Raw genomic sequence first — 72,089 nt, forward strand, 5'->3', positions numbered from 1 at the left:
TACAACCGGTTCGCTCGACGAAAGATCCGTACCCAAAGACTGCGAAGTTACACAGGTCACAACAATATTCAAGAAAGGTAGTAGTAATAATCCACTAAATTACAGGCTCATATCATCAACGTCGATATGCAGCAGGATTTTGGAATATATATTGTGTTCGAACATTGTGAATTACCTTGAAGAAAACGGTCTATTGACACACAGTCAACATTGATTTAGAAAACATCGTTCTTATGAAACACAGTTCTTTATTCGCATGAAGTGTTGGGTGCTACTGACAAGGGATTTCAGACTGATTCCGTATTTCTGGATTTCCGCAACGCTTTTGACGTTGTACCATACAAGCTGTTTTTATTGAAATTACGTGCTTATAGAATATAGTCTCAGTTATGTGACTGGATTTGTGATTTTCTGTCAGAGGGGTCATAGTTCGTAGTAACTGACTGAACGTCATCGAGTAAAACAGAAGTGATTTCTGGCGTTTCCAAGGGTAGTGTTATAGGCCCTTTGATGTTCGTTATCTATATAAACGATTTGGGAGACAATCTGAGCAGCCATCTTAGGTTGTTTGCAAATGAAGCTGTCGTTTATCGACTAATAAAGACTTCAGATCAAAACAAACTGCAAAACGGTGTATAAAAGCTAAAATTGGCAGTTGACCCTAATGAATGAAATGTGTGAGGTCATCCAAATGTGTGGTAAAAGGAATCCGTTAAACTTGAGTGACATGATAAATCAGTCAAATCCAAAGGCAGAAAATTCAGCTAAATACCTTGGAATTACAATTTTGAACAAATTAAATTGGAAGGAAGACACAAAAAAATGTTGTAGGGAAGGCTAATCAGAGACTGCGTTTTATTGGCAGGACACTTAGCAAATGTAACAGATCTACTAAAGAGACTGCCCACACTACGCTTGTCCGTCCTCTTTTACAATACTGTTGCGCCGTATGGGATCCTTACCAAATAGGATTGACGGAGTACACCGAAAAAGTTCAAAGAACACCTTTTGTATTATCGTGAAATACGGGAGAGAGTGCCACTGATATGATATAGGATTTGGGCTGGACATCATTAAAACAAAGGCATTTTTCGTTGCGACGGAATCTTCTCACGAAATTCCAATCACCAACTTTCTCCTCCGAATGTGAAAATATTTTTTTGGCACCGACCTACATAGGGAGAAACGATCACCACGACAAAATAAGGGAAATCAGAGCTCGTACGGAAGGATATAGATATTCGTTCTTTCCGCGCGCTGTACGAGATGGGAATTATAGAGAATTGTGAAGGTGGTTCGATTAAACCACCGATGTGATTCACAGAGTATCCATGTTGATGTAGATGTAGATTACTTCCTTTGGGAACGCAAGAAATTACTCCGTTTTACTCTATGACTTTCCGTTAATTACTACCAACTGTGACTTCCCTGACAGGAAACCACGAATTTAGTCACATAACTGAGACGGTATTCCATAAACACGCGATTTTATTACAAACCGCTTGTGAGGTACAGTGTCAAAAGCCATATGGAAATCTATAAATACGGAATCAATTTGAAGTTCTTTGTTAATAGCATAAGGTTACGCGTTGCCTATACTATTCCTTACGTCACTGACCGTCAGGCACGATAATCTACTTGTCCTCCATCGGCCGACATTTGGAACAACAGAAAAGCCTAATTATCGGTATGCATGCAACAGCATTTGTACCTATTATGTCCCAAAAATCCGCTCATAAATGAGAGATTATCTGGTACTCCTACCTCAGGGTCTAATGGTGATGAAAACAGAGGGTCAAGTGTTTTGTAATACTCTTGGGCTAGGGACCATTTGTATACCCAATACAAGGATCGTGTCAGTGTCACTATCCTAAAGTGTAGTGCAGTGCAGCACAGTGGTCAAAGTTTGAATGTCACACACCTCCTCCTGCTTAGGCAAGTGGAGCAAATCGGCTGGTTCTTTTTGCATTTGATGTAGTCTGCGGTGGGTTTGATGTGAGTTACGGAGGCACCATGGGTGGTTCCCCGGAAAAACCAAAGAAAAGCGTTTTATTATTATATTTTCCCAGTTAGCAGCGGACCAAAACACAGACGAAGATTCGAAGACGACTTTATAAATAAAATGGCTGTATTTTTCTTTTTTTTAATTTTTACGATGTATGCCTAAGCTCCCGATCTCGAACAGCCTTGAAAATATTCATATCTTAACCGGCTTCCGAGATACAGGTGTTCAAAGTTTCCCTACTTGTGCACGTAAAATATGCGTGTAACATCGAGTAAGATACTTCATAAAGTGACTTAACAACGAGAAATATGCTGTAAAGTGTCTCCGTTATCATCTGCGAACCCCATGTTGTAATACTGAAGTCGATTTTTTTTTCACTTAAAATCCTGTCTGAGGCGTGAAATTAGTTTTGAGTTATTTTAGTTTCACATTCGTAAACTATCAAATTTTTTCTGACAAATGCGTTTCTTTTCATATGAATTACCAGCGTTGCTGAAGCACGGAAAAGAAGGAAACCAATGGAAAAATGCTCGTATCGGAGCACGAAAAATGCGAATATGTTCCTGTTTTGATGAAAAGTAGGGTACCAGCTGTCTCATTCCATCTACTTTAGCACCTTTAGAAATGTTCCCAAAAAGTTTGGCTTGCGATTATGTTTGCATTTTTTATGCCGAGAGAGAAGAAGACAGTGAAAAAGAGACGAAAAAGTAGTAAATACTGGAAGATAGTAAACAGTGCTTGTAATATGGAAAGGCCGAAAGAGACAATGGCAGCGTGTGTGAGAGAGAGAGGAGGACACAGTGGCACTGGAACATAGTTCACAGTGACAAAACAGTACTAGGAGAAGAATTATCAAGACAGTGCCAAAGGGAGGGGAATAAAGAGGAAGAAAAAGTGGAAGTGGGTGAGAGCCAGTGATCATGAGAGACGGAGTGTATGACAAAGGCTACGAGGAAGAGAGAAGTAGTGACAATGGACAGAGACAGCAGCTGTAGGAAAGAAGGAAGGAGATGTTAGCAGTAAGGGAGAGCAAGAGGGAGACAGAGGCAGTGACAGGAGACTGTAGTAGTAGGACAGAACGAAGGAGACTTTGGTTTTGACAGAGGAGACAATGACAGGGAGACACAAAGAGATAATGAAATGAGTTGGAGTGAATGAATGAGTGAGTGAGAAAGGGCAGCCAGCCGGTGTGGCCGAGCGGTTTCAGGCGCTTCAGTCTGGAACCGCGCGACCGCTACGGTCGCAGGTTCGAATCCTACCTCGGGCATGGATGTGTGTGATGTCCTTAGGTTAGTTAGGTTTAAGTAGTTCTAAGCTCTAGGGGACTGATGACCTCCGATGTTAAGTCCCACAGTGCTCAGAGCCATTTGAACCATTTTCGAGGCAACTGGGAGTGGATGGTTACAAGCTAGATTTAGCGATGAACTAGTGAACCTGAGTAAGTTACAGTTGAGGGATCTCGTGGGAGTTTGAGGTGATCTGAGTGTTTCAAACTAGTGCGAATATGTTCGTTCACATGCTGAAGTTTTTGGGAACCTTCTAAAGGTGCTGAGGAAAGCAGAATGATGCAGCTGCTATGTCACTTTTCAGAGTCTTTTAAATAAACGGGAACATATTCACATTTTTTGTGCTCCTATAGGTGCAATTTTCCTCGGGTTCTGTATTGCAAGTACCTTTCAACGCACTCTGCTGTCAACGTCACATTATATTGTTATTGACACTTACCGTGAGGCGCTTGCTTCATGTTCACATAACCTGTCGTTTCCGATGAAATGAGTGAATTACTCTGATAGGTAACTATGTATGCTACTGTACGGAATAAGTAACGCTGTTTATAGGCAACATCTGCTTGCTTCGTAAATTTTGATTCGCTAAAACTAAAACTCCGCCACACACCCTCAGGTGGCTTGCGGAGTATGGATGTAGATGTAGTTGTATGCTGTGCTAATGGTAGTTCAGTATCAATGGTAAAGCACAAAATATAGAAAATCATCGCAATTGCTCTGTTAAAATGACATAAGAGATACTTTGCCTGACTTTACCTGGACACATATTGCAGACCGAACCATCTATAGTTGAACATTTCAGTGACATTGCATCAGAATATATGGCACTCTATCCCCTCGATTTCTGACTCAGTTCAGTATCGTTATAATTTTGTATTGCGCTTCTTATGGCGTCGCATAGGCCTATGTTCTTGGTTGATCGGTTTGCACCGCAATCTTCTCTTATTACTGCAAAATTTTATTTATTATTGATTTCTAAAGCACTGTGGCATCTTTTTACCAATATTCGGCATATCCCTGGGACTCGGATTCCTAACACAGAACAGATTTTGATAAATTCTTATAGTCATCTATTTGAAGGTGGCGGCGTCGGCACAGTTATGAGAAGCGTATGCTTCCCTCAATGTACAAGGCCGTGCTGAAAAGTACTGACTCAGAGTTTTTTTATTGTGTTCTCAATATGGCTTGAGATATACAGGGTGTAAATTTTAAGTTGACAAACCAGAATAACTCGAAAAATAAGCTTCACACGAAAAAATGTGTAGAATCAAAAGCTGATTATTTTCGCGGGGAACATCTTTACTCCGGGTTCGATTGCCGGCGGGGTCAGGGATTTTCTCTGCCTCGTGATGGCTGGGTGTTGTGTGCTGTCCCTAGGTTAGTTAGGTTTAAGTAGTTCTAAGTTCTAGTGGACTGATGACCATAGCTGTTAAGTCCCATAGTCCTCAGAGCCATTTTTTTGAACATCTTTACTTTCAATACTCTATGAGCCTCTTCCACTTCTGCCTGTCCATTGCGCTGTTTGTCCAGTTGCTGTTGCTGTTCATCCTAGTTGTGTCCTCCCGAATGTTATCCCTCCATCTGATTCTGGGTCTCCCTCTTCCTCTTGTTCCATCTATTGTTCTGCTGAATGCCATTCTAGGTAGTCTATTCTGTGTCATTCTTGCTATATGGCCTGCCCAATTCAACCTTCTCAGCTTGAGCACTTCAACGATGTTACGGTGTTTGGACATAATTCTTCATTTCTTCTTATTCTCCATTCCATGATATTTTCGTCATATACAGGTCCAAAAATTTTCCTTAGTACTTTTCTTTCGAATATTAACAGTTTCTCCTCATTTTTCTTTCTAAATATTAATGTTTAACATCCATACATCACAGGTATAATGGTCGATTGATATAAGCGGATTTTGAAGTTAGTGCTAAGTGATCTTTTTCTTAGAATTTTGATGAAACTAAAAAGTGTCATGTTTGCTGTTGATAAACGAGCATCTATTTCTATATCTGGTCTGTTGTTATTACTAAAGACTTCCTAGGTACTTGAAGTGGTCACCGGTCTTGAAATTGAATCCATCTACAGTCAGAGGTGCATCTTTTCTTGTTTTCTTACTTATGGGCAGGTATTCTGTCTTTTCTTCATTAACATGTAATGCTGTTTTCTCAGCAATTTTGTAGTAATTTTGCATCATTCTGATTAATTCTCTTTTGGAACTACTTATTAGTGCTACATCATCTCCATAGGCAAGTCTTGTAATGTTCACACCCTGTAGCTGGACCCCTTGTGGACTGGTTTTAGAAAATCCTCTATCGATCTGTTCTAGGACAAGGTTAAATAAAATAGGTGAAATGGCATCCCCTTGTCTCAGTCCAGTGTACACCTTAAAGTCTTCAGTTTCTCCTACTGGTGTCTTTATGCGACATAAAGTTTCATCTATACACATTTTAACTAATCTGATTAATTTTGATGGTATTTTAAATTCCTTCATTATATTTAGGAGCGTCTGTCGGTATATGCGATCATAGGCCTTTTTAAAATCTACGAATAATATGTGGACATCTACATTGAATTCCCACGCTTTCTCAGTTACTTGTCTTAGGGTGAATAAGTGATCTAAAGTGGATCTGTTTCTGCGGAAACCGCAGTGGTAGTCCCCAATGAGTTCTTCTGTTATTGGTATCAGCCTGTTTTATAGGCAGCTCGATAAGATTTTGTAGGTGACATCCAGTAAGACAATTCTTCTGAAGTTATCACAAACAAGTGGATCATTCTTCTTAAATATGGGGCACACAGTTGCAGTTTTCCAATCTGCAGGAATGGTTTCTGTCTCCCAAATTGTTTCTATTAACGCCTTTATTTCTAATTCCAGTTGTGGGCCTCCATTCTTTAACAACTCAGCGTATGTCTTGTCCTCGCCACAAGCCTTGTTATTCCTTAATTTCTTTATTGCTTGCTATATTTCCTTTACTGATGGGGTAGTAACTGTATCAATTGTATCAGGTTCTTCCAATTTAAAGTAAGAGTGTGGGTCATTGCAATTCAGAAATTGTGAAAAGTATGTCTTCCATCTGTTTTGTATGTCAGTTTTGTTGGTCAATATTTTCCCATGCTGATCCTTTATAAACTGGGGTATTAATTTGTTCCGCAGATTTGGATAACTTTTGTATGTTTCGCGGTCATGAGGCCACACAACTTCTAACTGTCAGACAAATCATCTGACTAGCTAACTAACTAACCAAACATCCTACTTACTAACGAGTGAAGTCATTAACTATTAAACTAATTGACTCCCTCGAATATAATCAACTTTAGATCCTACACATTTTTTCGTGTGAAGCTTATTTTTCGAGTTATTCTGGTTTGTCAACTTAAAATTTACAACCTGTGTATGTCATACATATTACTTGGCCCGCTTTCCCTCTTCGCTGACGCAGGTGGCAACCTCTGCCTCTAGAGGGCTCTGAATTGTAGCGCGTAACATGACGATGTGTAACGTAACTATATTGGTGCGTGAGACACCCCCCGACAATTGAAAGGACGAATTCGAAGGGTTTTTCCGTTCACGGAGAACCCTTTCCTTCAGCTTTACAATGCCAGACCACAAACGAGCGCTGCCGTACCTGCAACAATCCGACGCCTTGGGTTTACTGTCATCGATCATAGACCTTACATCTGGTCAAACTTAAAGAACACTTTCGAAGCCCCTACCTTGATAGTGATGGAGCGGTGTAAGCGGAGATGAGGATATTTTCTCTGTCAGCAAAGTCAAACATTCCACAATGACGGCATCAACGAAATGGTCTCCCATTGGGAGAAATGTATTCGTTGCCAGGGTGATTATGTTGAAAAATAAATACGTAGTCATGAAAAATAAAGGCGTAGAACATTAATAAAAATTTTTTCATTTAAAAAGCTTTAAGAGTTTTCACATAAATTCAGAGGCATTACCGCTCAGCACGCCCTCGTACTTTGACAGCTGTCGCACTGGTCACAACAGCAGCCGCTGTCTCGCTCTGTCTGCTGCCTGACACTTGTCCCATTTGCTGCCATTAAAGAAGTTCGTTTGTGCTGAAATTCATATGGCTCCACGAAAAAACTTTTAATAAAATGATAGGACAGAAAAGAGTTGGCTCTGACGATAACGTCACATTGTTTCACGAACAAAACTTTGGACAAAGCGGCTAGTAAATACAGTTTTCCGAAATTCCATCGCCAAAGAAGACGATATAAATATTCCAGAATTCGAATCAAGGACTGCTGCCAACATGAGTAATTAACAAGGGGAGGCTACGACGTTGGGATCACAGATTTAGTTCAGACTTTGTACACCTTTAGTAGGCCATTAAAACAACGTAATGTGAAAGAACCAACGTGCACTACTCAGTTCCGAGGAAATCGCAAGATAAGTTTTACGCGCCTGTCACGTGGCTCATGTATCTGTGCGAAGGTGGCGGACGTTAGAGTTCACCGTGGTAGAGTGATCAGCGTTCGCGTTGCGTAAGAAGAACGTCTGTAGGCGATGGTTCGACTCCCGTTCAAATATCTTGATTAATGTTTTTCATCAATTCTCATGTTATCTAATTTTCAAAATATCAACGAGTTACGTTTTCCTTTAGAAATACTGAATGTTTCCTGTAAATGCGGGAAAACTGCATTCATTCGATGTAGTAGATGCCGTTTCAATCTATGACTTCCATGTCTGTATTAGAAATACCATCTTGCAACGTGTGATGCCGAGACCACATTACTTTTATGGTCTGGCACACTGTGACTTACTGTATTAGTGATTGTGAATGACGTCATTTTTATCATTATTTATCAAGGTTTGACTTCGGCTTTCCAAACCTGTCCCTCGTCCTTGAAACTTTAATTAAAAATAGTAGATACTGAAATGGCACATAACTAATGAGGAGGTATTGAATAGAATTGGGGAGAAGAGGAGCTTGCGGCACAACTTGACTAGAAGACGGGATCGGTTGGTAGGACATGTTCTGAGACATCGAGGGATCACCAATTTAGTATTGGCGGGCAGCGTGGAGGGTAAAAATCGTAGAGGGAGACCAAGAGATAAATACACTAAGCAGATTCAGAAGGATGTAGGCTGCAGTAGCTACTGGGAGATGAAGAATCTTGCACAGGATAGAGTAGCATGGAGAGCTGCATCAAACCAGTCTCAGGACTGAAGACTACAACAACAACAAATACTGAAATAACATACGAAGTTCACTACAACTTTACGAAAATGCACGTGTCTCTTTTTCATTATATTGTCTCTTAAATGTCGTATATATTAATGTGACAAGTGATGAAAAAATATGGATTAAAAGATCTGTGTGGCAGGATTCGAACGCAGGATCGTCCACGACTCCTTTGCAAATCCCGAAGATAACCACTTTTTTTCATTTTGCCCATTATTGTTCGTTGTATTTAGTCCTAGCTAACGTCACATGACATCCGTTCAAGATCGTTGTTGATCCTTTCACACAGTTTTTTACTACAGAGACCAGGCAGCTCTCCGACCGAACACGCTGAGCTACCGTGCCGGAACCACTTCACCACAATAACTTCTCGTGATTAGTACCTTCGCCCGGATACATCAGCTACATAACAGACGCGTAAAATTTCTCTTTGGATTTTCTCGGAAGTGCCAGGGTAGTGCACCTTGCTACTTGAGCATTGTCTTGTTTTAATGGCCTGCTAAAGGTGTACAAAGTTTGAAGTAAATCCGTGATCGCAACGTCATGGCCTCCGCTTCTAAGAAGAAGATATCCTTGGTGTAGCGAAGCAACTCTAATCACTTAATAATGGCAAGTCTTCCGCTCCAGACTGTATTGTGGAGTCACGATTATTCTTAACAGTAACTGCTACGTCCACCATAGAGAGCTATTCTGCGGCAGTGGTATGAAGTTATACGAATTTGAGGTGAACAATATGCGATCTCGCTTGTTAGGAAGTCAGAGTTACAGCACAGAGTGTTACGACTCATTTATGTCACTTCAAGTTCCTGTTAGCAAAAAAATGGTTCAAATGGCTCTGAGCACTATGGGACTTAACTACTGTGGTCATCAGTCCCCTAGACTTAGAACTACTTAAACCTAACTAACCTAAGGACATCACACACATCCATGCCCGAGGCAGGATTCGAACCTGCGACCGTAGCAGTTGCGCGGTTCCGGACTGAGCACCTAGAACCGCTAGACCACCGCGGCCGGCTCCTGTTAGCAGTAGCACCCCGGCTCGGCTGGCCGGTGGTGGACGCCTGCATCCACGGGGCTCGGGACGGGACGGTGAGGACGACCATGTCATCCCAGCTCCTTAGAACTCAGTTTGCACCTGGAAAGTTTAGCGGAACCGCCCTGGTCTGAAACAAAGCTCGTTTCTCTAGCTTACACTAAGGAGATGCCCAGGCTGGGAGATTGTCGGACGTATACACATGACGCTCCTTGAGAAAGCCTGCTGCCCCCAGAACATAAGATTTTTTTCACTTTCAGCCACATAAAAAAGAAAACATAATCGCGGGATTTTTTCCCACTTGAAATGCAAGCTTCCCATTCGTTAACAGCAACAAACTCTCGAGTAGAGAGCGATGGATATATTCTTAAGGAGACGAAAAATAGTTGTATCCGAAATGACTGGTGGTAGGGAGGAAAGTAAATGTTAGAACTTGAAACGAACCCCACCAATGTCTGGAGACAGTGAAGTGGGAGTCGAGAGGGCACTTACTACCCATGAAAAACTAGTGGTTTACCACAATAAACTGAAGAATAAGAAGGAGAAGCGAGCTGCCTTGCCCCAGTGGTAATACCGGTTCTCGTCAGATCACCGAAGGTAAGCATTGGCGAGCATGCCTAACACTTGGATGGGTGACCATCCGGTTTGCCGAGCGCTGTTCAAAATGGTTCAAATGGCTCTAAGCACTATGGGACTTCACTTCTGACGTCATCAGTCCCCTAGAAAAAATGGCTCTGAGCACTATGGGACTCAACTGCTGAGGTCATTAGTCCCCTAGAACTTAGAACTAGTTAAACCTAACTAACCTAAGGACATCACAAACATCCATGCCCGAGGCAGGATTCGAACCTGCGACCGTAGCGGTCTTGCGGTTCCAGACTGCAGCGCCTTTAACCGCACGGACACTTCGGCCGGCCAGTCCCCTAGAACTTAGAACTACTTAAACCTAACTGACCTAAGGACATCACACAGATCCATGCCCGAGGCAGGGTTCGAACCTGCGACTGTAGCAGCAGCGCGGTTCCGGACGGTAGAGCCTAGAACCGCTCGGCCACAGCGGCTGGCAGTCGTTTAGTCATGTTGGTAACTACGTCATACTGCAACTACATTTAACAGTTATTGTTTCAGAGAGTCCTGAGAGTCACTGAGTGGCACAGCAATCTGTAGAACCACTGCCATCTCTGTGAGCCTTGCAGGGGACTTTGCGAAGCAATCAGTCGTTGTCAGCGTACTTTCCTGCTGTGCTCCCTCGTGGTGCAGGAAGTTCCCCTGTCCCTAGAGGGCGTTGCCTTGTTTGTCAGTCGTCGCCACATCACGACCCGCTAAACTCCGGTTATTCAGGATCCCTGTGCGCTCAGGCCACTGCCCGGGTGCACAGAGTAGTACCATAGCGGCACTGGTCTTGCAGTAATTCAGGGAGGCGATGCGCACATGAATTGCGTGCTATGCATTTTTAGAAGTGATGACCACTTTGCCGAAGACCTCTCAGGTTTGTCTTTTGGTGCAGTGTCTCCTTCGCATGGGGGTAGTCCGTGCCGAGTCACACGTTACCACTCAGCGGTAACCGAGTCAGCATAGAGAGACCACTCACGGGTAGTGTGGACTGAAGTGCTTTGATCAGGGATGTCAGTTACCGCTGAAACAACCGATTTTCGGTTATATCCTTTTCTTTCTTTTTTTCTCTTTTCTACGCCATTGTAACTTTACTGTTAAAACCCCTTCAAATAATTCATTTCTGAAATAACCGATTCTCGGTTTATATTCTTTTTATTCCCAGAAATAAACGCAGAAATGGAACAAACATTGAACAATTCTTACTCTCTCAGTTTCAAGATACATAGAATCAACATATTAAATTAAACAGGCAATCACAAGAAAACTTAGTCCGTCCACCATTCGCTGCTTTTCTCGAAAAGTGGTAACTGGTCCAATAATACAAAAAATCACCTGTATTCTCCTATGCCCCTAATTTTTTTAAACTCTGCTCAAAGATCAAGTGGTAATTGGGGATCAAACCACTGTTTGGACATTAGGAATAGTCAGTGCTAACGGTTGAAAACTAAGATTAAATAACTCGTTTTCTCCTGTCAATTTGTCCGTTTTCAAGGGCTACAAGCGTATAAAACCATATTATGTAGACACAGACAGCAGATCAACTACTTTCTATTTTTGTTGTATACTATGAATGAATTGTTGTTAAGCTTTTAATTTATTAGGCCGGCCGAAGTGGCCGTGCGGTTAAAGGCGCTGCAGTCTGGAACCGCAAGACCGCTACGGTCGCAGGTTCGAATCCTGCTTCGGGCATGGATGTTTGTGATGTCCTTAGGTTAGTTAGGTTTAACTAGTTCTAAGTTCTAGGGGACTAATGACCTCAGACGTTCAGTCCCATAGTGCTCAGAGCCATTTAATTTATTACTGTTACCATAATTACCTTTCTCTTTTATTATTTCATAGAAATGGCAGACAAATATTTAATCTTTTAAAGCAAATAAAGCATTGTACTTTATTGCTACGTCACTTCTTGAAAATATTTGCAGACTAGGGTTGGTGCCATCGTACAATGTAACGTATGTCCGGCAACGACAGCGAGATACCACCGTACAGACCAGGAGGGGGCAAGTCTTGCAGACTGCACGTACATGCGTACCTCACACCACGACACACGGCAACAGCTAAATTATTGTCTCAGCAATGCTGTACCAATCCTTATGGCATGTGTCTGTTGTTCATTTCTGTCGGCATTGTTATTAAAATTGCACTGATCGGTTTCCCCATTTTCTATAATAATGCAATATTTCAAACCAATGGAAATTTATGAATAAAAAATTACTCCTATTTAAAAAAAAGAGGTTTATTTAAAAGCAAAAACTTACAGCACTACTGCTTTGGCTAATTGATATTTCCCTCTTTTAGTCGGCTATTAGTAAAAAATGAAAGAAAAACCTGTTATAACCGAGACTAAGTAATACCGAAAGATACCCGTTTTTCAGTACTAAATTACCGGTATCGGTTTTAACCGGCCAGGTTTTTCCATCCGTAACTCTAATATGTCAGTGGCTATGAAAACATGATTTCGAATTCTTAGCTTTTCCATGTGAAAAAAGTATTCAAGAGATACTACAGCCCGGAGTACCGATGATGAGCTATTTTTACGCGCAACACGCACGAACTTTGTGGGACAACATCACGCGACCACTCTCCGAGGGTCACTTGTCTTCCTCTCCGTTTCTTGTCCCTAATCAGCCCCCCTCCCCCCTCTCTAGCAAACAAGCCGCCCCTCCCACCTCCTTCACCGCTCCCCTCACCACCACCCCACCTTCACCACCACCACTATAAACACAGTGGGGCTGGCGGCCTAGACAGTGGATCGCCTGATCGAGCCGTCTCAAACTTTAACGAGCGCTTCCGTATCGAGCCGGTCGTCTTGGGGACGCCATCAATAATGCACGCTCCTGGACGAATGACCGTGGCCAGTTCTGTCTCCATGTCTCTCTGTCTGTGGCCGCCGGTAGTCGGTATGCCCCGCGGAACTAAGCGGGGAGTGGGGAGGGAATGCGGTAGGCCGCCATTAGTGTCCCCAGAGGAGGGGCCGGAACGGAAATCGGTACGGCCGCATTGTCATTCCCACACGCTCGGTGGGTGCGGTTCGGGGTAATTAACGTGCAGGTAATGACATTTGCCTGTCAGAATACTTTCACTCGCTATTACGGCAAACGACCCTCTAGCCTTAATTATCGTGGACTCGTCATATATAAATTACGATACGTCCCTTCAAAATCGCAAGATTTTTTTTTTTCTTGTGGCCCACTTATTTCCGACTATAGATTCCCTACTGTTACTGTAATATTATTTACGTCTCTACTTCTCCGAAATTTCGCTTCTTGTCCTCAGTGGAGTATTATTTTTGTCGAGAACCATGACTGGTGGTGGACGATTCTCTACAGCTATATATACATCGATACTTTGCAAGTCACCTTACTACACGTGGTGCAGGGTACATCAGATACAGCTATTCCCTCCCCTTTCCTGTTTCAGTCGTTCATGGTGCATGAGAAAATGGATTGTGAGTCAAACTGAGGATGAGTTCCAATTTTTCTGATTTCCTCGTCGGAACCATTTTGTGAGACATGCACCATCTGATCAAAAATATCCGGACACCTATTAGCGGAGACTGATAGGTCGTGTGAGAGGATCTGTGCCCTCTTTTGCAGGTCGCCTCTCATTTTCATCAATTTTATTAATGTCTTATGTCATTGCACGGTGGTAACAGGCCAAATATGGTTATTATAATGAGAGTATTTGTACTGAGAGCTCGACTTTCTTTTCACTTGATTGCTATGCATGTTGGGAACTGTATGTAGTCTTGCTTTTAGTTTCCTCTGTTACTTCGCTGGGTGGCCTGTGGGAGGCGAGCATCGGATTACGTGACACACTGTGTTTCCCGTGGGGGGCTGCACTTCGACAAATACTGAGAGAGTTGTACATCAATGGGCTTGAGTGACTGGAGGGACGACTGATCTCGGTCGAGTTTCCCCTATTGTAGGCAGGGCTAAACGATATGTGAGCCATCTGTGGGCTGATGCAGTTTATGTGTTTCCCATTCCAGCGGGTCTGGAACGAAGATTGCTGGCACCGACTGACTGCATTGTCCTTATGATTCTGAGAATACCTGTGGACTGTGCCCTTCTGGGTGCGACTGTCTGGCGCTGGATGACCGGTGGTCTAGGTATGTTGTTTTCAAAGCTGGTCAAATGGCAAAAGAAGTGCCCTGAGCTAAATAGCAGAGGCATGATTGGTCAACTAAACTGAGGGCAGTTGACGTCATAAAGTCCTGCTCGAAATTGGAGGAAATGGCCGCTATTGACGCGAATGATGTTCTGAGACATTGCGGGGAATTTGGAAATCAGCACTGCATGCTGATTCGCGGTTTTCGAGGATAGCAGGGAGTTGAGCAGTGTTGGCTTCACTCTAGACTTGCGTGGGTGCAGGGGTTGGGGATCTGATCTTCGTCGGAGTCAGACAGTCTTGCGACTTACCCGCAATTTTTCGGCAGAACTTAGAGTTCTCAGGCAGCCTTCGAGTTGAAACAGAGTTGCTGCACAGCAGAAGTCGGCGCCTACGTCATCACAATGCTGCTGCTGCTACATCAGCAGACGTGCTGCTAGTTTTAGAACTGGTAGAGTATTTTGCGCCTCCAGCATTGTAGGACCTGTCATCTTTATACTGGAGTCCTCGGCAGCACGTGCGATCGCTTTTGCTACAAGTCCACCTTCTTGTTTCTCAATGTGATCCCATTTGAGCCCCCACTACTCATCGCAATACTGCATTACAGTCGGGGGAGTAATATTTGATTCATTAGGACCTCCAATCATTATCGTCAATCTATTGCATCACAGGGAGTAGAAACCCCTTGTTCTCGAGCCAACTCTTACTCTCAAAATAGTTTAGTATAACCTACCCTTTAGCCTACTCTTTGTATTGACAATCAAGTACCTTTGTTTCCAGAATGAGATTTTCACTCAGCAGCGGAGTGTGCGCTGATATGAAACTTCCTGGCAGATTAAAACTGTGTGCCCGACCGAGACTCGAACTCGGGACCTTTGCCTTTCGCGGGCAAGTGCGGGTTCACAGGAGAACTTCTGTAAAGTTTTGAAGGTAGGAGACGAGATACTGGCAGAAGTAAAGCTGTGAGGACCGGGCGTGAGCCGTGCTTCGGTATCTCAGACGGTAGAGCACTTGCCCGCGAAAGGCAAAGGTCCCGAGTTCGAGTCTCGGTCGGGCACACAGTTTTAATCTGCCAGGAAGTTTCAAGTACCTTTGTGTTCTGATTTATAATAAATCACACTGAAATATTAAATCCGCATATCATTTCATAGATAGATGCCGAATCCCATTTGCCGTCAATTATTATGATGAAATTCGCGTTTTATTTATTGAGTAGATAATGATTTTTATGAAATTACTATGAGTGTGCACTCCTTATTTTACCAACTAGCAGGGTCCACTATTTGTTCCTTTTATTACCACTGTGGAGATAATCAGTAAGGTGGTAGGTAAAGAGGGCTTCGAGTGCATGTCCAGTTCTTATGCAGAATTCGCCAGAATTAAAGAGGTACAAACTCTTCTCCACCCGGCACCACACACATGTGTGCACACTTCGTCTTTGTGACGGATTGAACTGTGTGGGAGAAACTATCAATAACGTGCCCCAATGTCTGTTGAGGAGTGATAGCTCCTTATTCCTCAAAAGCCAAAACCAGAGACAGTTGGGATTTTGGATATTGGGGTCTGTAGCGAATTCGACCTTCTTACTCTTCCCAAAGGTGTTCTATTGGGTTCAGGTCGGGACTCCTGGCAGGGCAGTGGATTTCAGGAGTTTCGTTGTCCACAAATCACTGTCTTACAGCTGCCGCTTTTTGGCAGTGAGTTGTCACGTTGATGCATTCATTGTCCCCAAACTCCTCCTCTCTGTACACAGTACACAATGCAGTAAAATGCCTTCTTATCGTTCTGCATTTAAAGTTTGCTTAAGTGCAATAAGTGGTCCACACCTTAACCACTAAAAACGTACCATAACACACCTCCGTACCTCTTCAATGTCATTACATACCATCGCAGGTTAACATTTTCGAGGCAATCACAAAGTCCAAACCCTTCCATCGTATTCCCGCACAATACAGCATGATTTCTCACCCCAAATCACTTGTTTACAGTCATACACTGTCCAGTTCTTTCTGTAAATACCTCAAGGATCGCTTGGTATTGGCCACTGAATAACGTCTCCGACAATCTTCGCAGGCAGTTTTAGAAGGACTGCAATGCCCTTGATGGATTTGGTACTCATGTGACATCCAGTACAAGCCCTTGTTCGACATCACTGAGCTCTATTCATGCCCCACTGTATTGATGCTGCTTCGCTGCAAACAACAGAATACTCGATACCTCCTTTTAGACAGATGGCTTATCATTACACGTAGTGGTCATTCCGCATTACATCGGAATGTCCAGAGACATATAGATTGAAAGGAAACCCGGTAGGGACTGTCTAATTTATTGAGAATGTTGGCATAATTTTAGTGTTCAAACAACATTTATTTCTTCTAAAAAAAGGCACAAACTATGCTAAACAAGTTATTGATTGAATACCGTAAACAACTAACGGGTGGATTACGATCGCACTCGACAAGGATCCTGGGTTGGCAAAGACGGTTTAACTCTGGCCCTAAGAATGTGGATAACGCAATCTGAATTGATCTGACGCTGAGGAGACTTTGATTGCTCAAAACTACTGAAGTTCTCTATATAGGTGTAGCTGAGAGCAAGTGGCGATGGAGCTCTGTATGCACTGACAATGCCGGACTGATAGATTTCAGTGTGTGACACACACATTCACTGTTTATAGAAAGGACCAACTTGGCTCACTTATACGACAGTGCGCACAAGGATACCAAACATCAAGACCGGTAAACCGAAAACGAATAAGTGTGCCCTCGGTTAACGAGCAGTCCGAGACGTTTGAAGTCTCACTGTCGGTACAGTAAGAACTTCACCATAGGCTCCCCAGTCTAAACTATTCGCAAGTAAAGTCAGTATCAGGATAATCCCAAGTACCAACAACACGTGCCATAGCCTCGACTAGAAGTGCTTCCAAACTGAAGTTCTGCCCACATGTGCCTTGCACCTCTCCACAAAAAAATCCATTTTCTTGCAAAGTGCACAAACAACACCGCCTTCATCCCATCTTGAGCCCATAACATGGCTCTAGAGGCACTAAATCTCCCCTCCCACACAACAGCACAAACTCATGTCGAACCACGGCAAGAGCTGAGAAACCAGCATCACTGGAAAAAAAGAAACCACCAATTACTGGCTTTTTTCAAGTTTTCTCAGAGGGGGAAGATGATTTTCTCCAAAGTCATATCACTTCCTACGGCAACAAGCGAATAGATACAATCTTAAAGATCTTTATCTAAATCGCCTGTGCCTTAGAGCTTGTTAATCGTAGCTGTGAGGTGTAATAAATATTCTATCTCTAAGCGTTTCTCAGATGCCAGAGTTTTTTATACAAGCGAGGCAGCCAGTGGAAGTGGTTCACAGGCCTATTTGCAGTATTGGTGAACATGAAAACATGTGAATTTTTATTACGCTTGGGTCTGCACACAATGCCTGGCTTACGACTCCACTGTGTAGACGCAATTCTTCAGACCGTTGCCCCCAGCCCAGGCTTCGGCTGACGCCACGTCAAGCATCGCAGCATTGTTCTGCTGGAGAACTGTCGTGATGAAGGCTGCCTTGCCTGCCCTGTACAGCTGTGGGCCTGTCCGGCTCGATTCACTAAGGTATGGGTTCGCCGCAAATTGCTTTCCACTCCCAACATGCCGTTTCTATGATCCAAGAACCATAAAAATACCTCATGCTGTTAGCGCCCTACCAGGCTCCATCGACGTCTGCTCTGGCCATTATCTTTCTAGAGTCTCGCTCAAGCTGTGTCAGGTTATAATGAAATCTTTAATAATTTTCCTTATATGGAAAATAGGAGTAACTTGTCCTCTCTCACTGCCCTCTACCTGCCGTTGATTTCTGCATGGGTAGTGTCTCACTTCAATATTGTTTAGCGTGACACGAACCAGAGGAAATCATTGAAAATAGTAAGAGAATCTCATTCTTATAACCGAAATATATGTGAAAAGGTAACTTTGTCAATCAGGATTGCCCATGGCTGAAACACATCCTAAGATGGTACCCTCTGTGACTGTCAGATCATAGATAGTGTTGCCCAGTGACATATTTGTTTCTCATGTTTAATGTGGTTCCCTGGGTAGGGTAGATTCGCATTGCTGGTGCCTAGACATGGTACTAATATTTAATTTTTGTATGGGTGTATTATCATGTTGTGATTGTGACTTCTACATTATTGTTTGTTTCTGACGGCGAATGGCGTTGTGATGATTTGTTAGGATACATTGGGATTTTCGTTTGTGAATAGAAACAAGCATGCTGTTATCTGAATTCGTTGTCAGGAACTAGGAATCAGTAGCTCTCGGGAGCGTAATTTAGAGTAGAATCTGTATGGCATAGAGAATGTGTAGTGTATAAAGTCGTTTGGGTCAGAATTAGAGTGTATGCTTAAAAGAAGCAAGGCATATTTGCTACAGAGTAGCGGAATTAATTCTTTTTTAACCATGGATCCATTCACTCACACGAAGCTGCAAGCCAGCAAGATTACATGAAAACATTGTTGTGAGTAGTATGAATTATGTTGGAACCAGCGGTTATTGCTACATCACAGACTTCCGATAAACATTTGATATATGTTTAAAAGGCCTAGCAGCAAAGAAATATAACCATTCACAACATATCCTGAGGTCAGAGACGTCTAATGTCCCTAATGAATTACGCCGGCCGAAGTGGCCGTGCGGTTAAAGGCGCTGCAGTCTGGAACCGCAAGACCGCTACAGTCGCAGGTTCGAATCCTGCCTCGGGCATGGATGTTTGTGATGTCCTTAGGTTAGTTAGGTTTAAGTAGTTCTATGTTCTAGGGGACTAATGACGTCAGCAGTTGAGTCCCATAGTGCTCAGAGCCATTTGAACCATTTGAACCTAATGACTTACAATGTCCTGGAGTACGAACTGTGCTCTGCTCATTGATTTACCCCTGTTCTATCACTCATTTGGTCTGAATCGTCAAATACATACTTTCTCAAATTCTCAATGATAATGGACATCACATGTGTAATCTGTCTTATTACCTTTGTGTAAATTTCTGTATTATTCTCTACGACACGAAAACAAATACAGGCACATAATCAGAGCATTAATAAATGGGCGGAAAAATATATACCTCACAATCAAGACGTTCAACTGGTACATACAAAAACAGAAAAAGATATTACATAATGATATTAGACAAAGGTCTCCTATCGCTCCCTCAACAAGCGTCCCTGGGGAGACAAATTTTGCAATTAAAAACGTCACATGAATTGAGAACATGGCACTTACGCACACGCACGAACTATGACTGGTAGTACTTAAGAAAAGCAATTTGCGCCAGAGTGGAATGGCCTGTCACTTAGCACATGACGTGGCAGAAGTAGCGGCAGATGTCTCTGGCGGTCCCTCTCGTCTTGCAGCATATGGTGTCTGGCAGCAACTGGCATCTTGGGCAGCTTATGGACTGCAGCAGGACACTTGGCCCCGTCCTGGTCAGGCCGCTGTCAGCTACTGGCACGACAGCATTGCATTTGGCGTGCAAACTGCCCCCTGGCGTAGAAATCCATTCAGTGTTAGCGGGACGTGGGACAGCCCTGCTCCTCCCGTTCGCCTCTGCATCGGAACGCGCCTGCCGGCGCGGGACATCAGATTAGCTCGCCTGTTGTCGACGGGCCACGTCACTCTCAGCACCCCACTGTGTCGGATAGGCTCAACGTGCACGTCGACTGTGGAGCCACACGGTTTGCTTGTCTCTCGATTAGCGGCCTGGCGGGTCGTTGGCCCCTAGGGGGCTGTTGTCGGCGTATGGTGGTGGCGTCCCGCTGTCTGCACTGGCTTGCTTGAGACGTGCAGCCTCCACAGGGGCTGCGTGACGTAGACGCGTCAGCTGGCAGCGGCCGGCTGTCGCAGTGGAAGGGGTCCCCACACCTGGGCCGCTCCGCTCTCTTTTAACTGGCTGCCGTGGGCCGTGATGTCCAGTTTGCTGTGTTGGTTGGTTCCGGAGTCTGCACAATCCTCAAGACTGGTCAAGTGCCATGTTCTCTCACAAATGTCATTACATCGAATAATCAATTCGCAGAAAAGAAAATAATGATGAGTACAAACATTTTAATTAATATATTTATTTATTTATTTTTATTACCAAGGACGCAAATCCACAAAAAATTTAGTGACTGTAGGGCCTTGTTAATGTTTTATGGACGTAAATTATGTGGTGTAAGTGCGGCGGCGCGGTTCCGTCCGTCCCTTTACGACGTACCTGCACCTACCTGTGAACATTGTCTCAGCAGATCATCAGCAGGGAAGCCGAGCGAAACCTACTGTACTTCGACGTGAACCAGGTTGAAATTAAAGTCGCTAATCTACGTTTCGGGAGAAAGTTTTCACACTAAACGAAAGGTTGGAAATTTTGTCCTTAATATATTCTGAAACTTAGGTGAACAAGTATCACTGCCAAGTCCGTGCTAGTCTCAACACAGTCACTCACAATCCCTTTCACTCACGTTAGCAAGTTTATGGTGTTGCATTTCCCGAAAACGTAATAGCTACAAAAATGCGGATTGTTTTTGATTGAGAATGCTTGACAAATATTAAGTCTGTCGGTACCTAATGCAGTCACAGTTTTTACCCACCGACCTGCTCACTACGCCACGCGGAATTTATGTCTTTTCTCGTCACAAAATTCTCTTAAAAATTCCGGAATTTGTACACACCTATCGGAATAATTATGCCGTCACTTTGCAACACTTTTGATGCATGAAACACTGCTAGATCCGGCAACTTATCATTTCCATCGGAACTACTACTACACACGTCCGAACTGTTTCATGGCTAGGCTCCGACTCCTCCCTAGAATACTCTGGTAAGTCTTCTGTACCAGCAGAAAAAGGCGCGCCAAGAATATTGCTTTACCATTGGTCAGTTAACTCAACAGCCAATAGCAAAACAACATTCTCCCGCGTCAGTCCGCGCTTTTCATCAATAACCAATCGCAAAATAGTGAACCTAACGACTGCACTTTTTACCGACGTAATTATCTAATATGCTGAAGTTTTGTTGATGCATAAAGTTATTTACTATTGCTGTTTATACCTGAATGAACTTTCCCTTTACCATAAACTTACTTTACAAATCTATTCTACAGAAATCCTCTTTGTTCACATCCATACTTCTTCGAAATGTTCCCACACTAAATCCCACTACATAACTCGTTAAACAATTATTTTCATATTAACCTTAAACCACACTCACGCATCATTCATACTGCTAAAACACATTTATAACATTTTACATACACAAAAAGACATAATAACACTTTATGAAAATACTGGAACAGTTTATGAAAAACGTTCTATTACTTTAGTGCACTCTAGTTGGCACAATCGAAACTAAATCACGGTCCCCTATCCAATACTGTCCTCTATCGGCTGATACGCACGCGTCCAGTCTCGCGTCACCATCTGTCACCATCCAGCTCTAAGACACATCTCCCACTTAACCGCCTCCAAGGCAGGATCGGTATATGGCGCTACGCCTCATAAGGTGTCTTTGTTTGTGTGTGCACGTGTCTTTGTTAGATTTTGGTTAGTTCTACTCCTGCTATGCACCCTAATCTTAAGCTGGTGCTACCTCTATACCCCCACCAAACGTGTAGACTTCTCCCAATACTAAATGCTTATTGTACTACCATATGCCTTTTCTAGTACTACCAAAGCGAAATTTTCATGCATTTTATTCTTCTATACTCCTCCTTTATTTTTCGATGTCCAGCCGGGGGGGGGGGGGGGGGGGGGGGGGGGGGGGGGGGGGGGCGGGGATGGGGGGGTTTCTGCTGACGCTGAAGTGATCAGGAAGTGTGTCTACTCACTCAGTCACTCAGGTGCTGGTAAATTACCTGAAATCTTTGTAGTGGCATTTATGATTATGTACACATAATTTTACGTAGTATAAGGATGCCTCCGGTCTCCGCTGTCAGGATCGCTGCTGCTGAAATGAAAGACAAGCATGCTGCATTATATATTTAACCGTTTAGTTTCTGCATCCTATTACTGGGTCTGGGGTTCGTCACTCTACCGTGACTTGCACTTGTCCTTGCCAATTCCTCAAACACAATATTTCGTCGACGGCATTCACATGGAGCTGGCAGAGTTCCGCCACAAGACAGGCTACACCGCAGGACAGGTGATGGCTCCTAACACACCGAGTCTTAGCGTCGACACGCGCCCAAAGGGTTGATCGCTAACACCATGCGAAACACATCCAAAGGTCGAGACGAACATGCTCTGTACCACGATTTACCGTCTAGACACCACGAAAATCATAAAGTGACGTACATCCGTCCCTTGGACAGTGTACAAGAAACCATGGAAAGTAAACAGAAACCATTTCAGTGGCCATGGTGATACTTGTGAAGGCTCATCTACGACAGTGCTACGACATAGTACGATGCTCAATTGCGGTCAACTTACGAAAGATCTCCTTGCTCTCCTGGGAGCGGAAATCGGACTACAAATGTGAGGTCCAAAGAAATAATAGCAGTACTCAGTTATTTGGAGTACTCTGCATTGTAACGTGCCTGGTTTGGTATGCCACAGAAAGTGCCAACTGTTGATGAGATATGATTTGCAACGGAATTTGAATTCAATCTGTCATCTGTCAGTGAATGTTGGCGTAAAGATGTCACAATTACGCAACTCATTTGACCACGTTCAGAAAGGACTCATGCTGAAAACTAATGGAAACGACAAACAAAATAACACCGAAATTGAACAAATGAAAAATTACGCTAAGAAACACAATATCAACATTCATTCACGTTAAACACTTCATCTGTGGAGACTATTTACATACTGCATCTACCAGTAATAGTTGTCATGTATTTTAGTACTCCAACAGTTAAATATCGCTCGTTCCGATAGTTTCTGCGGCGTTGTTTTGAGCTGAGCCCGCAGCGGTTGTGTATCAATTCCTGTCTGAACTTTTTCTGCGTGACCCCTGCATTGGATTAGGTGGCCTCAGTTCCACATACTCGCTACGTTGGTCATTCCATTGACCTTGACCGTTGTATGTCCTGCTATTGCTTTACTGTTGGTCCCTAGAATCCCGTTGGTTCTGTTTCGTTTGTAGTCGTAGTTGTTGTTGTTATGATTATAATTTCTCGTCTTCTTCTATTTTCCCATGATGACTGGTTATTCCCATTGAAGCTTGAATTTTGGTTTCGATTCAATCGAGGTTTTCCCCCATTTCGTCAATCATCATTCCTCCCCAGCGAATCTGGCCAGTTACGGTCATTAGTTCTACTTCTTTCCCGCGAGTTGTGAATTTCATTCACGTAGTCGAATTCGCACAGCGCACTCTTGAAAGCTTCGATTGAATTGCTGCATCTATCGATGAGCAGTTGCCGGTACGTAAAGGTATTTTAATGAAGCAGTGCCTCATAATTTCCTTGGGATTGTACGACTGATCCAAGAATCGGTTTTTTTGAAAAGGGATTCAAAGAACTTGAAAGGACTGCCGAGTCCTGACGCTTCTAAGTCCTTTCCTGACAGGCTGTCCTGTTTTATACTTTCCTCTGTGTCTTGCGACCAGTATGTGCTAAGGAATGCGTCCTTAAATTCTTGGTAGGAACGACAACACTCCGCAACTCCGCGCATATGTTCTACAGTCGACCCTTCTACGAAACCACAGATAAAATGGAGGTTGTACTTCAGTGGCCAAGATTGTGGTAGCACGTGATCGTACTGTGCCATTCAGGTGTTTGGATGCAATGCGTTGTTTTGCCTCCTTGTAGACATGCAAAAACTGCAGGGTCAAGAAACGTTTGTGTTCGAAAGTTTCGACGTATCCACCGTACGAATTTTCCCTCTCGTCTGCAGCGCGTGATTCCATGTATCCTTGCCCCATACGATCCTCGTGCACTGTTATGGTATCCCCTCGTGTTTTCATATTCACGTAATAACGTTTCCGACCTCTGTAGATGTGTACAATTGTTTTCCGGCTTTGACATGCTGCGTGTTACCGTCGGAGCATTTTCAATTTCGCTTTCCGCCGCGGCAGGAGCATATTTCTGCTGCATTCGCCCGTGTGCAGGGGGTGTGTCCTCATGTAGCGGTTCGGAGAGTTGCAAAACAGTTTCTTGACGTATGTGATGCTCCCGATGGCGCTCTACGAGACTGTATTTTCAATTACGCGACCCGCTCATGTGCCTGCCGAACGTCCTTAGCCAATTCGTTTTGTTGCGCGGCGACTCGAGTCTGTTGATCTTTAACTTCTGAGATTTCGGCCTGTTTGATTTCTATCTGTTCGATTCGCTTCGCAGCCTCACTCACTTTTTCCTGCGTTTCTTGAACTACTTTTTTTTTTTTTTTTTGCCTTGTGTTTGGAGAGTTGCAAGTGCCTTTCTTGTCTTACACACCTCAATTCTTGACAGGTTAACTAGCTTTTTGGCCACGGACAGGTGCTTTCGTGATACTTGCGCTACCAATCACACTGTTTTGGCATTGCGCTTCGCCTGCTCCGCGACCTCACGCGTTTCTGCTCTCGTTTTCTTGTCATTCTATAGCTCTTCTTGGATTCTTAAAATCTATTTCTTGACGCCATATATACCGTCTGTGACCGTTCTTACGACTAATTTTGGTCTTTCCTCCTCCTACCCCTGTCTCTTTTTCGCTGCCTCTTGTATGAATTGCATGAGAACCTCAAACTGAGATCCACCACTAAAACCTCAAGTACTATATGAACGATATCCTTCATTCTGTGATGTTTCGTTCGTCATTCTGGTCTGCCAGTCTCCCTGATGGTGCGTCTCGTACCAGCAGCGCCTACATTTCGTTCTGCTGCAGTCTTCCATACACTTTCGTCACCTGACTGAGACATGTCGACATATTCTGCAGGTTCTGCGTTCGACATTTCTGCGTGGTCTGCAAATGCATTTACCTGAGAATCCCGTGTAATATCTGCCTGGTCACCGTTAATAATCTGACGTGTATCCATGGTTAAAAAACACAGTTATTTCCGTTACTCCATAGCAAATGTGCTTTGCTTCATGTAAGCATGCACGCTAATTCTAACCCAAACGAATTTAAACACTACGCATTCCTATACCACACAGATTCTACTCTACATTGCGCTCCTGTGAGCTACTGATTCCTACTTTCTGACAACGAATTCAAATAACAGCACGCTTGTCTATACTCACAAACGAAAATCTCAGTGTGACCTAACAAATCAGCACAACGCCGTTCACAGTCAGAAACCAACAATCTAGTGACAAATAAGTCACAACTACAACATGAAAATACACCCATACAATAATTAAATATTAGTACTATGTTTAGGCACCATCAAGGCGAATCTACTCTACCCAGTGCACCACATTAAACATGAGAAACAGAAACTTCACTAGACAACACTATCTATGATCTGATGGTCACAGAAGGTGCAATCAATTCAAAATTCTGTGCAAGGAACGTCAAATTGAATGACTAAACTATGCAACATGATCTGATAGTCACAGAAGGTGCCATCAATCCAAGATCCTGGCAGGGTCGCCACAATGGAAGGTAACCTGGTGGGGACAGTCTAAATGATTGAGAATGTTGGCATAATTTTAGTGTTCAAACAACATTTATTTTTTCTAAGAAAAACATATAAATTATGTTAAACAAGCTATTGATTGAATACCATAGACAACTGGTTTTTTAAGACTACACTGGGCAAGGATCCTGGGTTGGAAATGACAGTTTAACTCTGGCCAAAACATGTGGTTAATGCAATCTGAATTGATCTGACACTGAGAAGACTTTGATTGATCAAATCTGCTGAAGTTTCTCTATTTAGGTGCAGCTGAGAGCAAGTGGCGATTGAGATGTGTATGCCCTGACAATGCCAGAGTGGCAGTAGGTTATCCTGTTTTCTTCGTGGGGATGACGTTACTTGCAGCTGGCAAGATGTGTGCAGCAGAGGTGAGACGTAGAGGTGGCACCTGTAAATCGATTGTCGTCACAAAAGAAATGCAAAAATCTCATCGTTTAGCGATCAGGCAGATGGATCGCAATTTACTCTCTACAAGAACCTTGAAATCACAGTACATTTTAGTGTGTTACACACCAGTTCACTAGTCGTACCAAGGACCAATATGGCTCACTTATGACAGTGCGCACAATGATACCAAACTTCATGACTGGTAAACCAAAAACGAATAAGTGTGCCCTCAGCAAATGAGTAGTCTGAGATGTTCAAAGTCATACTGTTGGTACAGTAAGAACTTCACCACAGGGTCCCCAGTCTAAACTACTCGCAAATGAAGTCAGCCTGAGGACCGCCCCAAGTACCAACAACACATGCCAGATCCTCGACTAGACGTGCTTCCAAACTGAAGTTCTGCCCAAGAGTGCCTAGCACCTCTCCAGAAAAAATTCCATTTTCCTGCAAAGTGCACGAATGACACCGCCTTCACCCCATCTTGAGCCAGTCACAGGGCTGCAGAGGCGCTGAACCTCGCCTCCCACACAACAGCACAAACTCATGTCAAACCAGGGCAAGAGTTAAGAAAACTGCGTCTCTGGAAAAAAAGACTCCGCCAATTACTGGCTTTTTTAAGTTTTCTCAGAGGGGGAAGATGGTTTTCTCCAAAGTTGTGTCACTTCCCACAGTAACAAGCAAACAGATAGAATGTTAAACATCTTTATCTAAATCGCCTATGCCTTGGAGCTTATTAGTCCTAGCTATGAGGTGTAATAAAGATTCCATCTGTAAACGTTTCTCAGGGTTTCTTGTACAACTGAGGTGGCTAATAGAAGTGGTTCACAGGCCAATTTGCAGTATCGGCGAACAGGAAAACTTGTGAATTTTTATCATGATCGGGTCTGCACACAGTACCTGGTTTACAACTCCCCTGTGTAGATGCATTCCTTCAGACCATCGCCCCAGCCCAGGCTTCTGCTGGCACCATGGCAGGTATTGTGGCGTTGTTCTGCTGAAGAGCTGTCTTGACAAGGAGCTGCCCTGTCTACCCTGTACAGCTGTGGGTCTGTCCAACAAGATTTTCTGAGGGATAGGCTCGCTGTCAATTACCTTCAACTCCCAATATGCCATTTCCATAAGCTAAGAACCATAAAAATACCTCATGTTTTTAGTTCTCTACTGGGCCCCATCAATGTCTGCTCAGGCTGTTAACTTTCTAAAGTCTCAGTCAAGGTGCATCAGGTTGTAATGAAATGTTTAATAATTTTCCTTATGTGGAAAACAGGTAAGAGAGTAACTGGTCTTCTCTTAAGATACTATGCAAATTACCATACAACATGTTTTGTAAGGTATTTGTGAAGCAGATATGTTTCCTCTTTCCCCCTCTCTCCATCTTCCTCTTCCAAAATGTATCATGTATGGTGTGGTGCAGTAGATCAATTGAGCATAGAAAATGCAGTTTGTCTCATTTTGTCGTCTTGGTCGTTTGGCGAGATATATCTTAGCGGAAGTAATACACTAATAGAAAAAAAAATCGCAACACCAAGAAAGAGTCGTGCAACATAAACAAAAGTTCGTAGGCCTGTTTCCACATCGGAAGGATGATGTCTGTTCAGATTTCGCACCAGTTGCGTATGGTCGGCTTTAGTAGCGCTACTATGAGGATGAAAAACCAGGGTAACTTTAAATACACGTTGTAACGGTCGTTAGCGTTAACTACCTTTGAGATTTGACGTGGTGAGTTGATCTTAGTCACGAATGACTTCAAAACTATAAAGACGCCATTATCTACAGCTCTCTGAATGTGAACGAGGGGCTTATAACGAAAAGCTGGCTACATGAAGCTGAATAATCCTTACGCCACATTGTAGAAAGACTCGGCAGGAATGTAACCACTGGATATCCGGTGATAACGGGAATGTGATGGAAACCTGCCATGTCTCCGAGCCACAATTTTTCGCAATTGGCTTGAAAAACGTTCTGGACAGTTCGAGCGAAAGATTTGGCCATCCACATCGCCCGACATGAATCCCATCGAAAATTTATGGGACATAATCCAGAGGTCAGTTCGTTCACAAAATCCTGCATCGCCAGCACTTTCACAGTTGTGGATGACTATAGAAGCTGCATGGCTCAATATTTTCGCAAGGGGCTTATAACGACTTGTTGGATTCATACCACGTCCAGTTGCTGCACTAAGCCGGGCAAAAGGAGGTCCAGTACGATGTTAGTTGTTATTCCATGACTATTGTCATGCCATTTGGGAGCAAGTGCGATTAGTGCCTGGTTGTTTGCGGCCCAACTGCAGCAGGGGTGATTTTTGTCTTTTGAGAATCGCGCTGATATTCTCTTCATATTGCTGCTGTTGTTGCTTGAGATGGAGATCTGCTTTGGCAGGAAGGGCAAGCCTCATGCGAACCGCATATGTCTGCACTACATATTTATGTCCCACCAATGTGAAGCACAGTACAGGCGTCGCAGGAGCGGTTCGGTGGCTAATGCATATAATGCCACTGGTTGTGAGCATACTTGTCTCTGACCTTGACTGAAAGTTACGTGGAATGTGTATCACTGACTAACCTCAGTTACAGTTTTGGTGTCAGTAACTATTCCATTGTAATCTGAACTAAGTCGAGCTCAAAGCCGTAACTCAGTAGGCACTGCCTTAGGCAGTAATACTCAAAGCAATAATTGGTATTTTTAAAGTCTAAAAATGCAAGAAAGTGTTCTAATGTCACGCCATTAGCTTAGCGCAAGAACGACTCCCATGGATCTACACGTTACAGCACTAGATTAATGCTGTCCAGGATTAAAGGAGTGGAGGAAGAGAGGAAGGAAGGAAGGAAAAAGGGAGGAAGATCAATGGTTAGCGCACCGCGACAACGGGGTTACTAAAGGCGGAGCACAAACTCGGGTTAAGGAAAGACAGGGAAGCAAATTGGCCGTACTCTTTTCAAAAGAACCATCCCGGCACTCACCTTAAGCGATTTAGGAAAACCACGGAAAACATAAATTGTGACGGCCCACTGGAATTTGAACCGCCGTCCTCCAGAATGCGAGTCCACTGCATCACCTTGCTCCGTTGAGGGAAGAGACTCGCCACATTCGAGCATTAAGTGCCCGAGGCACATGACTTGTTCGCTGTAACACTCTCAGTTTACCCTGCGTGGCTATAAGGAAGGTGATTCCTCCACCGAAAGCCTCCGGTAAGTACCTGTATATGACACTGAACATTTCGTTAAAGTTCTTCGGGACCTTTCATTCTAGCAAGTGTAAAAGCTCGTGGGGATACCGTACGCTCCAGGTGCCTTATTAGCTGGAGCCTATGGTGATATTTCCATTTGCTCATCTAGCTCTAAAGGATAGGAAATTCTGAGGTTTGTATCCTCCATCTTCTGCAGATAGTCAGGGGTTCGAGCAAGCAATGTCGCAACCTGTACAGCAGAGTGCCTGCATTGGTGTAGATTTCTCTATATCGCTGGATTGTGTAGATTTTAATTGCCTTTCGTGTATTGCAGATTTGTCTCTTTGAATCCTTCAAGTTGTTGTATTACTCGGTTGTGTTCTGTAATTCTGTGATATGACTGAATTCCAACGCTGTGTCCCTCGATATAATTGCGTATTGTTTTGTGGTTTTATTCATTTACTTGTTGCTTATTTAGCCTGAGAAGATCAGGTACTAACAGACACTCTTATATCTGATCAGTATCGACACACACCAAACATATTACAAAGACATTCAAAGGAGTATAGTAATAACGATAATAATAATAATATATTAATAACAATTGCACTCCGTCTTAAGGCCACAAGTGGCCCATAGGGACCATCCGACCACCGTATCATCCTCAGTTGAGGATGCAGATAGGAGGGGTGTGTGGTCAGCACACCGCTCTCCCAGTCGTTATGATGGTTTTCTTCGACCGGAGCCGCTACTATTCGGTCGAGTAGATCCTCAATTGGCATCACGAGGCTGAGTGCACCCCGAAAAATGGCAACAGCGCATGGCGGCTGGATGATCACCCATCCAAGTGCCGCCCACGCCCGACAGCGCTTAACTTCGGTGATCTCACGGGAACCGGTGTATCCACTGAGGCAGGGCCGTTGCCTAATAATAATTGAGAGTAATGATAATAATAATAATAATAATAATAATAATAATAATTGGCAGTATTAACTATAATAATAAATGGCAATAACAGTAATGAAAATTACAGTTGACACTAATAATAATACAGATAGTAACAGTAAAGGACATTAAAGACGATACAGGCTAGCTTAGCACATTTTAATACACTTTTAGTAGTATAGAAACCGAAGGAATAAAGAAAGAGGGAGAAGACTGAAACGACAGTGATAGTGGCTATTACTAGTTAAGTTAGAGAATCTTAGCCTTCAGTTGTTCGGTAAGTGATAGGTTCTGCTGTAGATGGTCAGAATCTCAACATAATTGTGTGAGAGCTATGAAATATTACCCCTGAGTGGATCATCTCCGTTGAGCCTTCGCCAAGGCGTAAAGCTTTTAAAAAATGAGCTATTTTCACCGCGACGCAGTTTATCCACCTCACATTCCGCTTTTATATCTTGGGCACGAAGAAACGCATTTTCCCAGCGTCATGCCTGTCCATATTGTAGTTCGTAGTATATTAGGTAGTTTGTTTTAGCCACCACAAGTTTCTTATCCTGTAAATAGGTTGTCGCGTATCACTCCACGGATGGTGACAGGTGAAGTTATCCGTGAAACTAAGTAGCGGTATTTTAGTCTACTATATCCGGCAGAATCTGCATGTGGGAACATATCCGATCAAGACGGCTAAAAGCGGTAGTTGTGACGTAGGTGAAAGCTGACTGTAACTGGTGTCGTATGCACCACACATCCACCATCTGTAATTTGATCGTCATTGACTGCAGTTTGGCGCAATAATTAAAATTAGGATTTTGGTCCCGCTATTCGATTACGTCGTTAAAATCTTCACTATAATCTTACGCGTCCGGAAATTTGTGAGAAATCGGGTTAGCTGTATCTTAAAAATTATTTATCTTGCTCCGAGCCCCCGAGCCTGGCAGGGCATAAATATTTACAAAGTGTTGGCGAGTTATACCTCTAGCGGATGAGAGCTAACCTGTAGGAGTGCATTTGAATAGGACCACTGTAGCGTCTACGGGTACCATATTGATAACTGAATCAAAGCCGGTGGCACTAGAAACGCCACACGAGCATACTTTCCGCAAAAAGGCTACATCGACCTCTGCTTGCCGTAAATGCTTCCATAATTCAAGTTTTTCTGATGGCGGGGGATATCATGTTTACATTTATAGTAGCTAAGAGGCATGATTGTGTATTCGCAATTCACGCCTGTGGGTTCATGTCTTCAGACCAGGGAGTATTTGAGTCATACTGCAAGTCTGCGGATGAATTTTTATTTTCTGGTTGTGGTTCAGCTGGCGACTGAGTGTTCGCAGCTATATTTGCATTGGTATTGTTTTTAATTGGCATCGAAAGATCTTTGATTTGTTGTCTTGCTTGGTTTCCATTTTTGCTTGTTTTCTTCGCTTTTCTTTGTAAGTAACCTCTTGTAATGATGTAGGGCTCTTTTAGATCTCGGGTGTCGTTGTCGTGTATCCGGTACAAATAAAGACGTAGCTTTGTACAGGTTTTTATAATGTTCTCCATAGGCGACGGAAATTTATCACTAGGTGCTGAGTCAGCGGAGATAATGGGTACTAAAAAAACGATTTCTGCCGTACTTTGCAGCAAATCTTGGCTACAACTATGGTGAAAATCGTGTCAGTGGGTCGTTCTCGTCTGCATTAAAAGTTTCGGCTGTGAGCGTAGTTGGTTCCCCTAAATTTACTTCGCTCTAGTGGCTTTGCTTTTGGTCTGTGTTACAGTGAGTTCCACAAGAAAGTATACGCCTTAATTTCAAATGTAACGTCCGCAGCGACATCTGTGGCAATGGTCTCACAGTCTACGATAGTTAACTGCAAAGTACAGTACAACAAAGACTTACCATCTGTATCACAAGTTAATAAGTACAAGCTTCCGAATTACATTGCTAGCAGTAAACGACCTACCTATTCTTTATTAAATAAAGTCTGTAAACAAAAAAGAAGGGACAAAAGGAAAGAAACACAAAATTAGAACAGCGTTTGCTTAGTTAGAGGGAGGACAATAATTTAGTAACTTCTACGTTTGCAACAGATCACATTCACAAAAGATGTTCGAAAGCAGAAATGTCAACGGAGCGGTGTGCAGCACTGCCCGCTATCGGCAAGGGTAGGATCGACAAGGCCAGTCGCTAAACTTGCGGCGAGGTACACCACCTGGTCACATCAGACATTCAACATTTTTCGTGCACTTTTTGGGGTATTTCCCAGCATTTGTGGCTCCGTTTCTCTTATATTAGATTACTTGTCTCAGCACGTCACTTCAGAGCTTTTAAACGTTGATAGGAATCATCCTGCATATTTCAGCATTAAGTACTAAATTATTAGTTTCGACACACGGAACTATATACGTCACTTACCAAAATCTTAACGCATGTGTAACTCATAAATATTCAAGTTATGTGTATGACTTACGTCCTAACATTTATGATAAAAGTTTCCTCTGTCGGTGTCTGTGCAACACTATTTCGTAAGTATTAATATGATATGTCCATCCGTCTCTGATGTTACTGTTACAATAAGACACATCCTGTAGTTTGAAAGTGTAATTTGCTACTGTATTAAAATTTTTTGACTAATGGTTGCAGTTCTCTACATCACTCTTTTACACATACGTCAGTGCGTACAACAAGTGTGTGCAGGTGTGCGTTGAAGTTGTGCACCACGGAGTTGTGCTCCTTCTTGTTGCTGCTTACTGGTTAGATGCAGCTTTTTAATAGTGTGATAATGCTACGATTCTCGAAACCACTTTCATCTCATGCACTTTATATTCGAGCGATGCCCAGTGACGACCGTGCAAGCACAATTAGGCATGGCATGCAATTTTTGCTAGACGAGATGTGGACTGTACATCCACATGTGTTACATGCAATTACTATGTTTGCTGAAACGTCGAGTGCAACTGTTTTGCTTTTACATTGTAACCTATTTTCCTGATACTGTGTTGATATTATTCCAGATGAACTTCGTAGTGGGTCACGCCAGCAACTAGTAGGGATGATTAAAGTACGATTTTAAAATACACCCCGATGTAATGATGTCCAACCGCTAATTTACTGGATCCTGACACTGAGACACTGAGGACGTACTAGTTATATTTGGTAATGAACCTCTATCCATTAACAGTGTCAGTTAAATATAAATTGTCCCTCGAACTCGTGAGTTTCGACGGCCGGTATGTGAAATAACGGCTGACAATAGAGCGAAGCATGGATGGAAAACCGATAATACCATGAGATTTTTCATGAATGGTGCTTACCATTGACGAGGTGAGAAATTTTCTCTTGGCCGTCGGACCACTGTTGGATAGCGGCAGGAGCTGTGGCGTCCGGCTGTAGACTGTGAGTAAGTGCCTGAGAGGAGCGGTGCACGTCGCAGTGACGAGTCCTCCGGGGGCAACTTGCATAACTCGCGGCACTTCACTTCATACAGCGGTCGCCGTCGTTGCATACGTACTTGGACGGCTTGTAACCCTTCCTACTCGTCTACGTTGAGCCCCTGGGGTTTCAACCACTCCTGGGGCGGGCACAGCTGACCGGCTGCCGCGCGACCGTAATCGGAAACTAGACGTCGGAATGTCGCGCGAGTGCGCCGTTATGTTATCGCCGTCCCATTGGTGCCAGCGAGATGGCAATGAGCGGTGTAAAGCTGGCTGCCTAACTGCACGGCTCCTCCGGGATTACAACTTATTGGAAGGAGCTAGTGGAATAGGTGGGGCGGGAGAGAGAGGGGCGGGGGAGGGAGGGGAGCTGGTCGAGGTGGCGGGCGGGTTGAGGGACAAAGAAAGGGGAGAGAGAAAGAGAGAGAGAGAGAGAGAGAGAGAGAGAGAGAGAGGACGGAAGGGACAGAGTGGTCGTGTGGTAGCATTCTGTTCACTGTCGGAGTTGTTCAATCAAAGTACCTCTCTGGAGCTACTACACTATCGTCAAATGTTTCTTCATGGTTATTCGAGAATGGATACTGAGCGGTTAAATGTCTGTGCAGTTGCATTTAATGTAATGAATCGAAGGAAAGGCAGACAAGGATGCTAGTGGGAGCTGAACTAAATCAACTGCTGCCATAACCCGTTAACGTTAAATTTAACCACACTGTCCTAACGGATACGTTAGTCGTACGTCCCACATCAGTTTCTGCGGTTAATTCAAGCATTGTTGCTTGTCTGTTAGCACTGAAAACTCTACACAAAGCCCGTTGTTCTCCGTTGTTAAGTGAAGATCGTATCCCACTGTGCTGTCCGTGGTGAGAGGTAATAGCTGCAGTTTGGTATTCTAGCCACACACTTTACATTGTGGATCTCGGAATATTGAATTCCATAACGATTTACGAAATCGAATGTCCCATGTGTCTACTTCTCTAAATACCACTCCGCGTTCAAAGTCGGTTACTACCTGCCGTGCGGCCTTAATCACGCCGGAAACCTTTTCAAATGAATACAAATGACAGCCCCGCCAAGGCTGGATACGCGATAATACCACCCACCGTATGTACATCTGCGTAGACCCTACCGCTATCCCGTGACTTTTGTCGCCTCAGTGTATAAGACGTTACCCACATGGCAAATACACTCAAGTGTAGAAATAAAGTTTATTTCATCCATTATAATAAAAGCATGCTGTTATGAAAGTGAAGGGATGAAATATAGTTAACACAATACATTAAACAACAAAGTAAGATCTTGTGATTCTTGAGTTTCTCCCGGCGTATTTGATAATCAAAATATCCACGGGTATGCTGCCGGTCTATAGTGTCCAACGGGCACAATATTTCGGCGATCAAACATGTCGCCATCATCAGGTGAACTGACGGACTGAGCTCCTGTGAACGTGCCGGCACGGAGATCTGTACGCTATGGCTGCTCAGAGGGAACTGGGTTCGGTCGCGGCGGCGGCCGATTTAAATACCCTCCGCCCGCGGCGCGCTCCCTCCGCCGTCCGCGCCCAGCGCCACGGTCGCGCGGTGGAACAGATTGCGACGGCGTCTGAGATGACGTCGGTGTGATGGCTCTGTCCGCCGTGGTCGTCACAACTATACGTCTGCTCGATTTACTCTTGATTAACCCGATCGCTGGTTCCCAAGCCTTGCTAAGATTATAGCCACAGTCACGGTTTATGAGGTCGTCATTGGTGCGAATTTCGATGGCCTCTCTAACAACGCTGTCCCAGTATCTCGACGTCTGTACCAGAATCCTCGTGCGGTCATACTCCATGGCGTGATTTTCCGACAAACAATGTTCAGCGACCGCCGACTTGCTCGGATACATCAGTCGAGTGTGCCTCTGGTGTTCACGGCATCGATCCTCGACGGTACGCATCGTCTGACAAATATACGACTTGCCACATTGACACGGAATCTGGTACACGCCGGCCTTCCTCAAACCGAGGTCGTCTTTGGCGCTCCCCACCAGTGCACGAGTTTTATTTGGAGGACAAAACACAGTTCTGACCCGGTGTTTCTTCAGAATGCGGGCGATTTTTCCCGAGAGTGCGCCTGTGTATGGAATAAATGCAGTGCCTACCTCCTCCGTTGTGACTTCATCCATCTCAACAGGTTGTGCTGCAGTGGTTGGGCGGAGAGCACGTTGAATCTGCCACTCTGAGTACCCATTTTTTCGAAATACAGTTCTCAGATGTTCCAATTCCTGGGGTAGACTCTCTGCGTCAGAGATAGTGCGCGCCCTATGTACTAGAGTTTTAAGTACCCCATTCCTCTGTGAAGGGTGGTGGCAGCTGTCTGCATGCAAATACAGATCAGTGTGCGTAGCCTTCCGATACACCCCATGACCTAGGGTGCCGTCAGCCCTTCTCTTGACCAAGACGTCAAGGAAAGGTAATTTACCCTCCGTTTCAGTCTCCATAGTGAATTTGATGTTGGGGTGTATGGAGTTTAGATGTGTTAGGAAGTCAAGGAGTTTATCCATACCATGTGGCCAGATGACGAACGTGTCGTCCACGTAACGGATAAAGCAAGTAGGTTTCCATACGGATGACGACAGGGCTTCCTCCTCGAAGTTCTCCATGTACAAATTCGCTACCACCGGTGAGAGTGGCACGCCCGGGTATACATATGGGTGGGGTACCTTTAACTGGTTGTCGTTTCGTGACCGTGCGCCCTGTCCACACCACGTACCTGGTAATCCCGCGGCGGTCGTACTGTTCTGCTCCGCACTGCTGCTGGCTTGCCTGAAATTATTTATCGAAATATGCAAGCGAATAAGGGGAGCCACTCAACGTTAAGCACAATACTGTTCTACGTCTGGTGTGAACATCTATATTCTGAGACGATATGGAAATCACAGGTTGCACTGTTTACACTATGTCATAAATGTATATCCCAACTGACAGTCTTGATGATTATCTGTCCACTTGGACGAGCGTAAGCTTACCGAACACGGCGCGGATGATTGTTGATGATGCGGAAGCCGAATAATCGAACGAACGTTCTTACGCTCGTCACTCATACACAGATATTTGGTAACAGTCCTCCTTGACACCGGTAATAAACTTTATCACTGTTCACAACGTTAAATTTACAGTTCACAGTTCTTCAGTTGTACGAACGTGCCCGTAACCGTCGCGCCGCGGCTGATTGTTGATGATGCGGAATGCGATGATCGAACCCACTGACACTTAAATGCTCTCTTTTGTGGTAAATAGTATTACCGATTCACATTAGTTAATTCTTGGAGACCGAACACGGCGCGGATGATTGATACTGTACGGTACGACACACATCGAGAGGATACACAAATACGTTATCAGCAGCACTGCTCATTTTTAAATTACATCTTGACGCACCTTCCTCTGAATCACTTCCATATTTCATCACTTTATTGTAATAGCACTTGTAGCAACACTTAGACTTCCATACTAACAATGACTCTCACATGCAGAGCTATTCACAACACAACATAAAAGTTCGGTGTCCCGCACTCGACTCTCTACAGACGCGACTGCCCGCAAAGATACTCCACAACTAAGCCAGCGATATGACAATACGCTTACACCTTTGCTGACTTCGTGTGAAACGTGAAATGCGCTGTCAGTTTTCCGTGAGGTACGCTTTCGTTCTTATTTAGTGCTGTGTCCCCCCCCCCCCCCCCCCCCCCCCCCCATACCTTAAAGTTCCGTCCAGTTTGTCCTACGTAAAATATATCACAGCTGTAACAGTTAATTTCGTGTATCCCTGCCTGTGCGACTCTCTGCGATCTATTTGTAGTTTGCTGGATAATATCGGTTAGCAAGCTTATCTGAATATCTTTGTTTAGCACTTTGTATGAAATAGTGCGCATTATGGTAAGACTGCATCTCTAGACTTTTTTTCATTTGCAGATTCTTTCTCTCTCTGTCTCTCTCTCTCTCTCTCTCTCTCTCTCTCAAGCTAAGACGTGTTGCGGTTTGCACTTATGAGGAAAAAAGTATAATAAACAACTTAAATTGGAATGGTCAGTATAAATAGCCTTGTGTGGAAGCCGAACGAATGGCTGCGTTTTATTGGCTGAACGCTTACAATATTCAACAGATCCACCAGAGAGGACTGCGTACACAATAATTGTCCGTTCTCTTCTGGGGTACTACTGGGCGGTATGGGATCCGTAAAAGATATGATGGATGGAGGACATCAAAAAAGTACAAAGACGGTCAGTTGTTTTTGTATTGTCACGAAATAGGGGACATAGTGAGACGGATATGATACGAGAGTTGGGTGACGATCATTGAAACAAAGGTGTCTTTCGTTGCTCCGAGAGATCTTTCCGCGAAATTATCACTAATTTTCTCCACTCAATGCGGAATAATTAGTTAACGACAACCTACATACAGAGAAATGGTAATATAATATCAATAAAAGAAGACATCAAGAGTCCGCACTGAAAGCTTTAAGTGTTCGTTTTTCCTGCGGGATGTTCGAGAATGGAATGGTAGACAATTGACCCGAAGGTGTTTCAATGACCTCTTTGTTAGGCACTTAAGTATGAGTTGCAGAACAGTCATGTAGATACAGATGTATGACCACGTCCCTAGCAGCGTGTTGGGCCGCCTTTCGGATGGAGTACAGCAGCGATTCGAGCATGGCATGAAATCGACAAGCCGGTAGATTTCCGGAGGTTTGTCGCACCAGACGTCTGCGAACAGGCCTTGCGAAACCCGAAAATTGTGGACTGGTGGCTTGTGGGCGCAGAGCTGGCACCCACTGCGAAGCAGGTGTGTTTTATCGGCTTCAGATCAGGCGAACTTGACGTCGAAGACAACCACGTGAGTTCTCTAACCTGCTCCTCAAACTACCGTAGTACGATTCTGGTCTTCTGAGACGGACAGTTACCCTAATGGAAGGTGGCACCTGCATCTATATCTATATCTACATCTACATCTACATGACGACTCTGCCATGCACATTTCCTGGCAGAGGGGAGGGATTATCGAACCATCTTCCTACTATTTTTCTACTATTCAACTCTCGAACAGCGAACGGGAAATAAGACCACTTACATCTTTACGTGAAAGCTCTGATTTATTTTATTTTATTACAATGATCACTTCTCCCTATATAGGTTGATATCAATAAAATATTTTCGCACTCGGAGGAGAAAGTTAATGATAGAAATTTCGTGAAAGGACCTCGCCGCAACAAAAGCCGCCTTGGTCTTAATGATTACCACCCGAAATCGCGACTCATATCTGTCCCATTCACGCTCCTATTTCGTGATAATAAAGCCCACCAATAATCCAAAAGAGGCGTGGAGTAGGCAGTCTCTTTAGTAGATGTGTTGCATCTTCTAAGTGTTCTCCTCGTAAAAAGCCGTCTTTGGTTTGCCTTTCCCACAACATAATCTGTGTGATCGTTCCAATTTATATTGTTCGTAACGGTTATTCCTAGGTATTTCATAGAATTGACAGCCGTTAGATTGTTGTCATTTATTATGTAACCGAAATTTAACGGGGTTCTTTTTACGAGTCGTGTGGATGATCTCACATTTTTCTTTATTTAAGGTCAACTCCCACTGTTCGCATTATGCAGGTCTCTTATCAATATCATTCTTCGTTTGGTTTTGATCTTCTGATGACTTTACTAGACGGTGAACGTGAGCATCATCTGCAAACAATCTAAGAGGGCTGCTCAGATTGTCTCGTAATAGAGCAGACGCCTCATAACACTTCCTTGGGGTACACCAGATATCACTTCTACGAGCTGTGAGATTTCTAAGAAGGAATCACGAATCCAGTAGCACAACTGAGACGATAGCCCACACGACACCGTTTGATTAGATGCTGCTTGTGATGGATGGAGTCAAAAACCTTCTGTAAATTCTAAAATGTGGAATCAATTTGAGATCCTTTGCCGATAGCACTCATTACTTTATGTAAACAAGTAGCTACGTATGTTTCATAAAATGATATTTTCTGAACACGTGATTGCTGTTTGTCAATAGATCGTTTCAAAAAAATGTTCAAATGTGTGTGAAATCTTATGGGAGTTAACTGCTAAGGTCATCAGTCCCCAAGCGTACACACTACTTAACCTAAATTATCGTAAGGACAAACACACACACACCCATGCCCGAGGGAGGACTCGAACCTCCGCCGGGACCAGCCGCACAGTCCATGACTGCAGCACCCTAGACCGCTCAGCTAATCCTGCGCGGCTGGATCGTTTCCTCCGAGGCAATTCGTAACTTTCGAACCCAGTATTTGTCCCGAAATCCTACTGCAGATCGACGTTAATGATAGGAGCCCGCAATTCGGAGAATTAATCCAATTTCCTTTCTTCGGTATTGGTGTGAGCTGTGAAAATTTCCAGTCTTTAGGTGATGATTTTTTAGTCGAGCGAGTGATTGTATATGACTGCCAAGTATGCAGCTGATATATCAGCATGCTCTGAAAGGAGCCTAATTGGCAAGCAATGTGGGCCAGAATAGTTGGCTATATTAAGTGATTTGATTTGCTTCGTGGAACGGTGTTCGTAGCATTTGTTGATTCGAATTCTGGAATATCTACTTAGTCTTCCTTGGTGAAGGAATTTCGGAAAATCGTATTTAGTAGCTGCATTACCATCGCTATCATGCTGTGAAGGTATTGATTGTGTATAGTCGCTGCAGTACTTTACATTCGACAAGAATCTCTTTGGATTTTCTGCCAGACGTCCAGACAGAGTTTCGTAAAGGAAACTATTAACAGCATCTTGCATTGAATGAAGTTCTCGTTCAGTTTCGAGCTTCTGTAAAACTTCGCCAGTCTTGGCATTTTTCTTTTCTTAACTTTGGCATGCTTTTCTCCTTACTTGTGTAACTGTACTCTGCCCTGTGATGTGTACCATCGGAGATCTGTTCCATCTCTTATTAATTTATTTGATATAAATCTCTCCGTTCCCGTGTATATCATTTCTTTGATTTAAGACATATATGGTCTGTGTTTTCATAATTAGTTCGCAATCAATGGTCGTAATCTCTTATGAAGAAGTCAACTGAATTTTTGTCTGCTACACCTCCTACAGGGCAGACGTCGAGCATGAGGGGGTGCGGCTGTCTCATACTAGTGTTCACATAGTCCACAGCTCAAACCATGTATTCGATTATTGCCACAGATCTCATGGAAGCACAGGTGAATCTCTCTCCCAGCAGTCTACGAGCCTGGCACGGTGCCCATTTCGAACAGTCGGTCGCCTAGATGGCCGTGTATCCTAATAAGGCCGTCTACCTGGTGGAATGTGAAAGGTGATTCACCCGAACTGTCAGGTATCGATGATGCATTGTCCACTGCCCTTGTAATTGACGATGTTGAGAGGTAGCGTAATCGTTACACCTCCACATCATTGCATTGTCACTGCAACTTACACTTATTTTCACTTCCATACTCTGCTCAAGTCTTCGTCTGACTCTACAATGTTTCTCTCCGCCACACATCCCTCCATTACGAAAATATCTCAGGATCTGTTGCGTTCAGTTCTACCTCGTTACGTATTCGCTCTACCCACTGACACTGCCTCATAAAAAAGCTAATCACCAAGATGATATGGTTTGGATGTCTAAGTAGCTTCATATACGTACACATCATCGTCTACTAAGTAAATGGTGCATCATTCCATACTTACGGAAAGTCTCAGTGGATGTAACCAGACAGGTTAAACCAACGAAAATAAAAACATAATTTTATGTGCGCAACACTGCTGGATACTTTTTTGCGGATGGGCAAGACAGCGCTCCAGCTTTGGAAAACAGTAGAATGTATAAAATTATTTGTAGGTCAGTCTGGCTGGGCAATATATACTCGCTTGAAGGGACACCACAGAAGCTGGAAAATTAGAAAAACAGTCTCCACTTTTGCAGACCACCTGTTTAAAGAAGACAATACTTACAAGGTGAAACATGCAGTTTTACATCACATCCACAAAGGAAGGGCAGATGAACTCTCTTGAAATTATGGAAATTAGTAAAGATATGTCCTTCAACCCAAGCGTAGTACTGAATGACCAAACACAATTCCCTTAATCACCACTTCTAACTGCAGATACTATTCATAGTCCCATCCAGGCCCCGTTGTAAACCACCCGTCTTACTTAAATGCTCCATTTCCTTTATTTCAGTTACTTTATTTCAGTTACTATAATTTCTCTCAAAAAAATTTTATTTTGTGTAATCACAGCTGCATCATTCACCGACTTATTACATTTCATCTGTTTGTAGTGTAAGATCTATTAAAGACAAGATTATTTTGTTGCATACACTAGTTTAAAATCTTTGATCCAACAAAATTTCTGTGCACCACATACTTATCTTTATATCTGATGATGGCGTAACAGCCGAAAAGCCGTTCGTGTAACAAACAATAAATACTATACATTATTACAACAGTGTTGTGTGTGTTTCATTCATAAATTATTAGAGTTGCAATTCACTGTGACAGGTGGAGAGGCCATTAATGTGCTGTCCAGTCCCAAGAAAAAATTTTACAAGCAATACTTGTCAAATCAAATGAAAGGAGACTGCAGCAAGAGACACAAGCCCTGACGCTAAAGGAAGCTTTCCAGTATACGTAAGTTGTAACATCGAGAGAAAACCTATAAGAGAAATCGAACATTAAAGTTCTTTTGTGTCGAAGGAGCCAGCTGATGGAAATATGCCTAATGGCTATTATAGAAGGTCAGCCTCAACTTAGAACGTTATATAAGCAAGAGAGGATTCAGGGAGAGCAGTAGTGGCTGCTTGGGAGGAGCCGCCGTGTAGCTACGCCAGGCAGCAGTAGAAGGATGCAGAAGTAATATTCTCAGCGAGAAGTCGGCGATCAGATCAACTGCAAGATAAGTAATCGTTATCTATCCTGGGGAATAGTTTTGAACGTAGACGATCTGTCTTTGTCTCAAGGACTAAATAGCATTTGTAGTTTCGTAATTAACAAGAACAGTTTGCGGAATCGTAATTGTCTCGTGTAAGCTTAGGCGAGTGGTCTGTTGATAAGAATAAACTGAGTTTGACATTTATTAAAGAAGGATTTAGGAACTGGCACCTGTTTTGTAAGTTATCAAAGAGATAGTAAATGAATTACTTAAATAAATACTGAACTGTTCAGCATACCCATCCTGCCATTAATCCTAACAGATTACCACTGCAACCAATAACCACAGTTCTACCTCGGAAAGCTTTCTCCCTCACGTCTCCGACAACAAAGGTATACACCCCAAAAACCCTCAGATTGTCGTCAACGTTCCTATTGCACTACAAAACTGTGCTGGGTCGCGACAGTGCGTTAGTGAAGTTTGTGTTTAGTGTTATCAGGCATGATAGAGTATATAAGTGACATGAACAGTATCAAATATTGAGTCATCACTATGAAGGACACGGATATGGTGCGTAATCTTGCGATATAGCGTTATCAGCACCAGACAGAGTTTGAGAAGGGGGGGGGGGGGGGGGGGGGGTCTGCATCTGGATAGATGGTCGAATCGCGCAGAACCGGTATCCAGATTTGAGAGGCATTCGGATGTGACACTGGTAATATGAGATGGAGTAGGCCTACTTGTTGGCCACGTTCTGGTAAACCAAGAGTGGCCACCGCTGTACTGTGCACCAAGCACACCGTAACCCCTTCATATCTACATGTGCAATCCGAGGAAAATGAATGGATGCTATGTAACAGTCTGTGCCATTCCGCACTGTCAGTCGGAGAAGACCAGAATCCGGACTAGGGAACTGCCGCATCATGTGCAAGTGTCGTTAACGGCGCAACACGCACGGCTGTGTCTGGAGTCGTGCTGTGACTGGGAAGGGTGGTCTGCGGATGAACGGTATCGAATTATGTTAGTCAATTAATAACGACAGTGCATTATCCTGGATGACCATCGTCAGAGAGCATGGCGGCGACCTGGGGAGGGATCGGATTCTTCCAGTGTTTTGGAGCGGCTCAGCCGTGTCATAGTCTGGGCAGCCACTGGATATAGCTTCACGTCACGGCTGTTTGGGACTGAGGGGACTTTGACGCCACGGACATCCTGAGACCTCTCATGCACCGATGTCGCGGTTCCTATTTTCAACAGGACAATGCTCCTCCACACATGGCACACATCTGTACGAAGTGTGCGCATGGTGTGGAGGTACACCCAAGGCTAAGAGATACGTACCCATTGGGACACATGTGGGAACAACTCTGACGTCAACTTGTAACATTTATATCGATTAGAAGCAGGTTTGTATTATGTAACTGTGTATCTGCAGTTATGAAGTGTGTATTCTGTGTTATTTAAATTCCTTAATGTGTGGCAGGAAAATTAGAGTTTTGTAATGTATATATGAGAAAAGCGAAAGGATATGTTAAAATGATAAATTATTATAATATGAGCATGTTCATAAAAAAAGAAAAAGTTTATTGAAAGCTGGTTCATGCTTATGGCACTTGTATTTGTAACATGTAAAAGCTGTAGGGATGTCCCGCCGCAACGGAAGTGGCATGGCGCGATGTAAAAGGTGGTTTTGGCGGTCGAACTGAGCGGCCCCTTTGTGTGAAAGCAGGCTGTATGTGGCTAGCCGTAGCACGATACATTTCGACGGTGCTAAGAGAGGTAATTGGAAGGTGCTTTACAAAGGATTTGCCTCGGATGTGGATCTGGCTCTTAATTGGTATGTTCGACATAAAGGAAAGCTCTAACACGTTGAAAACCCGACGCTAAGAAGATATTTTATGGAGCATTCAAACATTGAGAGCCGTTAGTACTGTTAGCCGCCATGTCGCTTGCCACCGATCTTCGCCACTGCTTCACAACCTTCATGCATTCAGTAATTGATGTGGGCATGGACCAGTTAATTTGTGTGTTGTTTTAATAATGATCACAAAGACATAAATTCGTGACAGGAACAATATTTTCTATCCTTATCACGAACCTATGCAGGGTCCTCATCTAAGTGCTACTAAAACCACGAGTATCCCGAATTAAATACACAATTCTTGCATTCAAGTGTTTAAAAGTAAATTTTTTTGTTTAATGTAAAAGCAGCAGTAAAACTTAAAGCTAAAACCACAAAAGTGAATTGGTTCAAACGGCTCTGAGCTCTATGGGACAACTTCTGAGGTCGTCAGTCCCCTAGAACTTAGAACTACTTAAACCTAACTAACCTAAGGACAACACAACATCCATGCCTGAGGCAGGAATCGAACCTGCTACGGTAGCGGTCACGCGGTTCCAGACTGTAGCGCCTAGACCCGCTCGGCCACCGCGGACGGCCATAAAAGTGAAGTTGGGTAGTCTTTTGCTAAAGTATCCTTTGTTATTAGAAAATATAGTTTTGTAGGATTACAGTGCAATACTGTGTAAATATTGCTATCTAGGATACCTGCTTCACAAGTGATAAAAAGGCAAATAAATTAAGCTCATTTTAAAAATAATGTAAATTATGAACTACTCCAAGTGAAGTGAATGATTAGCTTTTTTAATTAGTCCTTTCTATTGCAATAATCAAAGAGAGTTGACTAGTGAAACTAGTCCTATTAAAAAAATTGAACTATTACTGTTGCTAAGGAAAACTGATAAATGTAGAGGAGCTTAAACAGTGTATTTGTGATATTATTCATCTTTATTTGTTTTTCTTTTTCATGTCATTCAAGATACAAGCCCCTCATGTCCAAATTTAGTTCTGCGCTTCGTGCAGTAATATTTGAGTATTTGATTGAGTAATGGTGTTGAGTGTAGCTGTCATTAGTATGAGCTTGGTGCGAAACTACTTCCTATAATTTAATGGTGCGTGCGTTAATTGGTAACTTCTGCTACACACAGATCAGGGTGCACTGTGTCAGTTTGTATCCTGTTTGCTATTCAAAGGGAAATCTCAATGAAAGTAACTTCAATAACCTATAGTCAATTTTCTTAAAACATTTATTTCCAAACTAATGTGCCTAATTGGGCTTTCGACCGTTCAGTTTTTTTCATTAATTTATGATTATACCACTTTCATTAACTCCGAAGGTAAAAATCCGTTTGGCTTTTCTGTTAATTTCACCAAATTCAAAATTATAGTCCGATATCTTTGTCCATTAGACACAACCGCGGTTAATCTTAGAAATCCTCTCAGAGTTTGTTTCACGTTAGTGATATACGTTAGAGTTATAAACTTCGTCTTCGTATCCAGGATATCATGGACCAGTTACAACAATACGGAATCAATTTGAAAGCGCCGGCCGGAGTGGCCGTGCGTTTCTAGGCGCTACAGTCTGGAACCGTATGACCGCTACGGTCGCAGTTTCGAATCCTGCCTCGGGCATGGATGTGTGTGATGTCCTTAGGTTAGTTAGGTTTAAGCAGTTCTAAGTTCTAGGGGACTGATGACCACAGCAGCTAAGTCCCATAGTTCTTAGAGCCATTTGAATAAATTTGAAATCCTTTGTCAATACCACTCAGCTCCTCATGTGGGTAAAGAGCTAGTTGTGTTTCACAAGAACGAAGTTTTCTGAATCTGGGTTGACTGTGCGGCAACAGACCACTCTCTTTGAGGTAATTCATAATGTTCGAACACAATTTTTGTTCCAAACTTCTGCTGCATGTCGCTGTTAGCGATATGGGCTTGTAATTTAGTGGCTTACTCTTATTACCTTTATTGGATATTGGTGTGGTATGTGATATTTTCCAAGCTTTGGGTGGAGATCTCCTGTCGAGCGAACTGTTTTATGTGAAAGTTACGTAAGGAGCTATTGCGTGAGCATACTCTGAAGGGAACTTGAGTGGTATACAGTATGAACCGGAAGACTTGCTTCTGTTAAGTGATTAAGGTACTTCACTACTCCGAGGATATCTACTTGCAATTTACACGTGTTGGCAGTTGTTCTTGATGCAAACTCTGAAATATTTACCACGTCTTCATTGGTGAAGAAATTTCAGAAGCGTTATGTTTAGTAACTCTGCTGTAGCAACAGTGTCAACGATAATATTTCCATTGTTATCACGCAGAGATGGCACTGATTGTGTCTTGCCGCTAGCATACTTTATATACGACCAGAATCTCTTTGGATGTTCTGTCAGGTTAGAAGACAAAGTTTCGTTATGGAAACTATTATAAGCACCTTGCATCAAAGTCCGCACTAAATTTCGAACTTCTGTAAAAGACTGCCAGTCTTGGGGCGCAGCATCATGCTGGTACGCGGGCTCATATTGCAGAGTTTTTATATAAATGTTACTCGACTTTGTAGCCACATGCCCTTTCAGCACGTGAAGCTGACACGATATTTCATTTAGTTTCCTCTTCCCACTGGGTGCTTTGTGTAGCAGTGTACATGCAGTTCACAGAAGTAACGGGATCGCGAAATGCGGGATGTCGGTAGTATCGTTTTCGCATGGTACAAATGGCAGTGCTTTGGCGGAGCTGTCATTTGCGCTCAGGTTATTCATGTGAAAAGGTGTCCGACATGATAATGGTCACCAGAAGGGACTTAGAACACTGAATGGTAGTTGCAGGCAGACGCATTCGACCCTCCATTTCGGAAATCTCTAGAGAATTCAATATTCCGAGATTCACAGTATCAAAAGCGTGCCCAGAATACGAAACTGCAGTCATTACTACTCACCACAGACAACAAAGGGGCTGACGGCGTCTGCATAGAGTTGTCAGTGCTAACAGACAAGCCACAGTGTATGAAGTAAGCGCACGATCAGTGTGGGACGTACGACGAACGTATCCGTTAGGACAGTGAGGCGTTAATGGGCTACGGCAACAAAAGGATCGACGCGAATGCTTTTGTAACGTCGCTGGCTAACATCGGTTGGACCCTATATGGCCGGCCACTGTGGCCGGGCGGTTCTAGGAGCTTCAATCTGGATCCCGCACGACCGCTACGGTCGCAGGTTCGAATCCTGCCTCGGGCATGGATGTGTGTGATGTCCTTAGGTTAGTTAGGTTTAAGTAGTTCTAAGTTCTAGGGGACTGATGACCACAGATGTTAAGTCCCATAGTGCTCAGAGCCATTTGAACCATTTGAGATGTAGCCGCAACTGCCTTCCTGAGGTCGGTTTGCCAGGTGGGGTGTTGGTTGCACGCCAGCGGTCCGCCAGGGATCCCCCTCCCACCTCCCCCGCCCTCACCCCACCGCGCTACCCGGCTGGAGCACCGGTGGGCCGTCGTCGCAAACAGCGGCGCCGCTGCGGCCGGCGCCTTAATTAACAGCGTGGCGTCGCGACGCCAAATATTTGGAGCTCGCCTGAGCCGGCCGCGGCGCCGATATAGCGGCAGCAGGCAGAGCGCTGGAGACGAGCCAAGGCCGCGCTAGCGACGCTCACGTGGACGGTGCCCGACTGCGCCCATCCGGAGAGGACGTGATCCAGGTCTGGAGAGGCTAGCAGTCTGGCTGCAGCTAAGTACTGACGGCACACAATAAAATTTATTTTTTTGCGCCTGAGACACTAATAGGGCTAAATCTCCAAGAGTGGCGATCTTTTACAGAAGCGAGATGCTTAAAATACGCTACTGGCCATTCAAATTGCTACACCACGAAGATGACGTGCTACAGACGCGAAATTTAACCGACAGGAAGATGATGCTGTGATTTGCAAATGATGAGCTTTTCAGAGCATTCACGCAAGGTTGGTGCCGGTGGCGACACCTACAACATGCTGACATGAGGAAAGTTTCCAACCGATTTCTCATACACAAACAGCAGTTGACCGGCGTTGCGTGGTGAAACGTTGTTGTGATGCCTCGTGTAAGGAGGAGAAATGCGCACCATCACGTTTCCGACTTTGATAAAGGTCGGATTGTAGTCTATCGCGATTGCGTTTTATCGCATCGCGACATTGCTGCTCGCGTTGGTCGAGAGCCAATGACTGTTAGCAGAATATGGAATCGGTGTGATCAGGAGGGTAATACGGAACGCCGTGCTGGAACCCTAACGGCCTCGTATCACTAGCAGTCGAATGACAGGCATCTTATCCCCTTAGATGTAACGGATCGTGCAGCCACGTCTCGATCGCCGAGTCAACAGATGGGGACGTTTGCAAGACAACAACCATCTGCACGAACAGTTCGCCGACGTTTGCCGCAGCGTGGCCTATCAGCTCGGAGACGATGGCTGCGGTTACCCTTGACGCTCCATCACAGACAGGAGCGCCTGCGATGATGTACTCAACAACGAACCTGGGTGCACGAATGGCAAAACGGCATTTCTTTTTCGGATGAATCCAGTTTCTGTTTACTGCATCATGATGGTCGCATCCGTGTTTGGCGACATCGCGGTGAACGCACATTGGAAGCGTGTATTCGTCATCGCCATACTGGCGTATCATCCGGCCTGGTGGTATGGGGTGCCCCTAGTTACACCACTCAGTCACCTCTTGTTCGCATTGACGGCACTTTGAACAGTGGACGTTACATTTCTGATGTGTTACGACCCGTGGCTCTACCTTTCATTCGATCCCTGCGAAACCCTACATTTCAGCAAGATAATGCACGACCGCATGTTGCAGGTCCTGTACGGGCTTTTCTGGATACAGAAAATGTTCGACTGCTGCCCTGGCCAGCACAAACTCCAGATCTCTCACCAATTAATGAACTGTGGTATCGTGTTGAAGCTGCATGGGCAGCTGTACCTGTACACGCCATCCAAGCTCTGTTGGACTCAATGCCCAGGCGTATCAAGGCCGTTATTACGGCCAGAGGTGGTTGTTCTGGGTACTGATTTCTCAGGATCTATACACCCAAATTGCGTGAAAATGTAATCACATGCCAGTCCTAGTATAATATATTTGTCCAATGAATACCTGTTTATCATCTGCAATTCTTCTTGGTGTAGCAATTTTAATAGCCAGTAGTGTAGTTTCCGTTACGAAACTGTCTCCAGACCTGGCAGAAAATGCAAAGAGATCCTGGTCGTATGTAAGGTATGGTAGTGGCAAGACACAGTCAGTGCGGTCTCTGCGTGATGGCAGTGGAAATACTATCGATGACAGTGGGGCTACAGCACGGTTACTAAACACAGCCCTTCCGAAATTCTTTCACCACAGAAGACGAAGTAAATGTTCCAGAATTAGAATCAAGAATAGCTACCACCATAAGTAAGTTAGAAGTAGATATCATAGGAGTAGTGAAGCAACTTAAATCACTTAATATAAGCAAGCCCCCCGGTCCAGGCTGTATACCACCTACGCTCCTTTGAGAGTATGCTGATGCAATAGCTCCGTACTTAACGATAACATACAAACGCTTGCTCGACGGAATATCTGCACCCAAAGACTGGAAAGTATCACAGATCTCATCAATATCCAATAAAGGCAATAAGAGTAATCCATTCAATTATAGGCCCATATCATTAACGTCGATATCCAGCAGGATTTTGGAACATATATTGTGTACCTCGAAGAGAACGGTCTACTGACACAGTCACCATGGATTTAGAAACCATGGATTTGTGAATCACAACTACCCACACAAAGTATTGAGTGCTATCGACAAAGGATATCAAATCGATTCAGTATTTCTAGATTTCCAGAAGGCTGTGGACACCGTACCTCTCCAGTGGCTTGTAATCAAATTGCTTGCTTATGGAATATTGCCTTAGTTCTTCGACTGGATTCGTGATTTCCTCTCAGAGAGGCCACAGTTCGTAATAATCGACGAAAGTCTTCGAGTAAAACAGAAGTGGTATCTGGCGTTCCCCATAGTAGTGTTGCAGATCCTCTGCTGCTCTTTACCTAGATAAAAGAGTTATGAGACAGTCGGAGCAGCCGTCTTAGGTTGTTTTCTGATGATGCTCTCGTTTATCGTCTAATGAAATCATCAGAATATCAAAACCAACTGCAAAACGATTTAGATAAGATACCTACATGGTGCGACAATTGCCGGTTGACCGTAAATAATGAAAATTATGAGGTCATCCACATGAGTACTAAACGAAATCCGTTAAACTTCGGTTACATGATAAATCAGTAAAATGTAGGGGCTGTAAATTAAACTAGACGCCTAGGAATTACAATTACGAACAATTTAAGTTTCAAAGAACACTTACAAAATGTTGTGGAGAAGGCGAACCGAACACTGCGTTTTATTGGCAGAACTCTTGGTAAATGCAACAGACCTACTAAAGGGACAGCCTGTCCTACTCTTGTCTATACTCTTTTGGAGTACTACTGTGCGGTGTGGGATCCTCACCAGATGTGATTGATGGAGTATATCGAGAAAGTTCAAAGAAGGGCAGCATGTTTTGTGTTAAGGGAGAGAGTGCGTCACGGACATGATACAGGATTTGGGGTGGAAATCACTGAAACAAAGGCATTTTCATTGCGGCACGCTCTTCTCATGAAATTTTAATCACCAGGTTTCACTTCCGAATGCGAAAATATTTTGTTGGCGCCGACCTACATAGCGAGAAACGATCATCTTAATAACATAATGGAAATCAGAGCGCCCAAGGAAAGATGCAGGTGTTCGTTTTTTCCGTGCTCTGTTCGAGATTGGATTAAAAGACAATTATTGTGAAGTTGGTTCCATGAACCTTATGCACTTAAGCCTAAAAGCCTTTGCAGAATTTCCATGTAGATGTAAATGTAGATGCAGATGTAGATGAACGACATATTGAGGACGGTAAGCATTTTCTTTGATTTAACAAAAGCATTTGGTTGTGTGTATCATGTAGTACGTTCGACTACGGCAGTAGAGGAAAATGTTACACTACAAATTAGTAAGAAAATGGGAGAGTAAATTCGCTAAGTTCGAACAGCTGGCGTTACTCGGTAGCGCGGAAATATCAACAGCCGCCAGCCGGGAAGCGTTAATATTTCATCAACGTTACTGGGTCAGGAAGGCCACACCTCGACATTCTTGTGTGCGACTGCGAGCGAGGTCAACAGAAAATGGTTAGAAGAGCACAGCCCAAACTATTTTCTTTACTCTCGTAACGTTACGTAAGAGACACTAAGTAGGACGCAAGAACGCCTAGCAGTAGTCTGACTAAGCAGTAATGGCACTGTAACAAAATCGCTAAGGAAATGTAGCTTAACTCAAGACTGCTGACAACTCGAAAAGAGTACAACGGATTCGGTCATTACGAATGACGTCATAGCGCGCAGCCATACCTCGAAGACAGACTCCACTCCCACTACAAACAAGAGTTATGGTTTCGAACATACTAAAATATGATATACTCTCAAAATGTCTTTCGCAATATGTGTTACATAATTTCAATAACCAAAAACTTTCTCGCATATCGAAAATTCGATAAAATAGTGAGAAATCGCGTTTTAATAAACCGTTCATATATCGTCTTAATAATTTGTTGCCACAGATAAAACTAAAATCGAAATGTAGTTTATCTCTTCCAGAACACATTGATGCAGTTTTGATATTTATAAACTAAACAGTTTGTCTGTTTGTGCGAGATGAATGAAATGTAAGATTAGACATGTGTTCCATGCAGGACATGGAAACTCTGTTGAGTGCCTCCACATGCTCCTGCTGTAGTGTCTGTCGTAAAGTAATTTTGAGCAGCCTATACTGGAACATACATCCTTTAGAAATTGCTTACTGTTTGCATCTCTCGATCTCCCATTACGATTTTTACGCCACCGCCCTCCTCCCCCCTCCCTCCCCCCCACACCCCACACTTCCCTCCATTACTAAATTGGTGATGTGTCGTACCCACTGATCCCTCTGTCTAGTCAGGTTGTGTCACAAATTTCTTTTCTCCCCATTTTATTTAGTACCTCCTTAGTTACGTGATTACCCATCTAACCTGCAGCATTCTTCTCCAGCATCACATTTAAAAAGCTTCATCTCTCTTCTTATCTAAACTGTTCATCGCCCATGTTTCATTTCCATACATGGCTACTACACTCCATACAAATACTTTCAGAAAAGGCTTCCTGATAAATAAGTCTGTATTCGATGTTAACAAATTTCTCTTCTTCAGAACCTCTTTTCTTGCAAATACAAGTCTATTTTTTATATCCTCTCTACTTTGGCCATCATCAGCTATTTTGCTGCCGAAACAGGAAGACTCATTTACTTCCTTAGCTGTCTCATTTCCAAATGTAGTTCTCTCAGCATCACTTCATCTAATTCGACTACATTCCCTTAACCTTATACTGCATGCTGATGTTCATCTAGTATCTTCCTTTGAAAACACTGTCCATTCCGTTCTATTTCTCTTCTAAGTACTTTGCTGCCTTCGACAGAATTAGGCAATGTCATCAGCAAACGTCAAAGTTTTTATTTCTTCTCCCTAAACTTTAATTCATATTCCAAATTTTTCTTTGGTTTCCTTTATTGGTTGCTCAATGTACATGATAAATAAAGTCAGGGATACACTGCAACTTCGTCTCACGCACATCGCAACCATGACTTCTCTCTCATGCCACTCAACTCTTTTAACTGCTGTCTGATTTTTGTACTAGCTGTAAATAGCCTTTTGTCCACTGTATTTTACCACTGCTACCTTCAGAATTTCCCAGACAGTTTTCCAGTCAACAAACACAAATACGCAAACACATCATAGTAACCGCCGTCTCCAAGCAGAGATATGAACGGGGCGTGCCTACTACCTCGCCAGCGGGTAGCAAACCGCTGCACCAGGGTGTCATCGACTTCCGCTCCGACCTGATGGACTCTCCTCGGCAGCAATCAGTCCGCTGTTGGATTCAGCGGATTCCTCTCCGGTTTACGTAGCCACCAGCCATATCAGAAGATACGGCATTCTCAGTAATAAATGGAATAATCTTGAATACTGTTTTACTGTCTCCACCGACGCCACACAGGTTCTGGGTCTGGATGCTGACAAAACAATACGGGTTCCAGTCAAGCAGTGGGCGTCCGCTAGATAAAGCTCAACGATGCTTAACTTCACCGATGGTTAAATTCACATTTGGAAAGCACCAAGCTGAAACCTGTACTTCCCTGTCAACAAATAGGGATAAGGTTCGAATCTGACTTGCGTCGTGTGAAGTGGGGGTGTGCCACATCGTCCTGTTCTGAGCCCGTTACTTTTCTTGATATATTCCTATGCCTATGCTCTGCCAACAAAAATATCTAAAACAAAATATTTTCTGTTTCCAGATGACACAAGTAGACTACTGGCCATTAAAATTGCTACACCAAGAATAAATGCAGATGATAAGCGGGTATTCATTGGACAAATATATTATACAAGAACTGACATGTGATTACATTTTCACACAATTTGGGTGCATAGATCCTGAGAAATCAGTACCCAGAACAACCACCTCTGGCCGTAATAACGGCCTTGATACGCCTGAGCATTGAGTCAAACAGAGCTTGGATGGCGCGTACAGCTACAGCTGCCCACGCAACTTCAACACGATACCACAGTTCATCAAGAGTAGTGACTGGCTTATTGTGACGAGCCAGTTGCTCGGCCACCATTGACAGACGTTTTCAATCGGTGAGAGATCTGGAGAATGTGCTGGCCAGGGCAGCAGTCGAACGTTTTCTGTATCCAGAAAGGCCCGTACAGGACCTGCAACATGCGGCCGTGCATCATCCTGCTGAAATGTAGGGTTTCGCAGGGATCGAATGAAGGGTAGAGCCACGGGTCGTAGCACATCTGAAATGTAACATCCACTGTTCAAAGTGCCGTCAATGCGAACAAGAGGTGACCGAGACGTGTAACCAGTGGCACCCCATACCATCACGCCGGGTGATACGCCAGTATGGAGGTGACTAATACACGCTTCCAATGTGCGTTCACCGCGATATCGCCAAACAGGGATGCGACCATCATGACGCTGTAAACAGAACATGGATTCATCCGAAAAATGCCGTTTTGCCATTCGTGCACCCAGGTTCGTTGTTGAGTACATCATCGCAGGCGCTCCTGTCTGTGATGCAGCGTCAAGGATAACCGCAGCGATGGTCTCCGAGCTGATAGTCCATGCTGCTGCAAACGACGTCGAACTGTTCGTGCAGACGGTTGTTGTCTTGCAAACTTCCACATCTGTTGACTCAGGGATCGAGACGTGGCTGCACGATCCGTTACAGCCATGCGGATAAGATGCCTGTCATCTCGACTGCTAGTGGTACGAGGCCGTTGGGATCCAGCACGGCGTTCCGTATTACCCTCCTGATCACACCGATTCCATATTCTGCTAATAGTCATTGGCTCTCGACCGACGCGAGCAGCAATGTCGCGATACGATAACCCGAAATTGCGATAGGCTACAATCTGACCTTTATCAAAGTCGGAAACGTGATGGTGCGCATTTCTCCTCCTTACACGAGGCATCACAACAACGTGTCACCAGGAAACGCCGGTCGACTGCTGTTTGTGTATGAGAAATCGGTCGGAAACTTTCCTCATGTCAACACGTTGTAGGTGTCAGCAACGGCGCCACCCTTGTGTGAATGCTCTGAAAATCTAATCATTTGCATATCACAGCATCTTCTTCCTGTCGCTTAAATTTCGCGTCTGTAGCACGTCATCTTCGTGGTGTAGTAATTTTAACGACCAGTAGTGTAACATAAACTATATAACTAACAGGGTAGCTTCAACACATGCCGTTCAGAGAACAGATGGGATGCTAACTATATAACGACCGAATCATGAACAGTCTCATGGAAAAATACCTGCAAACCTTATAATTTAGCTAAAGACGTACAGTAGAAGCCAGTTTCTTCAGTCAGTTAAGAGGTACACGCATTGGGAAACTGCTTATTTTACGCTCACTGATTGAGAATTGGAGATAAAAAGAAACGGCCATGCACCATGTGTAGGTAAACAGCCCCAAATGCCTTATATAGAGTCCCTCAGCAAGGCACAGTTCCAGCGGGCGGGACAGTTCCAGACAGAGAAGACTTCCAGCCAGCCTCGTATAAATAAGCTTGGAGTAGGTACTATGTGACTGACAGTCATACTCAATAAAACTTACGCAATAAGGACTTGCAAAATGCTTCCTTGTAGGTACCTTTTAGACTAGGGTTATTGGATTCATAGTATGTTTGTCTACATTTACCTAGGCCTGTACGTCACTTTCACTGTGACGAATAATTTCCCTGTGGGTTCGATTAGAACGATCTAATCTGGCTCATCCATGGTTAGTAGTGTGTATTAGGTCTACCATAAGTCTCTGTGTATACCCGAGTCTTGGTAGAGTTGGAGGCCGGGTGGCCGTTTGCCCTGGTAACTGATTGGAGAATCTAGTAAGCCTCGTCTATGTTTGCACTTCCTGAAGTTATAAAATAGTGTCTGTGCTCTTTTCCAAGCTCATTGCTAACAGGTGAAGAAACAATGAGATGCACCTCTCGTCCTTGTGCAAGCAGTTATTCGGCTTAGCATTGATTCATATAGTTTGAACTCAATTGAGATGGGCATGGATGACTAGGTATTAATTGGTGAAGCTGAATTGAATGAAGTCTCTTTACTTCTTCAAACAGTTCCAAATAATGAGAAGATCAAGTGCTCCAGGAAGGCCAGCGGGCGACACCCGCAGGACTGTGGGAAGATGGAAAGCGCACCCTCGGCGCTGTTGGTGGAGTTCTGAATCTCGGTCGAATCTCAGAGGGTCATCCCTCGGGTCGGGCTGGTGAGACTTGACCCTGACCGACACTACAGCACGCTGCGGCAGGGTTCCTGAAACTATCACCTCAATCGCTACTTCCGTCGTGCAAGTGGCTTAGCACAGACTGAACACACTAGTTAATAAATTCAAACTTTTTTCTGCATCTGGTTTGTAAATAGGTGGATTTACCTAATTTTGGGGTGCTGAAAACACTGGCAAAATTAGTTTTTCTCTATGACGTTACATTTCCTAGATACACAGTAGAATAAAAAATGGTAATAGCGAAAATCGACACAATTAATTCAAACAAAAATACACATTCAGAACGTTTGAAATCAATACTATTTTGTATTTATATATGGGCATGACGCCAATATAGGGTCGAAATTGGTTCAGAAGATATTTTCACCTTTAATCTCTTTGGTTTTTGAAAAATGCGACGACGGAGCTCTTCTTTTGTTTGCCGTTTCATCATTCCCTTTAACAAGATCCCAGCAGTAGTCACCCATTACCGAAGGGTTCCAATGGCCTTGCTAACGGTGTTCCATGGTAAGAATGTCTTGGTAAAAGCGTTCACCATGCTCATCGCTTACGATTCCGAAATTTTTCGGGAAGAAATCGAGGTGAGAATGTAAAAAGTGAATTTTAAGTGACATTCTACACCCTATGTTCTTATAGTTGTCCAACAGATCATTCACAATTGTAACATAATTTTTGTCTTTTCTGTTGCCCTAAAAGCCATTCACGATTGTTTTAAAAGAAGACCAAACAGTTAGTTGGATACCTGTGAGATTGGTATCAAAGGTTGGATCTTTCAGCAATTGTCTAATTTGTGGTCCAACAAATATACCCTCCTTAAGTTTTGCCTCACTTAATTTGGGAAACTATTCTTTTAAGTGTTTGAAGGCCTCACCTTCTTTATCCAGATCTTTTACAAAGTTCTTCATAAGGCCCAACTTGATATGAAGCGGAAGCAAAACGATTTTATCGGCCTCAAGCAATGGGGTATTGCTCACATTTACGTTTCCAGGAACATGTGACTTCCATATAGGCTATTCCTTGGCTGTATAGTGGTTCTTGGTGTCACTGCTGTCCCAAAGGCTCAAAAAGCAGCAGTATTTCGTAAATCCAGCCTGTAAACCTGTAAGGAATGCAACAACTTTTACATCACAGCAAAGCTGTCATTCATGATTCTTGTATTTGATTGCCTCTAGCAACAAAGTTATGGTTTCATAAGTTTCCTTCATGTCCACTGCGTAATCAAAAGGTACCAATGGAAATGCATTGCCATTATGCAGTAGTACTGCTTTCAGGCTGGTTTTACTGGAGTCAATAAATAGTCGCCACTCCTGTGTACACTTAGCTGCATCAGCACACCATTGACATCTGTACATGCACGCATTGAATTCTGCATATCGAAATATTGAGTGAAGGAAGTACCTCTTGATCTGAAGCAGGAAATTTTTGTCCCTGGAGTTATAAGGTTCCCTTGTTGCAGTCTCGACCAGAAGATTTCAGTTTGCTGTTTCGAAAGTTACAGATTACGAACCAAATCGTTCAATTCCTTTTGATTAGAAATCTGAGGCGAAGTGTCATATTGAGGGTAGTGGTACTCTTCTATATGTCCAATACTTTATGATTCACTTGACATGTTGTCCCGTGGCTTTCAATTTACAGTCAGGAACAGGCATGTCCTCATCATGCGGCACAGGCAAATGCATTGATGATACATTTGGATTATTTATTTTATATCTAGTTTTGCTTGAACGTCCCGAAATATTTGCAAGAGAGAAGTAACAGTCTGAACAGCGAATGGCATGGCTCGGCGTTTTCCTTTCAACCACTTGGTTCAGACTATGCAGGCAATATGAGCTGCAAAATTTTTGTCTTGATCACCAATAGGACAATCAAAATACAGTTAATACACCTTCTTAACCAAATCAGTGATTGGTTTCCTTTGGGCTTTTGGAGTGAATTTCCCAACCATTTACTGACAATTTGTAGATCTTCTAGCTCTCCTCTGCAAGTCAAAAACAAACAATTAAATATAAAACCAGACGAATAGCAAAAAGCGAAATACTGAATACGAAAAATTAAAAATCTTTAAAAACTCAAAAATGGTACATGCTACTACATTTTGAAAGGCATATTCGGATTCTACACATCAAAATACATACTAGTTGATGTATAACATCCCAGATACAAAATGGCTATTGTCTACTGATATCTGACGACGACAAACATAAAGGCTTAAGGTTCAGTAAAAAGATAAACGTTGTTCAACTACCCTCCTTTAAATAGTATGAGTATGCACCTTGATGCCTCTGCAGTGCGTTGCCAATGCCAAGAACCCAACAGTTACTACTAAATGTTTATGTACCACAGACCTCAAGGGCGTCAGGCAACTCAAATACCAGTGCTTAATTTTATCAGTCCAACAACGTAAATGACAGGAGAAGCATAGGTAATGCTTTAGCAACAAAATATTTAAAACTAACTATACTTAAAAAAAAGGGCTGAACGCTGGCCAAACTCGAAACTACTCTGATCAAATAGAAACTAGTTACTGTCACACAGACTGCCCAGTATGCCCACAGAATCACAGCTTCAGACGCCGATAAACCTAACCTCAACTGGACGTGGTCGCACAAGTAAGGAAGAAACTGAACAGGCTTTAGCACAACTGAACCTTTGGTGCTGTGCAGAACTAGTCTACCAAGACAGTGTGACTGTACCCAGATCAGCACTTACATCAAGCACCCTTAATTACACTAACTAAGTACTGTGGTGGAACACTTCGATATTCCGCACAAGCGAAGTGCCCTACTTCACACAAATGTGTTTCGCAAAACAACCGCCACAAAGGCAAAAAAACAACACTGTCAAAACCTATAAAATCAGCTCATCAAAACCAGTGCCAGTTACAGACAAGACAACTGATCTACCGACGCTCTGCACTTCGGGAGCGGTCTGACCATGTGACAACACACTACACGGACGCATCAACGTTCCACTCTCCAGTTTTCACCGTTTTGTAAACCATATCAAGGCGGAAGCGCACTAGTTATTCCCTTTATGAGTAATTCAATAACAACAATAAGACAGAAAAATCGATGTGTAAAACACTCTTGTGATGATGAACACTAACACAGTAAGGATCGTTCACATCACTTTAAGACGGCAGGTACGCATTTTGACGCTCCTTTGCAAGTAACAGACTCAAACAACCAGTTTTTTGTAGTAGAAAATCTTTACAGTTATGCAAAACGTCAGCACCACACAACTTCTTGATGGCTGTGTGATAGTTACAAGCTACGGCGTACACACACTTTATTCAACGTGTAAACGTCACTACAGATATGAAACTTCCTGGCAGATTAGAACTGTGTGCCGGACCGAGACTCAAACTCGGGACCTTTGCTTTTCGCGGGCAAGTACTCTACCATCTGAGCTACCCATGCACGACTCACAGCTTTAATTCTGCCAGTACCTCGTCTCCTACCCTCCAAACATCACAGAAGCTCTCCTGCGAACCTTGCAGAACTACGTGAGCCGTGCTTGGGTAACTAAGATGATCTCTAGAACACTTGCCGGCCACTTCGAGTCTCGGTCCGCTACACAGTCTTAATCTGCCAGGAAGTTTCATATGAGCGCACACTCCGGTGCAGAGTGAAAATCTCATTCTGGTCACTACAGATATTCGGATTTAGATTATAACATGTTCGGTAGCCCTGTCATTATTGGCGATGATGTGGCGCAGACGAATAGCGAAATTCTGTATGACCCGCAGAAGTGTCGGAACATCGATCATGTCGATGACCTCCTGATTGGCTGTTTTCAGTTCAGCAGTGGTTTTGGAGTTATTGCCGTACACCTTGTCTTTAATATAGCCCCACAAAAATGAGTCTCATGTGTTCATATCTGGAGAATATGGCGGCCACTCGAGGCCCTTGCCAGGGGCCTCTTGATTCCCCTGAACCAGAATGCGGTCCCCAAAGTGCTCCTCCAGTACACCAACGCTCTACTGCTGCAATGGGGTCGAGCTCCGTCTTGCATGAATCACATCTTTTCGAAATCTGGATAATGGGGATGAAATCATCTTTCAAAACCTTCACGTACCGTTCGGTGGTCACTGTGCCATCACGGAATATCGCATCGATTATTCTGTGGCTGGACATTGCACACCACATAGTCACCATTGAGGGTAAAGAGAATTCTCGATCGCGAAATACGGATTCCCAGTCCCCCAAATGTGCCAATTTTGCCTATTGACGAACTCATCCAACTTAAAGTAGGCTTCGTCGCTAAACCAAATGCGCATGGACATGCACATACTAATTACCATCATGCCCAGCTTCCAACTGTGCAGTTTGAATGTCCTAACGCAAACCGTTCAGAAGTTATGACGATTTTATTTGATTAAGTTCAATAATTGTCACCCTGTACATAAAACACAGGGCGATCTATCGCCGAATCACCACTACTGTTTGCTACCGGCCACTCTTGGCTCAAGCCATTACCTTGACTGTGGCCGGTGCAATATCCAGAAGCAGCGACGAAAAACATCAAGGCTCTACATACGACGACGTGCTTAGTAACACCAGACCGCAGAGCTCAACACCAGACTACAACCGAGTTATCGAAACCCAAAACCCTTGCCAACACCAACTCTACCTCGTTGCCTTAGTGCCCCTATCCAGCACTGTGCTCGAAAACATGGGCAGTCAAGAACTGGGAGCCGGCCCAAGCGTGTACCACACCACGCGATCACCGCAGACGCCACAAGCGCCACCGCACCGCAACGCGCGCCATTGAATATCAAACACTCCGTGGTATACAGAGAAACTACACAAGTTGGCTCGATGGCGCGAGTACCAGATTCGTGGGGCAGCAGATCAAAAAATGGTTCAAATGGCTCTGAGCACTGTGGGACTTAACATCTGAGGTCATCAGTCCCGTAGAACTTAGAACTACTTAAACCTACCTAACCTAAGGACATCACACACATCCATGCCCAAGGCAGGATTCGAACCTGCGAACGTAACAGTCGCGCGGTTCCAGACTGTAGCGCCCCCCTGCGGGTCCGGGGTAAGAATAGGCCCGAGGTATTCCCGCCTGTCGTACGAGGTGACTAAAAGGAGTTTCAACCGTTTCGGCCTTCCATGTGATGGTCCCCCTTGGGGTTTGACCTCCATTTTTCAAAATTCTACAGAAGTATGAGCCTTTTGGGGAAGGACACCTTATGTGGTGTACCACTGGTCCTAAGTGCACTAAGACCTTGGCACTCACCATTGCACCGGCATTGTAACCATACCCACTATTCCTCAAATTGGGCCTAAACGCCTGATGGGTTGTCTAAGTTACGCCCATAGTGCACCATAGTGCATCTCCATCTGCACCAGCGATCATGATGGACTTTCCATGGCACCAGAAATCCAGCACGGTAGCCAGCCCGTTGTGGTGGGGTTGTCATGTACCCTCTAGGTTGTAGCCCCCTGACAACACAGGGATCGTACTGCCGATACCTGAGCTGCACCCTCCCCACGTCGGCCAAGGAGTAGATGCCCGTCTCCTTGGGGCATCAGGACTCCCGGCAATGGTCATCCTGCCAGGTGGCCCTTGCTGCGGCTGCGTGGCGCCCGTGGGGAGAGCCCCTGGTCGGAGTGGGTGGTATCGGGGCGGACGTTTCGCAGATGAAACGTCAACACGTATCAGGTCACTCTGCGGCCGAGTCTTACAAAAGAAAAGGTACCGTTTCTAGTTCTGGTTCTCCTGCCCTTTCCCCCTTGGCCACTCCATGGGAGGAGGGACAGGCCCGCTGGCTTGGGGCGAAGTACTTCCCCCGCTATTTGGTCTGTTCTCGAACCGATGGGGGGACATTCGCCACCTCCAAGCCCATGTTCTTCGTTCAGCACATTGAGGACGTCTTCGGGGAAATCGAGGCTCTCAGCAAGATGCGTTCAGGGTCCGTTCTTATCAAGACCACCTCCGCCACACAGTCGGAGGCGCTCCAGGCGTGCGACCGCCTAGGGGACATCCCAGTATCCATTGTCCCACATCTGCACTAAATAGGACACAGGGGGTTATTTTTCATCGTGACCTCCTGCTACAATCTGATGAGGAGCTCAGGGCCAACCTGGAGCGCCGAGGCGTGCATTTCGTCCAGCGAGTCCAGCGGGGCCCCAAAGACCGCCGCATCGACACCGGGGCCTTTATCCTCGCCTTCGAGCGGGACGTTCTCCCAGAGAAGGTAAAGGTGATGTGCTACCGGTGTGACGTGCGACCTTACGTCCCGCCTCCTATGCGCTGTTTTAGATGTTTGCGCTTTGGGCACATGTCGTCACGGTGTGAGGCTGAGCCCCTTTGTGGCGATTGTGGACGGTCCTCTTCATCAGGAACATACATGCACCCCACCACCTCGGTGCGTTAATTGTCCTGGCATCCACTCGCCTAGATCCTCAGATTGCCCCGCATACCAGAAGGAGAAGAAGATACAAGAAATCAAAACTTTGGATCGGCTCTCTTATTCTGAGGCCAGGAAGAAGTATGACCACCTCCATCCCGTGCCATTGACCACTTCGTTTGCCTCAGTTGTGTCCACTCCTTCCGCGATATCCTCACCCCTATCCTGTCCCCCCTCCGCCTCCTCCGCCCATCAGGGGGCTCTGCCTCCGCCTCGCAAATCCCTCCCTTCCAAATCCTCCTCCCCCGTGGCCCCCACCTCCTCTGCCCCAGGGGCCACCCTTCCTCCTCCTCCTGCCCCCACGCCACCTGAGAAGCGAACCTCTTCTCAAGCGTCCATCGGGGAAACGTTCCGGACCCCAGCTTCCGAGGTCCGGCGTTCCACAACGGACCCCGCGTGTGAGGACCTTCTTCGGGTCCAGCCCACCATTCCTGTGCCGCCTCGGCCTTCCAAGAAGGCCTCGAAGAAGAAGTCTCTATCCCCCTCTCCACCCCGGCGAGTTTCGTCTGACGCTCCATCCGTGAGTCGCTGCTCCCGGCCGTCCTCAGTTTCGCCGGGACGCTCTGCTGCCAGGCGTTCAGCTGGCCTTTCATCGACAAATGATGCTGCCCCTCCTACACAACCAGGGACAGCGGCCGCAGCTGGCGACGAGTCGATGGAACCGGATCCGCCTCCCGTTGGTTGTAGCATTGTTCCCTCGCAACCTGGCCCTCCGCGGCCGTCGAGGTGACCAGCTCTTCCCCTGTCTCGTTCCCCCAACTTTTTGACTAGCGATGGCGTTGTTTCATTGGAACATAAGGGGTATTCGATCTAATCAGGAGGAATTACAACTGCTCCTCCGCCTGCACTGTCCGCTCGTCCTTGGTCTCCAGGAAACCAAGTTGTGCTCGACTGACCGTATTGCCTTTACCCACTATACCTCGGAGCGGTATGGCCTCACCCCTGTGGACGGTATCCCAGCTCATGGTGGGGTCATGTTGCTCGTTCGGGACGATGTCTATTACCATCCCATCCCATTGACCACCCCACTCCAAGCAATAGCTGTCCGCATTACTCTTTCTGCTTTTACTTTTTCAGTTTGTACCATCTACACTACACCGTCATCTGCTGTTAGTTGGGCTGACATGATGCACCTGATCGTTCAGCTTCCCCCGTCGTTTTTATTGTTTGGCGACTTCAATGCCCATCATCCCCTTTGGGGCTCTCCTGCATCCTGTCAAAGAGGCTCACTCTTGGTGGATGTCTTCAACCATCTCAATCTTGTCTGCCTCAATACCGGCGCCCTGACTTTCCTCTCGGACTCTACTCATACCTCCTCCCACTTGGACCTCTCGATCTGTTCTACCACTCTTGCCCGTCGGTTCGAGTGGTATGTCCTATCTGACACCTATTCGAGCGACCACTTCCCCTGTGTCGTTCGTCTCCTGCACCACACCCCATCCCCACGTCCTTCGAGCTGGAACATACTGAAAGCTGACTGGGGACTTTACTCCTCCCTGGCGACCTTTCCGGACCACGATTTTCTCCGTTGTGACAGTCAGGTCGAATACCTCACGGCTGTTATCATCAATGCTGCCGAACGTTCCATTCCTTGTACTACTTCTTCTTCACGTCTCGTTTCCGTCCCCTGGTGGAACGAGGCTTGTAGGGACGCTCTCCGTGCTCGACGACGTGCTTTACACACCTTTCGCCGCCATCCTACGTTGGCGAATTGTATTGAATACAAACGACTCTGAGCGCAATGCCGTAGAGTCATCAAAGACAGCAAAAAAGGTTGTTGGGCCTCTTTCACCAGCTCCTTCAACAGTTTTACTCCCTCTTCCGTCGTTTGGGGTAGCCTGCGCCGGCTGTCGGGCATTAAGGCCCACTCCTCGGTACCTGGCCTGACCTCAGGTAATGAGGTCCTTGTTGATCCTGTGGCTGTCTCCAACGCCTTTGGCCGCTTTTTCGCGGAGGTTTCAAGCTCCGCCCATTACCATCCTGCCTTCCTTCCCAGGAGAGAGGCAGAAGAGGCTCGGCGACCTTCCTTCCACTTGCTGAATCTGGAAACTTATAATGCCCCCTTTACTATGCGGGAACTCGAACATGCGCTTGCACTGTCCCGGTCCTCTGCTCCGGGGACAGATGCCATTCACGTTCAGATGCTGGCACACCTTTCTCCGGCGGGCAAAAGCTTCCTTCTTCGTACCTACAATCGCGTCTGGACCGAAGGTCAAGTCCCCATGCGTTGGCGTGACGCCGTTGTTCCTATACCCAAACTCGGGAAGGATAGACACCTTCCTTCTAGTTACCGCCCCATTTCTCTTACAAGCTGTGTCTGTAAGGTGATGGAGCGCATGGTTAATGCTCGGTTAGTCTGGATTCTTGAATCTCGACGGCTACTTACTAATGTCCAATGCGTCTTTCGTCGCCGCCGCTCCGCTGTTGATCACCTTGTGACCTTGTCGACATTCATCATGAACAACTTTTTGCGAAGGCGCCAAACGGTAGCCGTACTCTGCGACTTGGAGAAGGCTTATGATACCTGTTGGAGAGGAGGTATCCTCCGCACTATGCACAGGTGGGGCCTACGTGGTCGCCTGCCCCTTTTTATTGATTCCTTTTTAACGGATCGAAAGTTTAGGATACGTGTGGGTTCCGTATTGTCCGACGTCTTCCTCCAGGAGAATGGAGTGCCTCAGGGCTCCGTCTTGAGCGTAGCCCTTTTTGCCATCGCGATCAATCCAATTATGGATTGCATTCCACCTAATGTCTCAGGCTCTCTCTTTGTCGATGACTTCGCGATCTACTGCAGTGCCCAGAGAACATGCCTCCTGGAGCGCTGCCTTCAGCGTTGTCTAGACAGCCTCTACTCGTGCAGCGTGGCAAATGGCTTCCGGTTCTCTGAAGAGAAGACGGTTTGTATCAACTTTTGGCGATATAAAGCGTTCCTTCCGCCATCCTTACATCTCGGTCCCGTTGTTCTCCCATTCGTGGACACAACTAAGTTTCTAGGGCTCACGTTGGACAGGAAACTGTGTTGGTCTCCACATGTCTCTTATTTGGCGGCCCGTTGTACACGTTCCCTTAATGTCCTCAGAGTTCTTAGCAGTTCATCTTGGGGAGCGGATCGCACTATCCTGCTTCGCTTGTATCGGTCCATAGTCCGATCGAAGCTGGGTTATGGGAGCTTCGTCTACTCGTCCGCTCGGCCATCCCTCTTACGCCGGCTCAACTCCATCCACCATAGGGGGATACGTCTTGCGACCGGAGCCTTCTACACTAGTCCTGTCGAGAGTCTTTATGCTGAAGCTGCCGAGTTACCATTGACCTACCGGCGCGACGTACTGCTTTGTCGGTATGCCTGCCGGCTGTTGTCTATGCCCGACCACCCCTCTTACAAGTCCTTCTTCGCCGATTCTCTCGACCGTCAGTACGGGTTGTATGTGTCTGCCCTGCTGCCCCCCGGAGTCCGCTTCCGTCGCCTGCTTCGACAATTGGATTTTGCCCTCCCTACCACCTTCAGAGAGGGTGAGAGCCCGACACCACCTTGGGTCCAGGCTCCGGTTCATATTTATCTCGACCTCAGCTCACTCCCAAAGGAGGGTACTCCGGCTGCAGTGTATTGCTCACGGTTTGTCGAACTTCGTGCTCGCCTTGCCGGTCACACCTTTATTTACACCGATGGCTCCTAAACTGACGATGGTGTCGGCTGTGCCTTTGTCGTCGGGGCCGCCACCTTTACATACCGGCTCCTCGACCGATGTTCCAGCTTTACGGCCGAGCTTTTTGCTCTCCATCAGGCCGTTCAATGTGCCCGCCGCCACCGCCATTCATCGTATGTACTCTGCTCTGACTCACTCAGTGCTCTTCAGAGCCTTGGAGCTCCCTATCCGGTCCATCCCTTGATTCAACGGATACAGCAGTCTCTCCATTCTTTCGCTGATAATGGTGGTTTTGTCAGCTTTCTGTGGGTTCCCGGACATGTAGGAGTGCCTGGGAACGAGGCTGCGGATGCTGCAGCCAAGGCTGCAGTCCTCCTGCCTCGGCCAGCCTCCCATTGTGTCCCGTCATCTGACGTTCGTGGGGATGTATGTAAGAGGCTTGTGTCGTTGTGGTGGGATGCTTGGTCATCCCTCCAAGGAAACAAGCTCCGGGCAGTAAAACCACTCCCAACTGCTTGGACAACATCCTCCCGACCATCTCGGCGCAAGGAGGTCCTTCTGACTAGGTTGCGGATTGGGCATTGCCGGTTTAGCCACCCCTACCTGCTCTCCGGTGACCCAGCCCCGCAGTGCCCTTGTGGTCAGGCATTAACAGTGCGCCATGTTTTATTGTTGTGTCCCCGTTTTAGTCAATTTCGTGTTGTCCTGTCCCTGCCATCTACTTTACCGGATGTTTTAGCTGATGCCGCTCGAGCAGCTGCTCGTATTCTGCGTTTTATAACTTTAACTGGCTTGTCCAAAGACATTTAACCTTTTTACTCATTTTATCTGCATCTTTGTCAGGTCCTTCTGGTGTCCCAACCATCCCCTTGAGTTTTACCAGATTCCGTGTGCTCTAACAACAGTGACTGGGCGCTAATGACCTCAGCAGTTGAGCGCCCTTAAACCTAACCAAAAAAAAAAAAAAAGACTGTAGCGCCTAGAACCGCTCGGCCACCGTGGCCGGCGGCAGCAGACCAATCGGCACAAGTTGTTGGTCTGCTGTTGGGGTATACCGTGCCAAATTCCGTCCAACTGGCGCGTCAGATCGTCAAGATCGTGAACTGGTTGAAGGACCTTACCCATAATGATCCAAAAGTTCTCAGATCCGATAACCCTGTTGGCCAAAGTATGGTTTGGCAAGCGCGAAGACAAGCAATAGAAACTTTGGACGTGTGCGGGAGGACATCATCTTGCTGAAGTGTAAGCCCTGGAGGAATTTCCATGAGGGGGCAGCAAAATGTGACTTAAAATATCGTCGACGTACTGCTGTGCTGTAAGGGTGCCGCGGCTGACAACCAGAGGAGTCCATCTATGAAAAGACACCTCACGCCAGACCATCACTCCTGGTTGTCCAGCTGTATGGCGGACGAGAGACAGGTTGATACCGCACCGCTGTCTCGAGACTCGTCTTCGACGTGGAATCTCATCGGCTGGTGTAGAATTGTCTTCAGTGATGTGTTCCGTTTCGAACTGAGCCCCAATAACAGGTGAAGACTACTCAATTTGAAATTCACGTTTGATGAGAGAGGAGGATAAACAACGATCTTGGTCTGTCAACGCATGGTTCGGACATTTGAAGCGTCGCGTCACTAGTCCCTGTTTTGTTGATAGGATTTAAATGCTATGATTTTAGATCAGGCTTTACCGTGACAGCTGCTGATATCGAATGAAACAAATTTTACTGTTAACAGTCACTGTTTATGTTTATTAAAAACAGATATCAAGGGTTTATATATCCGCCATCAGGTGGATTTATATGTGTTAATACGACTTGTGTGTGTTGTAGTACGACTTTGGTGTAGACTGTGGCACTGTCTAGTCGAGAAACAAAACAGTATTTCATGAGATGTCCCTGTGGTGGTCCTTGACTAAAAAATAAACGTAAATGTAAATGTGAAAATAAAACAACTAAAATAGAATATTTCCAATTGTCTCAGGCTCCTTTCTAATTTTTAAACAGAGATGGCGTCTGGAAATTACTAGGTGCAAAAAATATGTAGTAATAAACAGAAACACTATTGCAAAGTACAAAGAACGTATACCAAAACAGAAACATTATTTCAAAGTAAGTCTTAAAGTTTTGCGGAGATCTCTGGTTGAGTTGATGAATACGTATGCTAGAGTAAATATTTCAAGTGATATATAAACACATTTCAGTCAAGTTTATGTAGCCAAAATTATTATTTATGTATACTTTTGCCACTGTTAGCAATATAATTATTGGACTTAATGTTTTCAACATGTCACCTGATTACATAAACTAGTAGGAAGTTTAAGTTATATAAAGGTGACAGAAAAGGATTTGTATATCACATGAAATATTTACGCTGACTTGTGTATTCATCAGCTCCACCAAGGATTTCCACAGTGCTCTAAACTTACTCTGAAATAATAGAGTTGTTTTGCTATATGTTCATTGTACTTTGAAATAGAGCTTCTATTTTTGCTATATGTTCTTTGCACTAAGTGGTTTTCAGACATTATCTTCGTGACAAAGTGTAACAGATTATACGTGATGTATTACAACAGAGAAAGAATCCTGTGACCATTGGAGGTATTGGAGTTTTAATTGTTTCATTTTCACATTTACATTTACGTTTAATTATTAGTCAGAGACCACCACAGGGCGGTGTTAAGAAAAAGTGTTCTGCTTCTCCACCAGATGGTGCCAAAGGTTATCCCAAAGTCGAATTACAACACGCACATATCCCGTCAATACAGGTTTAAACCACTCAGACGCGTTGCGGATACGAATAAATAGTGACTGGTAAGAGCAGACTTGTTATTTCATTCGTTACTGATAGGACTCTGACAGAAGTGCTAGAGTTCTTAATAGATTTGACGCCGCGATTATTGGAAGACGTTTCAACGTTACCAACCGTCCAGGATGCGTAAAACCAATTACATGGCTACCGATAGATTGGTGTACCCACTGCACGACCTGTAACTTTGTAGCACTGGTCGGTCGAAGTCAGTAGGGTGCGGTCACCTTCAAGCCCAAAATTCAAACAAATATATATTTATCAAAGCTTTTAGTTGCAGAGAGGCTATCGAAAATGAAAATACATAATAAATAAAATACTGAAATGTGGGAGAAGTGGTTAAAAATCCTGTAGGATAGTGATTTGGGCTAAACGAAATTGTTTGAAGTTCAACTTACATATTTATTCAAGAAACTTGTAAAGAAATACGTAAGTTGCGACCTTACACAGATTTGGAAAAATTGATGCATCAGTTGTGACGATAATTAATTAACCAGAGCAAGATGTAACTAGGTACTGAAAACAGAGCTGCTTAGCACAATAGCAAGCACGAAAAATGTTCTTAGAGCAGCACATAAACTCTTAAAAATCAGCAGAAAATTCTTTAAGTTCATCACTGGAAAATCTCTGTAATAGTACTTGCGAAAACTAGAGTTAATTAATCCCCATTATTGTAGCGATAAATATCTAACAAATTTGTCACACTATTATCAATAATAAATACAGAAAAATATTGTACTTCACAGCTGATTTAAATTGCTTAAACAACATTAAAGTTTCCGTGGTCACACAGTCACCGAAAATGACATTAGTATTTTTAAGTATCGACAGAATTCAGATCCGGCTTTCACTTTTACGAAATTTTCGTAAGTCCTGAGAAATTCGTAAGTATTCAGCTTCTGACCACAAGAAATCTTCCCAAATCCAAACCGAGCGAGGTGGCGCAGTGGTTAGCACACTGGACCCGCATTCGGAAAGACAACGGTTCAAACCCGCGTCCGGCTATCCTGACTTAGGTTTTCCGTGATTTCCCTAAATCGCTTCAAGCAAATGCCGGGATGATTCTTTCCAAGGGCACGACCGTCTTCCTTTCGCATTCTTCCCTAACCCGACGTGACTGATGACTTCGCTGTTTGGTCCCATCTCCCGAAGGCAACTAACCAGCCAACCCAAATCCAACAAGCATATATAATCAGTTCATGACATCCATCCTTACAAATTTCCTTTTTCCAGCGGACACACGTCCAGATCGTCCGCTATCAAAACTCTGGCATCTCTCTCTCCACATCCACCACTGCTGGCCGCTCACCTCCAACTGCGCAACGCTACGCGCTGCTCACATCGAACTGCCCAACAATATAATAGCGAATATTTGAACAATGCCTACAAGCCAAACACTGCACACAGCACAGTCAGTGATTTTCATACAGAGTACTACGTGGCGTTACCAACATAAAAACATAAACAGCCTACTTACAAACCGACCACCATTCAATTATAAAAGACAATTGCCGGTATATACGACATACTAGTGGACAGTGGAAAACATCAGAATCGGTTTGTGTCCTCTCTTTTAAATATTTAAAGTTTTGACATGAGCTGCGAATGAAATACATGAATACCTCGCCACATCCGAAGTAGCCATGTGTTGAACTAAAATTAGAAATACTTCTTAAATCGCTGAACTTAGCTTTCCTGTATAAAAGGATTCGTTGAGTAACGGCCTGTTATGCTAGTCTCAGGCTACGAATGTATGTGAAGAATTCGTAGTGATGGTACAGTTTTCATGTAACAATAGTAAACTATTTATAACTGCTTATACAATGTGCCTCTTCGCAGTAGTGACATGCTGTGGTTATTACTAACATGGGCGTTCGTACCACGTATTGTAAGAGCATGTTGCATATTTGGTTCACTTGTTATTGGTTTTTGTAACCTACTATAGTTAAAACATTTATGAGTTTTAAAGTTTATAAAATTTAGAACCAAGTGTAATGTTGCAATGAGCTCGACTCATCGTGGGGTTTCTTTAGTGTATCCGGTTTCTTCGATGCATGTCTGTATGACATGCTATCTATTTTTGTTTAAATACTATTATTCATATCCGTATTTTACGCTGCTGGAGCATGCACCTTGCCGCTGTCCAGCAAGAGAGCAGTCCCTGCTCGAGCGCTCGATATTTCCTGCTAACGGGTGTGGTCAGTCACGGCACCCAAGCACGTTTGCACTCACACTTCGGCTTCCCCACACGAGCAGCTGGTCTCACTTCGCCGGCCAGCCGCGCCGTCAAATATACCCGCCGCTGTCTTTGGTCTCGCGACCCAGCCACCAGTAACGTCAGGAAATCCGACTGGACATGTGATACGAAAATGGCTCGTGTCCCTACCCTAGAGTTATAAAACCGCCGTAGGTTTTCATAGACAGACTATGGTGGTTTTCCTGGTAGCTTTGGTCAGTTAATGTCACTACGGCATTACCTTTGTATGTTGGGTGTGTTGCATAGCTACCGGGCGTCGCCTCATAACGATCGCTTTCTTTATGTATGCGATCAGTCTCCTTCAAAAACCAGAAGCGTTTAAGAGTCTAGAAACTGAGAGAGGATATATAAACGGCTGAGTAGCCTAAATAATATACATGGTTATCCTCCTTTCTCCTGCTTAAGAATAAACAGTATTTGTAGCGAAACTGAAATTGTCAATGTTTCGTTAAGGTTTAAATCGGAAATTGTTGACTTGCAATGTTAAAAAAAGAGATTTAGCACCGAAAATAAAGAAAACAACTGATTTATTATACAGCGCTAGAAAACGCAGTTTCCTCAACAAAAAGGTAAAATAAAATTAATGCGGAACAAAAAT

The sequence above is a fragment of the Schistocerca piceifrons genome, chromosome 7, assembly GCF_021461385.2.
Source record: "Schistocerca piceifrons isolate TAMUIC-IGC-003096 chromosome 7, iqSchPice1.1, whole genome shotgun sequence".
In the NCBI taxonomy this organism is placed as follows: Eukaryota; Metazoa; Arthropoda; class Insecta; order Orthoptera; family Acrididae; genus Schistocerca; species Schistocerca piceifrons.